This window comes from Nicotiana tabacum, chromosome 8, assembly GCF_000715075.1.
Source record: "Nicotiana tabacum cultivar K326 chromosome 8, ASM71507v2, whole genome shotgun sequence".
Taxonomy (NCBI): Eukaryota; Viridiplantae; Streptophyta; class Magnoliopsida; order Solanales; family Solanaceae; genus Nicotiana; species Nicotiana tabacum.
Window position 1 is genome coordinate 18,844,910 of NC_134087.1, and position 72,089 is coordinate 18,916,998.

The 72,089-nt window shown below is 37.6% G+C and overlaps 6 protein-coding genes across 7 annotated transcripts in view; 3 read left to right on the plus strand and 3 right to left on the minus strand.

Moving 5' to 3' along the window:
* The first annotated feature begins 27,118 nt into the window (after window positions 1–27,118).
* LOC107830341 (lysM domain receptor-like kinase 3) lies at window positions 27,119–30,765 on the plus strand. The gene is made up of 10 exons (XM_075219043.1): window positions 27,119–27,910; window positions 28,179–28,394; window positions 28,484–28,623; window positions 28,711–28,800; window positions 29,049–29,154; window positions 29,353–29,504; window positions 29,642–29,739; window positions 29,850–29,988; window positions 30,240–30,338; window positions 30,443–30,765. The coding sequence occupies exons 1-10, from the start codon at window positions 27,226–27,228 to the stop codon at window positions 30,605–30,607; spliced, it is 1,890 nt and encodes a 629-aa protein (XP_075075144.1). The 5' UTR covers window positions 27,119–27,225; the 3' UTR covers window positions 30,608–30,765.
* Window positions 30,766–30,925: 160 nt separating this feature from the next.
* Window positions 30,926–34,002, minus strand: LOC107830351 (uncharacterized). The gene is made up of 3 exons (XM_016657879.2): window positions 33,911–34,002; window positions 33,035–33,098; window positions 30,926–32,781 (listed from the first exon to the last, which is right to left on the minus strand). Exon 3 carries the CDS (start codon window positions 32,741–32,743, stop codon window positions 31,256–31,258), a length of 1,488 nt encoding a protein of 495 aa, XP_016513365.2. The 5' UTR covers window positions 32,744–32,781; window positions 33,035–33,098; window positions 33,911–34,002; the 3' UTR covers window positions 30,926–31,255.
* Window positions 34,003–39,563: 5,561 nt separating this feature from the next.
* On the plus strand, window positions 39,564–41,163 carry LOC107830342 (uncharacterized). Its single transcript, XM_075220216.1, has 5 exons — window positions 39,564–39,687; window positions 39,951–40,108; window positions 40,231–40,271; window positions 40,380–40,930; window positions 41,102–41,163. The coding sequence occupies exons 1-5, from the start codon at window positions 39,564–39,566 to the stop codon at window positions 41,161–41,163; spliced, it is 936 nt and encodes a 311-aa protein (XP_075076317.1).
* Window positions 41,164–41,389: 226 nt separating this feature from the next.
* Window positions 41,390–41,926, plus strand: LOC107830343 (uncharacterized). The gene is made up of 2 exons (XM_016657865.2): window positions 41,390–41,701; window positions 41,819–41,926. The coding sequence occupies exons 1-2, from the start codon at window positions 41,390–41,392 to the stop codon at window positions 41,924–41,926; spliced, it is 420 nt and encodes a 139-aa protein (XP_016513351.2).
* An 18,570-nt stretch (window positions 41,927–60,496) lies between these two features.
* LOC107831665 (uncharacterized) lies at window positions 60,497–65,073 on the minus strand. Its single transcript, XM_016659448.2, has 3 exons — window positions 64,847–65,073; window positions 62,798–63,038; window positions 60,497–62,341 (listed from the first exon to the last, which is right to left on the minus strand). The coding sequence occupies exons 2-3, from the start codon at window positions 63,023–63,025 to the stop codon at window positions 60,689–60,691; spliced, it is 1,881 nt and encodes a 626-aa protein (XP_016514934.1). The 5' UTR covers window positions 63,026–63,038; window positions 64,847–65,073; the 3' UTR covers window positions 60,497–60,688.
* Window positions 65,074–71,369: 6,296 nt separating this feature from the next.
* The window catches only part of LOC107831666 (uncharacterized), a 1,518-nt gene continuing 798 nt past the window's right edge, over window positions 71,370–72,089 (minus strand). Inside the window, exons 2-3 of one of the 2 annotated variants that reach the window (XM_016659449.2) lie at window positions 71,910–72,072; window positions 71,370–71,802 (exon numbers count right to left, since the gene is read on the minus strand). In XM_016659449.2, the coding sequence (XP_016514935.1) occupies window positions 71,774–71,802; window positions 71,910–72,072 (192 nt within the window). In that variant the 3' untranslated portion in view covers window positions 71,370–71,773. Of the gene's footprint in view, window positions 72,073–72,089 lie in introns of both variants that reach the window. The other variant, XM_016659450.2, reaches the window with a different exon arrangement.

The following is a 72,089-nucleotide window of genomic DNA, read 5'->3' on the forward strand; positions in this document are numbered from 1 at the left end:
CACTCAAACATGAGTAACAAGGAAGTGAACGAGGCAGACAAAATCAGATTTTAAATTTGAAAAGAGATTTTGAATCTCTTAGAATGCAAGATGATGAGACCATCGCTAAGTATATTGTCAATAAAATCAGGTTGCTTGGCAAGGATTTCAAAGATGACAGGATAGTTGAAAAAATTCTTGTAACAATTCCTGAGAGATTTGAATAAAAAATTTCCTCTCTGGAAGAGTCTAAAGATCTCTCCACCATCTTTATTGCAGAATTAATAAGTACTCTTCAAGCACAAGAGCAAAGAAGGGCCTTCAGACAAGATAAAGTTACTGAGGGTATTTTTTATGCGAAACACCAAAAAGAAAAAGTCGATTATCTTTATTGCAAATATTGCAAAAATAAAACTCACTTAGAAAATTTTTGTTGGTGGAGACGTGATGCATTATATGAAAATTGCAAACAAAAACGTCATATTACAAAAGTGTGCAAGTTCAAAGATGCTCATGCACAAGCACTAATAGCAGAAGAAGGGATTGAGGATGGCCTTCTTTAGACTGCAGCAACAGAAGCAAGGAGGACTGTTGGATTTTGCATCTATTACTGCTACTGTTTTCTAGAATAATTAGTTGTTTAGTTTTAGGAGGAGTCTGCAAGAAGATACAGAATTTTAGTTATAGTAAGAGTTTAGTAATTTAGTTGTAGGAGGAGTCTACTAATTTATTTATTTGGCTATTTAAAGTCCTATGATTAATAAAATTTCAGAGACAGTTTTTCAATCTTATTTTTCAACCTTCTTGCTGCTTGTATATTTTCTAAAATTCATAACAAGTAGGGGTAGAGCGATCAGGCCAGCCAGGCGAGATCCTTGTGGAATATTGGAATAGCGTAGGTAAGGCGGGCTTGGAATGACTCTCTAGTTTGTTTAACGTTATTTTTATGATGAAGAAGACGCTTGAAGAGTGGAGGCGGAGTACGATGATTCCGTTGTGCAAGAATAAGGAGGATATCCAAAACTGTAACAACTATAGGGGTATCAAGCTGTTAAGCCACACGATGAAAGTGTGGGAGAAGGTGATAGAAGGGTGGATGAGGAGGAGTGTGTCTATTTCCGATAACCAGTTTGGTATCATGCCGGGTCAATCAACTACTGAAGCCATTCACATTGTGAGTAGATTGGTGGAGCAGTATAGGATGATGAAGAAGGACTTGTATATGGTGTTCATCGACCTAGAGAAAGCTTATGACATAGTCTCCATTGAGGTTCTATGGAGATGTTTGGAGGCTAAAGGGAGTGCATTAGCGTATATTAGAGAAATCTAGGACATGTATGATGGAGCTAAGACTCGGGCTAGGACAGTAGGAGGAGCCTCTAAATACTTTCCGGGTGAGAAGGGGTTGCATCAAGGATCAACACTTAGCCCGTTTTTGTTTTCTATGGCAATGGACGCATTGACACAACACATTCAAGAGGAGGTGTCTTGGTGCTTGTTATTTGCGGATGACATAATCCTGATTGATGAGATACGAGGTGGTATTAACGAAAGGCTGGAGGTCTTGAGCAGGACCAAGACAGAAAATCTGGAGTGCAAGTTTAGCGGTGTTACCCAAGAAGCGGATGGGGATGTGAGGCTTGATACGCAAGTCATTCCTAGGATAGAGAGTTCAAGTATCTGGGGTCTATAATTCAGAATGATGGGGAAATAGCTGAGGATGTTACACATCATATCGGAGTAGGGTGGATGAAGTAGAGGTTCGCTTCCGGTGTCTTATGCGATAAGAATATGCCATTGAGACTTAAGGGTAAGTTGTACAATATAGTAGTTAGACTACTATGTTGTATGTGGCAGAGTATTGGCCAGTTAAGAACTCTCATATCCAGCAAATGAAAGTAGCTGAAATGAGGATGTTGAGATAGATGTGTGGGCATACTAGGTTGGATAAAATTAGGAATGAAGTTATTCGGGACAAGGTGGGAGTGGCCCCTGTGAAGGAAAAGATGCGAGAGGCAAAACTGAGATGGTTCGGTCATGTTAAAAGGAGAAGCACAGATGCCCTAGTCAGGAGGTGTGAGAGGTTGTCCTTAAGAGGTAAGAGCAGGGGTAGAACCGTAGAGGTAGGCCAAAAAAGTCTTGGGGAGAGGTGATCAAGCGGGACATGACGCACCTTGAGCTAACTGAGGACATGACTCTGGATAGAAGGGTGTTGGGGTTGAAAATTAGGGAAGAAGGTTAGTAGGTAGTCATGTGTTTCCCTTTGTCTTCATTAGTTCGATAGTATTAGTATTAGTATGGTATCCCCTTTTATCCTTAGTTTGTTATTATCGCATATCTTGTTCTATTATTACTTGCCATAAGTACTTCCTTAGTTTTCTAGCAGTACTTTTATCATATTCTCTATTGCTATCTTGGATTTAGTTTTCTAAATATATTGTCGTGCTATTACTTGTTATCGGTACCTCTTTCATATTATCTATTGTTATCTTCGATTTAGTTTTTTGAATATATTGTCTTGCTATTACTGCTATCAGTACTTCTTCCATCCTCTTTAGCCAAGGATCTATCGGAAGCAGTCTTTCTGCCCTTCCAGAGTAGGGGTAAAGCTGCGTACATCCTACCCTCCCCAGACCCCACTCATAGAATTACACTGGGTTGTTGTTGTTTGGGAGTTTTTTTGTGTTTGCCCATTGAATTGGTGGCTTGTGATCGATTAAAATCAGTTATCAAGTATTTATAAGTGATGGATTTATTACTGACTGTGTGATGAAGCTTGTTGCAGAAGGAATTTGAGTTGACCAGGCTATTGAATCATACGCTGCTATTCTACTTTCAATTTTTTTTTTTCTTTTTTTCTTTTTTAAGTAAAAGAAGGAACAAAAATGGAAACATTTTCATAGTAATTTTGGAGTATAAGTCGGTTCAATTAAAATGCCATTACCATTTAGAAGTAATTTTTTATAGGAACATTAATTTTTAACATTAAAAAATAGGAAGCAATTTTTATAATAAGTCAAAATACACTAATACAATAACAACAATAACTAGGCCTTAAGTACTAAAAAAATTGGGGTGGGCTGTATGAGAAATACACATATTACTCTACTCAAATCCATCTCACACCAATATTATACAAGTACAAATAAAACGATAGTCTTTGGTTATGATATAAGAAAATAAATATTTATCAGTGTATCAGTCAAAATATACAAGAAAATTTTATATTGTCAATGTATGTAAAAGAAATTTTATATCATGATATAAGTTAGTTTCTTTTTCTTATAATTGTTTATTCTATTTTAAAATTGATAAGCCTAATTTTGAACCAAAAAAAATATGGCAATAAAGCTTTTGGGTGATATGCATGTCATTCCCTTCTTTTATTTTGGCAAATTTTCTCAGTGAAACTTTTGGGCCCATTTTGCTCTTAAGCCCATGGAACATTTGCCATGATACTCTACAACATGCTGATAAAGCCAACTTATTTTTAGAGTTTTGAAAATAACACGGGCTAGCTAGTTTTCGAATAGGTCATTGAGAAATAGCCAGCGTTTGCAAAGTTATTGAAAAATAATTATTATTTTCCTACAACACAGAAAGTTCCAGCATAATATATTGGAGATTGGTGCACTTGTGTATGAACTTCCAACAGATTATGTTGGAATTTCAACACACGAAAAGTTCCAGCATAATATATTGGAGATTGGAGCACATGTGTATGAACTTCCAGCATATTATATTAGATCAGTATATTATGCTGGAACTCCAATATATTATGCTGGAAGTCCAATATATTATGCTGGAATATTTTTTGAATTTTGAACAATGTTTCCGTTCAGATTTATCTTTACATGAAAAGTGACAAAATTTCGATTATTTTTGAAACTCTGGCTATTTTTCAATTACCACTTGTAAATCTGGCTATTTTTGAATTTCACCCGTTTTTACCTGGGGTATTATCACTTTTAGCCCACGTAAGAAACTATAGATATAATAGATGAAAAAGTATATAAAATTTGTATAACTGAGGGATTATGCAGAATATATATATATATATATATATATATATATATATATATATATATATATATATACAAAAAATATACAAATTATTTATTTTAAAGCTAATATTTTGAGAGCGATTATACAGGGTAATTTCTCCTTTTTACATTGCAGGTCACTAATAAAAAAATCTATATTAATATTACACTTATCTATCTACATATACATACACATATTTATCTATTTATCCAATGTTTACTAACTGAAGAAGATATTATTAGCTTCTCTCCATGTTTTTTTCCTATACCAAGCTGTGCAGAACTGGTGATTAGGGAAAGGATTAAGAATAAGACAGACATTTGACTTTTCTTGTTTTATTATCAAATTAAAATGATCGAAACGGAGGCAAAGGAAGAATCTCTCACTTTGATGTATTATAGTTTTGGCCTTTTGGGAAACTGCCATACTTCCCATGTCACATAAATATTTTATACACTCACATTATAAAATATTTATACAATCATATCACTTATCGTTAACAACTTGTGTGGATGGTTGTTACCTAGTGTGTTATTTTAAATACAATATTTGATTTGATTGTTAATTAAATTTTATTGTGTCATATTGTTAAATTCGTCGCTATATAACGATAAAAAGTGCCACTTTATTTAACGACCGATTTGGTGTGATCGTATCGTTACCTTGTCTTTTTCTCTCATCTTGCCCGTCATTATTATTAAATAATTCTATTTTATCTTTTGCATTACTTTTTTATATAATAATTTTACCTCGTATCATATTTTTTCTTTGTAAAATTGTAAGTTTATTCTTCATATTGCTAGTGCATGACATTATAAAATGACGACAAACGATACAATTCATCCAAACATTATATTCATCAAATAATACAGTACAATATAATACAATACGATATAGTACATTATGAAACGATATGTAAGGTAATCATAAAAATATTTACAATAAGCATTACTTGATAACCTGCTAAAAAAGATACTCCCTCCAATACATATTAAATGAAGTACTTTCCTTTTTAGTCTGTTCCAAAACAAATGACACATTTTTAAATTTGGAAATAATTCAACTTTAAACTCTTTCATTTTACCCATTTACTCTTAATGAGAAGTTTTTATAGCCCCACAAATGCCATGGCCCCACAAACTTTTTACCCCTTAAGTTTTTAAGACCACAAGTTTCAAAAGTCTTTTTTTTTCTTAAACTTCGTGCCGAGTCAAACTACCTCATATAATATGAAACAGAGGAAGTAATTAACTTGTTATCACATGTTAGACAATATTGACAATGCAAAAATTTCTTACACTATCTGCATATATAGTTCAAATCGTTTTGGACATAATGTATTGGTGTAAATTTGGTGTAATGATCCGGCCGCTCGTTTCATGAGTTACCACTCTGTTTTCCCCATTTATGCTTCTTATTGTCTTGTTCAGCTGTATTGTATATTATCGGGTTGATTGGTTCGGGCTCGGAAAGGTTTGAGACACTTAATTTCTTTTGAGTAAGCTTAAGTTGAAAAAGTTAATCGAATGTTGACTTATGTGAAAAAGGGCTCGGATGTGAATTCCGATGATTCGGATAGCTTTGGGAGATAATTTGGGACTTAGGAGCGTGATCAGAATGAGTTTTGGAGGCCCGGAGTAGATTTAGGCTTGAATTAACGAAATTGGATTTTTGGTGTTTTCGGTTGATAGGTGAGATTTTTTTATAGGGGTCGGAATGGAATTCTGGGAGTTGCAGTAGTCCTTTGTGTCATTTGGGATTTGTGTGCAAAATTTCAAGTCATTCGGACGTGGTTTGATAGACTTTTTGATCAAAAGCAAAATTTGGAAGATTTTTGGAACCTTAGGCTTGAATCCGATGTTATTTGGTTGATTCGATGTTGTTTGAGGTGTTTTGAAGATTGGTATAAGTTTGGATAGTGGTATATAACTTGTTCGTGCTTTTGGTTGAGGTCTTCGGGGCCTTAGGGTGATTTCGGGTGGTTATTTAAGCTGAGTTTGGTAGCTGAAGTTTATTGTTGCTGTCATAACCGCACCTGCGGTTGGGAGGCTGCAAGTGTGATGCCCGCAAAAGCTGAAAGTAAACCACAAATGCGGCCAATAGGGAGGTCAAGCGGATCCGCAAAAGCACATATCTAGGCGCACATGCGATGGCGCATGTGCGAGAGAGTGGCCGCAAGTGCAGTCTTGAGGATTTTAAGTCACTTTCGAAGGTGCGCATCTGGGACCGCATGTGCGGGTCCGCAGGTGCGGGTCCGCAGGTGCGACCATTTAACCGCAGATGCGGTTTTGCTGGGTCAGAAAGTATAAAAAGATTTCCTTCGCTATTTTTGGTCATTTTTCTCAATAGTTCATTCGGGGTGAAGATTTTGGAAGCAATTTCAAGGAAAATTTTCAGAGGGATTCATTGAGGTAAGGTCCTTGATTCCTAAGCTCGTTATTATGGTAATTTTTATCATTGTTAGCATGAAAATGTAAGGGAAAAACAATGGTAAATTGGGGATTAGGGCTTGGTTAATTGGATAGTTTTGAATGGTGATTTGAGGGACCACTTGAGGTACGATTTTGGTACTTTTGGTATGAATGAACTCGTGGCAGAATAAGGATTCTATTGATGTAAAATTTGTCAAATTCCGAGACGTGGTCCCGGGGGTCGGGTTTGGTCAATTTCGGATATTGTGTTGTAATTTGGTTAATTTGGTATGGATTTCACTTCTTTAGCATATATTGATGGTTATGAACTGATTTTGGTTAGATTCGAGGCGTTCAGAGGCCGATTCGAGAGGAAAAGGCGTTGCGGGCTAGAGTTTTGGCTTGGCTTGAGGTAAGTAACGCTTCCAACCTTGGTTCTGCGGGTTCGAAACCTCGAATGATGTGTTCTATGATTATTATGAAGGTGACACTATGCCAAGTGACGGGCGTATGAGCGTGTATCGTGAGAAATGCGGCCTGGATCACTCTAGAGCGCCACTTAGTGGTTATTTGTTATCAATATCTATGCTATGATTATGTGATCGGGTTGTTGAGCTGTAAATCATGTTGATTATCATGTTAAGGCTTCACGCTGATATTACTGAGACCCAAGAGGTCATTTTCTTGCTTTCATATCATTCATTTTACTGATAATCTATACTCAGTCCTTATCATGCATATTATATCATGTTCAGTCTCCATTGTTACTATCTGCCATATTTTATTATTGTCCGGGCTAGTATCATGACTTTTGGAGCCCATGTGTGAGACTGGTGAGCTATGACTGAGTGAGGCCGAGAGCCTGATATTGAGTGACGGTATGGGATCGGGTTGCACGCCGCAGCAAGATATTGATCATGCCTTCGCTGGCATTGATATAGTGCTTGGGCTCATAGAATCCCCTCTAGAATCTTTACACCCCCAGTGAGCGTAGTAGATGATTTTATTAAGGGATGGATTGTCCTTGGACATGGATCTTGTTCGAAGTACTATACTGGGAGATGGATCTTCTCCGAGAGGCTGGATCAGTTTGTGTCCTCAGTACTGAATGACTGCGGTTAGTGATATATATTCCGGCAGGTTCTTCCCTGGGTCGGATGGCCATATACAGTACCGAGTGGTTGAGCACTTATAAGTGGAGGTTGTGGAACATTGATCATGTTAGTTGTGCATTGGTACATATATGAAATCTCTGAGGTTTGAACTCTTTACTGATCATTTGCATCTATTACTGTTAAGTTTTACTTGAACTGTAAGCATGTCTACATTTTTGTTCTGTTAATTGCTAATTGCCTGTTGAGGTTTGGTCCGTCACTACCTGTCAGTCCACAGGTTGTACTTGTTACTTACTGAGTTAGTATACTCACGGTACCTCCTGCACCTTGTGTACAGATCCAGGTGTATCTGGTCACGGTATCGGTTGTTGATCTTCCTTTTGCGGACTTCTACCTGAGATTTGCGAGGTAGCTGCTTGGCGACCGCAGTTCCGCCTTCTCCTTCCCTATCTTCCTCTAGCTTTACTTATTGGATGTATTCAGACTATTCTTGTATTTCAGACAGTTGTATTAGTTTGCTCATGACTAGTGACACCCGAGGTTGGGGTTGTATTTTTTTCGGCTATTTTGATACTTCTATCTTTTATTATTGGATTTCTGTTTAAAAATTGATGTTTTCTAAAGTTAATAATTTGGGTAAAATGGAAAATTGGAATAAGTGGCTGGCCTAGTTCCACGATAGGCGCCATCATGACCGGGTCAGATTTTGGGTCGTGACATGTTGGTATCAGAGCCTAGGTTACATAGGTCCTAGGGGTCATGAGCAGGTTTAGTAGAGTCTCGCAGATCGGTACAGAGATGTCTGTATTTATTCTCGGAAGGCTCCAGAACCATTAGGAAAAACTTTATAATCTTGAATTCTGTCGTGCGAATCTGTTAATCCGAGTACTAAACTTCTATTATTCTATTCTCTCACAGATGGTGAGGACATGTGCTACCGGTTAGGATGGACGACCACCAGTACCACCAGTTAGGGCCGCTAGAGGCCGAGGACACGGTAGAGGCTGTGGTAGTGGTAGGGGTATGGCCCACACAACAGCTAGGGCAACACTTTCAGATCCACCCACTGCCCCAGTTCATGATCAGGCTCCAGCTGGGGATGCTCCAGCAGCACCAGCTCAGGCACCGGCTGTGCCTATTATTATTCCAGGTCTCCAGGAGACTTTGGCTCAGATTCTGACTGTGTGCACCAGCCTTGCTTAGGCAGTCACAGTTTCTACTATAACAGCTACTTCTCAGGCCAAGGGAGGCACTCAGACTCCTGTTGCCCGTACACCCCAGCAGGTTGTTCAGGGACTCCAGATACCAGAGGCACCACCAGCCCAGTTGGTTGTACCTGCTCAGGATTTTTTGGTTCCATTTATGCCTGATGACGAGCAGCATTGATTGGAGAGGTTTGGTAGACTCCAGCCTCCGGCTTTCAGTTGTGCAGAGGGCGAGGATGCCTAGGGTTTATTGGATAAGTGTTAGAGGATGTTGCATACAATAGGTATTCTGGAGACTAGTGGGGTCTCATTTACTACTTTTCAGTTTTCTGGGGCTACCTTCACTTGGTGGGAGACTTATGAGAGGTGTAGGACTGTTGGTGCCCCGCCCCTTACCTGGCATCCATTCTCCATTCTCTTCCTAGAGAAGCATGTACCGCATTCCCGCAGGGAGGAGCTATGTAGGGAGTATGAGAAGCTGCATTAGGAGGGCCTGTCCGTGACGCAGTATGAGATGAGGTTCTCCGAGTTTGCCCGCCATGCTATTTGGCTAGCTCCCACAAACAAGACAAGGATCAAGAGGTTCGTTGATGGTCTCATCTATCAGCTACGGATTTTTGTGACCAAATAGAGGGTATTTGGCGCTTCTTATGAGGAGGTGGTTGACATTGTTAGAGAGATTGAGTCAGTTCGTCGCTAGGAGAGAGAGGAGAGAGAGGACAAGAGGCATCGGGGGTCTGGTAGTTTTGGAGGTTTTTCTTCGGGAGGCTAGTTTCATCACGGTAGAGGTCGTTCATTCAGGCATGCTCAACCAGCTCGTTCAGGTCACCGTGGTGGGTCATCTGACCATAGTTCTCATAGTTCACATCAGGGTCACTCATCTCTCAGTGCCCTTCCAGCTCAAAGTTCGACTCAAGCACTATTGGTTCAGGGCCCATCTATGCCGGGTTCTTCTAGCGGGATGGTGCACGGAGCTCCCTTTACTCCCACCACCACTTGTCTATGAGGGGTTGCTTCAAGTGTGGAGATTTGGGTCATATCAAGAGGTTTTGTCCCCGTCTTACCGGAGGTTCATCCTAGCAGAAGAGTCAGCCTTCAGCTTTAGCACGAGTTACTTCCCCACCCACTCAGTCAGCTCGGGGTAGAGGTCAATCGGCTAGGGGTCGCCCTAGAGGGGGAGGTCGATCAGGGGGTAGTCAGTCCCATTTCTATGCCCTCCCAGTCAAACCAGATGTTATTGCCTCAGATGTTGTGATTACATGTATTATCTCAGTCTGCCGCAGAGATGCCTCTGTATTATTTGATCCGGGTTCTATCTTTTCTTATGTGTCATCATATTTTGCTCATTATTTGGATACGCCCCGCGAGTCTCTTATTTCCTTTGTTCATGTATCTACTCCAATGGGCGATACTATTGTTCTGGACCGTATATATCGGTTGTGTGTGGTGACTATTGGGGGTTTGGATACCCGAGTGGATATACTGTTGCTTAGTATGGTGGATTTCGATGTGATATTGGGCATGGATTGGTTATCTGCGTGTCGTGCTATTTTGGACTATCATGCTAAGACTGTGACATTGGCTATAACCCCGGTTGCCACGGATTGAGTGGCGGGGTTCGACTGATTATGTTCCTAGTAGGGTAATTTCATTCTTGAAGGCCCAACATATGGTTGAGAAGGGTTGTCTTTAATACTTAAATTTTTTTAGGGATGTCAGTGTAGAGACTCCCAGCATTGATTCTGTTCCAATTGTGAGGGATTTTCTCGATGTGTTTCCTGCAGACCTGTCGGGTATGCGATCAGACAGGGATATTGATTTTGGTATTGATCTGGTGCCAGTCACTCAGCCCATTTCTATTCCACCGTATCGTATGGCACCAGCGGAGCTGAAAGAATTGAAGGAGCAACTTCAAGAACTCCTTGATAAGGGGTTTATTCGGCCTAGTGTTTCGCCGTGGGGTGCGCCTGTTCTATTTGTGAAGAAGAAGGATGGCACAATGAGGATGTGCATTGATTACAGGAAGTTGAACAAAGTAACAATCAAGAACAAGTATCCTTTGCCTCATATCGATCATTTGTTTGACCAGCTTCAGGGAGCAAGGATGTTCTCCAAGATTGATCTCTGTTCAGGTTATCACCAGTTGAAGATCAGGGACTCAGATATTCTTAAGACAACTTTCAGGACCGATATGGTCACTATGAGTTCCTGGTGATATCATTTGGGCTGACCAATGCCCCAGCAATGGTCATGCATTTGATGAACAACGTGTTTCATCCTTATCTCGACTCGTTTGTCATAGTCTTCATTGATGAAATTCTGGTGTATTCGCATAGTCAGGAGGAGCACGCAGAGCATTTGAGAGTTGTGTTGTAGAGATTGAGGGAGGAGAAGCTTTATGCAAAGTTCTCTAAGTTTGAGTTTTGGCTCAGTTCAGTGGCTTTCTTAGGGCACGTGGTGTCTAGCGAGGGGATTTAGGTTGATCCGAAGAAGGTAGAGGTGGTTCAGAGTTGGACTAAACTGTCCTTAGCCACAGAGATTCGCAGCTTTCTTGGTTTGGCGGGATATTACCGCTGGTTCGTTCAGGGATTTTCATCTATAGCATCACCCTTGACCAAGTTGACTCAGAAGGGTGCTCCACTCATGTGGTTGGATGAGTGTAAGGCGAGCTTTCAGAAGCTCCAGTGTTAGTATTGCCATTAGCTTCATGTTCTTATACCATGTACTGTAATGATTCGAGAGTTGGTATTGGGTGTGTGTTGATGCAGAAGGGTAGAGTTATTGCTTATCCTTCTTGTTAGTTGAAACCCCATGAGAAGAACTACCCTGTTTATGATTTGGAGTTGGCTGCCATTGTTTACATGTTGAAGACTTGGTGGCATTACTTGTATGGTGTGTCTTGGGAGGTGTTTACTGATCATCGTAGCCTCCAGTACTTGTTCAAGCAGAAGGATCTCAATTTGAGGCAGCGGAGATGGTTAGAGCTGCTAAAGGACTATGATATCACTATTTTGTACCATCTGTGAAAGGCCAATGTGGTGGCCGATGCCTTGAGTAAAAAGGCGGTGAGTATGGGGAGTTTGACATATATTCCAGTTGGGGAGAGACCTCTTGCAGTTGATGTTTAGGCCTTGGCTAATCGATTCGTGAGGTTGGATATTTCAGAGCCCAATCGGGTATTGGCTTGTGTGATTTCTCGGTCTTCCTTATTTGATCGTATCAGAGAGCGCCAGTATGATGATCCTTATTAGCTTGTCCTTAAGGACAAAGTTCAGCACAACGATGACAGAGATGTGACTATTGGCGACGATGTGGTGTTGAGGATGCATGGCCGGATATGCGTGCCCAATGTAGATGGGCTTCAGAAGTTTATTCTAAAGGATTCCCATATCTCACGATATTCCATTCATTCGAGTGCCGCGAAGATGTATCAGGATCTGAGATAGCATTATTGGTGGAGGAGAATGAAGAATGATATTGTGGAATTTTTAGCTTGGTGTCTCAATTGTCAGCAGGTGAAATATGAGCATCAGAGACCGGGTGGTTTGCTTCAGCAGATGGATATTCCAAAGTGGAAGTGGGAGCGGATCACCATGGACTTTGTAGTTGGGCTCCTATGAACTTTGGAGAAGTTCGATACTATTTGGGTGATTGTGGATCAACTAACTAAGTCCACACACTTCATTCCTGTGTGTACTACTTTTTCTTCGGAGCAGTTAGCAGAGATCTATATCCGAGAGGTTGTTCGGTTGCATAGTGTCCCAGTTTCTATCATTTTAGATAGATGTACTTAGTTTATGACACAGTTTTGGAGAGCTGTGCAGAGGGAGTTGGGTACTCAGGTAGAGTTGAGTACAACTTTTCACCCTCAGACGGACAGGCAGTCCGAGCGCACTATTCAGATATTGGAGGACATGTTATGCGCATGTGTCATTGATTTTGGAGGGTCATAGGATCAATTTCTACCGCTCGCGGAGTTTGCTTATAACAACAGTTACCAGTCGAGTATTCAGATGGCTCCATGTGAGGCTTTGTATGTGAGACAGTGTAGATCTCCAGTTGGTTGGTTTGAGTCGATCGAGTGAGGCTAGGCTTTTGGGTATAGACTTAGTGCAGGATGCTTTAGACAAGGTAGAGGTGATTCAGGAGAGGCTTCATACAACGCAGTCGAGACAAAAGAGTTATGCTGCCAGGAAGATTCGGGATGTGTCCTACATGGTTGGAGAGAAGTTTCTATTAAAGGTTTCACCCATGAAGGGTGTTATGAGATTTGGGAAGAAAGGTAAATTGAGTCCTCGGTTCATTGGGCCTTTTGAGGTGCTTCGGAGGATTGGGGAGGTGGCTTATGAGCTTGCTTTTCCACCTAGCTTATCGAGTGTGCATCCGGTATTTCATATTTCTATGCTCCGGAAGTATATTGGCGATCCGTCTCATGTTTTGGATTTCAGCATGGTTCAGTTGGATGGTGATTTGACTTATGATATGGATCCAGTGGCTATTTTGGAGTGTCAGGTTCGCAAGTTGAGGTCAAAGGATATAGCTTCACTGAAAGTGTAGTGGAGAGGTTGGCCCGTGGAGGAAGCTACCTGGGAGACCGAGCGGGAGATGCGGAGCAGATATCCCCACCTATTTGAGGCTTCAGGTATGTTTTTTGACCCGTTCAAGGACGAACGTTTGTTTAAGAGGGGGAAGATGTAACGACCTGGCCAGTCATTTCATGAGTTACGGCTCCATTTCCCCTATTTCTGCTTCTTAGTGTCTTATTTAGCTGTATTATATGTTATCGGGTTGATTGGTTCGGGCTCGGAAAGGTTTTGGTAAGGTTTGAGACACCTAGTCTCTTTTGAGTAAGCTTAAGTTGGAAAAGTTAACTGGATGTGAATTCTGATGGTTCGGATAGCTTCGGGAGATGATTTGGGACTTAGGAGCGTGATCGTAATGGGTTTTGGAGGCCCGGAGTAGATTTAGGCCTGAATTGGCGAGATTGAATTTTTAGTGTTTTTCGATTGATAGGTGAGATTTTGTTATAGGAGTTGGAATGGAATTTTGGGAGTTGCAGTAGGTCCGTTGTATCATTTGGGATGTGTGTGCAAAGTTTCAGGTCATTCGGACATGGTTTGATAGACTTTTTGATCAAAAGAGGAATTCGAAAGATTTTTGGAACCTTAGGCTTGAATCCGATGTTATTTGGTTGATTCGATGTTGTTTGAGGTGTTTTAAAGATTGGTATAAGTTTGTATAGTGGTATATGACTTGTCCGTGCTTTTGGTTGAGGTCCTGGGGGCCTCGGGGTGATTTCGGGTGGTTAACGGGAGATTTTGAGTTGAGTTTGGCAGCTGAAGTTTATTGTTGCCTTCATAACCGCACCTGCGGTTGGGAGGCCACAGGTGCGATGCCTGCAAAAGTGGAAGGCAAACCACGGATTTGGCCAAGAGGGAGGTCAGGCGGAGCCGCAAAAGCGCATATCTGGGTGCACCTGCGAAAGCACAGGTGCGACAGAGTGACCGCAGGTGCGGTCCTGAGGATTTTAAGTCACTTTCACAGGTGCGCATCTGGGTCCGCAGGTGCGGGTCTGCAGGTGCGACCAATTAACCACATGTGCGGTTTTGCTGGGTTAGAAAGTATAAAAAGATTTCCTTCGCGATTTTTGGTCATTTTTCTCAATATTTCATTCGGGGTGAAGCTTTTGGGAGCAATTTCAAGGGAGATTTTCAGAGGGATTCATTGAGGTAAGGTCCTTGGTTCCTAAGCTCGTTATTATGGTGATTTTTATCGTTGTTAGCATGAAAATGTAAGGGAAAAATAGTGGTAAATTGGGGATTAGGGCTTGGTTAATTGGAGAGCTTTGAGTGGTGATTTGAGGGACCATTTGAGGTTCGATTTTGGTACTTTTGGTATGAATAAACTCATGGCAGAATAAGGATTCTATTAATGTAAAATTTATCGAATTCCAAGATGTTGGCCCGGGGATCGAGTTTGGTCAATTTCGGATATTGTGTTGTAATTTGGTTAATTTGGTATGGGTTTCACTTCTTTAGCTTATATTGATGGTTGTGAACTAATTTTGTTTAGATTCAAGGCGTTCGGAGGCCGATTCAAGAGGAAAAGGCGTCGCGGGCTAGAGTTTTGGCTTGACTTGAGGTAAGTAATGCTTCCAACCTTGGTTCTGCGGGTTTGAAACTCCGAATGATGTGTTCTATGATTATTATGAAGGTGACTCTATGCCATGTGACGGGCATATGAGTGTGCACCGTGAGAAATGCGGCCTGGATCACTCCAGAGCACCGCTTAGTTGTTATTTGTTATTGATATATGTGCTATGATTATGTGATCTAGCTGTTGAGCTGTAAATAATGTTCATTATCATGTTAAGGCTTCATGCCAATATTACTGAGACCCACGAGGTCATTTTCTTGCTGTTATATCATTCATTTTACTGATAATCTGTACTCAGTCCTTATCATGCATATTATATCATGTTCAGTCTCCATTTGTTACTATTTGCCATATTATCCGGGCTAGTATCATGACTTTTGGAGCCCATGTGTGAAACTGGTGAGCTATGACTCAGTAAGGCCGAGAGCCTGATATTGAGTGACAATATGGGATCGGGCTGCACGCCGCAGCAAGATATTGATCATGCCTTCGCTGGCATTGATATAGCGCTTGGGCTCAGAGAAACCCCTCCGGAGTCTTTACACCCCCAGTGAGCGCAGTAGATGATTTTGTTGAGGGATGTATCTTCCCTGGACATGGATCTTGTCTGAAGTACTATACCGGGAGATGGATCTTCTCCGAGAGGCTGGATCGTCATGTGTCCTCGGTACTGAATGATTGCAGTCAGTGATATATATTCTGAGATGGATCTTCCCTGGGCCGGATGACCATATACAGTACCGAGTGGTTGAGCACTTGTGAGTGGAGGTTGTGGAACATTGATCATGCTAGTTGTGCATTGGGACATATATGAAATCTCTGAGTTTTGAACTCTTTACTGATTAGTTGCATCTATTACTGTTGAGTTTTACTTGAACTGTAAGCATGTCTACATTTCTGCTTTGTTAATTGCTAATTGCCTGTTGAGGTTTGGTCCGTCACTACCTGTCAGTCCACATGTTGGACTTGTTACTTACTGAGTTAGTGTACTCACGTTACCCCGGCACCTTGTGTACAGATCCAGGTGTATCTGGTCACGGTAGCGGTTGTTGATCTTTCTTGTGCACACTTCTACCTGAGATTTGCGAGGTAGCTGCTTGGCGACCGCAGTTCCGCCTTCTCTTTTCCTATATTCCTCTGGCTTTACTTATTCGATGTATTCAGACTATTCAAGATTTGTATTTCAGACAGTCGTATTAGTTTGCTCATGACTAGTGACACCCGAGGTCGGGGTTGTATTTCTTTCCGCTGTTTTGATACTTCTATCTTTTATTATTGAATTTCTGTTTAAAAATTGATGTTTTCTAAAGTTAATAATTTTGGTAAAATGGAAAATTGGAATAAGTGGTTGGCCTAGTTCCACGAGAGGCGTCATCACGATCGGGTCAGATTTTGGGTCGTGACATTTGACAGCTTGATAACAGTAGACAAACAGGGTCGAGGACGGGGTCGACCATAGCATAATAGCGGGAGTCATCCTCAGAAGGATTATTGTCAAGGACGTGCAACTGAATTAAAGAAATAACGATAGGATATGATTAGAAATGGACACAAGGAATATTCCTTTGGATATTCCATATTTTGTACTTTTTAAGGTTTCTTGAGAATATCTCTTATAAATAGGAAGAGATAAAGAACAAATATGAGGATCTTGACTTCTTGATAAGAGCACTTTTGAAAGAGTTGACAAAAGAGAATATACAAATATTGTCTTATTCACTAATTCTAGAGCTCCACACACGTTATTCATTCTTTGTGAACAAGATCCAAAGATTCCTTATCCATCTTCATTACCTTTGTCCCACGTTGCTGTCAGGAAGGAGAATCACCCAAACCATCTAACATTTGGGTGATAAATTCCTCTTTATTACATTTGTTGCCATTGTCTACATCTATTGCATGTTCTTATTACAACATTAATTGATAATCATTGAACACGTGACTGATCTTCGTTACACTTAAACATGATATCATTCCACGGTTCTTTTCATGTTTTTTTATCTAGATTTTATTATATTTAACTAAGATTTACCCTCTATTTCATCATTAATTAGTTTAGCAAAAAGTTTAACACTTTTTGTTTAAATAGTTTGGCGCCGTCTGTGAGGAGGTTTAGTTAAAATTTTAGTTTCTTCTAGATCATAAAAAAAAGATAGCTATCTTTTTCACGTTTGCACAAACTAACAATGGCAGGAAAAGGAGATGAAAGACAGAAAGCAATAGTGGGTGTCACTACCAACATCTTAAACACCATCGACGAGGATAACAGAGAAGACAAGGATAATGTGATGCCGAGTGCTACACCCAGGTGGAGTGATTCACCTCCCCCTCATGGTATTGTAACTACTTCGCGTGAAAGAGGAGCTTCTATGTCCACAGCTGAGGAAGCGCCACCAACTGTGAAAAAATTACTGGAAGAGTGGCTGACAAGCACTCTAAATAACATACTCGACAAGCCCGTTCAAAGGGTGAATAGAAATGCCGTGCAAGCGGATACCACAGCGATCACCGGTGAACAACCTGCTCCCCCAACAGGTAACACTCACACCGTTGTTGATGCAGGTAATAATGCACTTGAAACCATTTTAAAGAAAATAGAAGATATGAAAAACGAGAACAAAGCACTCCGCGATCAGATGAGGGAACATCAACAAAGGGTTGACAAGATACCGGGCGCCTTAAAACTGCTACCAAAACGGGATGTCGGCCGATTTATCGAGCAACCGTACAGCAAGGAGGCAGCCCCGCATACCATACCCAGGACCTTCAAAATGCCACCATATTTGAAGATATACTACGGCACCACAGACCCCGAAGATCACATTATTCATTACGTCACAGCGGTAAAAGGCAACGAACTTTTAAAGGAGCAGGTACCATCAGTGTTACTGAAGAAGTTTGGCGAGACCCTAACGGGGGGAGCCTTAACCTGGTACTCACAATTATTAGCACGTTCAATAACAACGTTTGAAGAAATGGCCGATAAGTTTGTCACTGCCCATGCCGTAGCTAAAAGGCAGAGGTTAGGGTGAATGATATATTCGCCGTTAGGCAATATCCTGACGAGGGACTCAGAGACTTCCTCGCTCGGTTTAACATGGTAAGAATGAGCTTACCAAATATATCAGAAGGGATGACGATGGCAGCTTTCCAAAATGGGTTGAATAGGAATGGGTCGAGCGAGCGACCAGAAAGTTACTGAGCAGGCTCATGAAATACCCTCCCACCAATGGTTAACGGTCGGTCCAAACGGAGTCGAGAAAAGACCGTTGTAATGACGGTTGAAGAGATTAGCCAGGTCCATGCCTTAACTGAGACAGGCATCAACCCTATGTCAGAACAGCCATCCCACCTTCTTCTCGACGTGTGGAAGGGTCGTCTACGCCACATATAGAGACTCAGCGAAATGAAATATGTATGCCTACACTCTTATCTGCTCACAATTTTTGTGTTTCCCCTTCAAAAATAGTGTACGCACTAGAGAAGCTTGGCACAAAGGTGAAGTGGCCACAAAAAATGAAGTCCAACCCAAGCATCCAAAAGTCGAACGTCCTTTGTGAATTTCTTCAGGAGCAGGGTCACAAACCGAGGACTACATAGCCCTACGACAAAAAATAGTGAACATGCTTCACCATGGACAACTGAGGGAGATGATGAGTGACCGAGGATGAGCCAACTTTGGTTGTGGATGAGAACAACACCAAGGCCTTCCAAATCCACACTTCCTCGCCCGCACTGTCCTAGTAATCATCAGTGGGGGCGATGAAGCAGCAATCAACCACGTGAAGTTTACCACCACACATAAACTGAAGCGGTCGATCACTCACGAACGGTATGATGACCTCGAAGATAGTACCATCTTCGATTAGTCAGATACCCACGGTTTGACTTTTCCTCACTTTGATGCTCTTGTAATTACTTTATGTATTTCAGATACTGATCTAAAAAGAATAATGGTAGACGACGGAAGTGGCGCGTGTATTATCCACCCTCGAGTTCCCACACAAATGAGACTCGATGATAAAATAGTACCACACTGCATAACACTAACGAGTTTTAACAATGTAGTTGAGCAAACCTCAGGGGAGACAACGCTACCCGTTTTGGCTGAGGGCATCACTCTAGAAACAACATTCCATGTCATGAACCAGGACACGACTTACAATGCCATCATAGGGCGACCATGGATACACACCATGAGGGCCATCCCGTTTAGTCTGTATTAAGTAATCAAGTTACCTATGCCATTGGGGTTTATTTAGCATCCGAGGTGAACAACGCACAACCCAAGAATATTATTGTATCGCTCAAGATTGTACATACACTCAATAGTTAAAGGGAACAGACTCAGACGTGTAGCAATTACCAAAGTCGGGGGCCAAACTCGACACACCAAAAGACGTCATCAAGGACCCTAACGTCGTGGAAGCCACAAGGTCGACGGTAGAAGACCTTGATCCCGTTCAACTATCCAACTTCGACAACAACAAAAAGGCTTACATCGGCCATAAACTCTCAGAACCAAGTAGATTCCATAAATTTTTGATTGACAACGCCTTCTCCCATATAGATATGCCAGGTATCCCAAAAGACGTTGCCACACACAAGTTGAATGTTGACCCACTCTACCCCCCTGTCCGGCAAGTAAGAAGAATGTTCAACGCTGCAATCAATGAGACCGTTAGCAATGATGTGGATAAGCTACTCGCTAACAGTTCCATCCGAGAATCAATATACCCCCAATGGGTTGCCAACGTAGTCATGGTGTAAAAGAAAAATGGGAAGTGGCGGATGTGTGTGGATTTCACAGACCTAAACAAGGCCTTCCCGAAAGACTCCTTTTCGTTGCCTCATATCGATCAGCTCATTGACGCAACAACAAGGCATGAGTTGTTAAGCTTCTTGGACGCCTACTTTGGGTACAACCAAATCCTCATAGAGGAGGAGGACTTGGAAAAGGCTACTTTAATCACCCACCAGGGAACATACTGTTACAGAGTCATTTCATTCGTGTTGAAGAATGTAGGGGTGACCTATCAAAGGTTAGTCACCAAGATGTTCAAGGACCAACTCGGAAAAACAATGGAAGTTTATATAGACGACATATTGGTAAAATCAATAAGGAAGGAGGACCATATCGACCAGCTGAGAGAGGCCTTCGGTATACTAAGGCAATACGGCATGAAGCTAAACCCCGGAAAATGCGCCTTCGGCGTAACTTCGGGCAAGTTCCTCGGCTTCCTGATATCACAAAGAGGCATTGAGGTCAACCCCAACCAAATCAAAGCAATTGAGGGAATACCTAAAGTATTAACCATGAAGAATAATGTGCAAAAACTGACAGGCCGTATAGCCGCCTTATCGAGGTTCATCTCAAGATCCTTCGATAGGTGCCACAAATTCTTCAACGTGCTAAAAAAGAACAACGATCTCCAGTGGAATTCAGAATGCATCGGGGCCTTAAGAGAACTAACGACATATTTTCCCTTGCCCCCACTACTAGCCAAAGTAGAACCCGACAAACGCCTCATGATATACTTGGCCATGTCAGAGGTCGCAGTAAGTGCAGTACTGGTCAGTGAAAACAAAGGTACGCAATCTCCAATTTATTACATCAGCAAAACCCTGGTCGACGCCGAAACAAGGTACCCCCACCTCAAAGAATTAGCGTTGGCATTTGTCGTAGCTTTACGAAAGCTTAGACCCTACTTTCAATGCCACCCCATATCGGTAGTGACGACCTTCCCCCTAAGGAGCATCCTACATAAACCCGAACTGTCGGGGAGATTGGCCAAGTGGGCCATATAATTGAGCGAGCATGATATCACATATCAGTCGCGAACAACAATAAAATCGCAGGTACTCGCCGACTTTGTCGCTGATTTCAGTGCCAAAATAATGCCCGATGTTGAGCAGGAAACTACTCGTACCTCTTCCAGGCTACCCGACCAATGGGTCCTATACATTGATGGCGCATCCAACGCGTCAGGATCTGGAGTGGGACTCATACTCGAGATCCCAACGGGCGAAGTCATATGCCAATCCATATAGTGCCCCGATATGATTAACAATGAGGCCGAATATGAGGCCGTAATTGCATAACTAAAGCTAGCTCTCAAATATAGGGCACGACGAGTCATCCTCAGATACAACTCACAACTCCTCGTCAACCAAGTCACAGGGACTTTCCAAATCAAATAGTAGAGGCTACAAAAGTACCAGGTAGAAATTCATAAATTGCTACCAGAATTCAACGAATGTCGACTTGACCAGATACCTCGAGCATAAAACATCGAGGCATACGGCCTCACCAAGTTAGCAGCGGCCACCGAAAACACTACAAAAGAAAATGTGGTCACCCACCTCCACTCGTCAATAGACCAACTTGGGGTACACTTTGTAAATTTAACTTGGGACTAGTGCAACCGTATTATAACATGTTTGCAGGAGAGAGTACTCCCATCAGACAAAATAGAAGCCAAAAAGCTTCGAATGCAGGCGGTCAGGTACAACATCATAAAACACGACCTAACAAAAGAACATTTGGAGGCCCCTTGGCAAAATGCCTAGGGCCAAACCAAACAAGACGCGTCCTCAAGGAGGTACACGAAGGCCACTGCGGTTCCCATACCAGCAATCGAGCCATCGTCAGATGCCTCATTCGAGCGGGCTATTATTGGCCCACAATGAAGAAGGAAGTCGCCGACTACGTCAAGAAATGCGAGCAGTGCCAGAAATACGCTCCCATGATACACCAAGCAGGCGAGCATCTCCACTCGGTTACATTACCATAGTCGTTCATTAAATGGGGAATGGACATTGTAGGACCCCTTCCAGCAGGGCGAGGTAATATACAATTTCTTTGGTTTTAACTGACTATTTTCCAAGTGGGTAGAAGAAACGAAGGAACCCACTATGCGAACATGAAGTTATCACATTCATATGAAAAAACATCATATGTCATTTTGGCATCTCCAAAGAAATTAGCTGTGACAACGGACCCCAATTCACCGGAAAAAAAACCGTCGAATTTTTTGAAAAATGGCATATCAAGCGAATACTCTCCACGCCATTTCACCCTATTGAAAATGGCCAAGCCGAATCCTCCAACAAAATAATAATAAACATCTTGAAGAAAAAGATGGAGGACGCCAAGGGGCTATGGCCGGAATTGCTACCAGAAGTACTGTGGGCATATCACACCACGCCAAAAACAAGTATAGGAGAAACGCCATATTCACTAGTCTATGGGACTAAATCCATGATACCAGTCGAGGTCAGGGAACCTAGTTTGAGATACTCCAATGAAAGTGGACCAAGCAACGACGCGAACAAGAAACAAGACCTCGACAAAGCATAGGAGCAAAGAGACATGGCTTACATAAGAATGATAGCCTACAAACAACAAGCAGAACGGTACTATAACAAAAAAGCCAAAGTATGACCACTCAAAGTTGGGGACTATGTACTCAAGGCCAAAACACAGGCAAACAAAGGTTCAAGAGAAGGTAAACTAGGAACCAATTGGGATGGGCCATACAAAATCACGACAGCAGCAAACAAAGGATCATTCCAATTAGAAACAATGGAGGGAAAGCTATTACAAAACAATTGGAACATTGCCCACTTCAAATACTTCAACTTCTGAGAACGGACGCCCTCCAAGTCGTACTCTTTTTCCCTCACCCGGATTTTGTCCCAATTGGGTTTTCTTGGAGAGGATTTTAATGAGGCGATGAAGGGGACGTCTCGAAGTTCAAGTATAATTCATTTCCCCGCGTACCGACTACTTCTCCAGGCCTAACGATGAAGGGACTAGGTACACTGGAACCTCCATTATATATATGGAGCAAACAGAAATATGCAATATTCTCCAACGAATGAAACAAAGTAGCATTTTTGCACTCCACCAAGTCACTTTACATCTTACATTCGACCTTGCTCGAATTATTTTACATTCTACCTCACTCGAATTATTTTACATTCAACCTCGCTCGGATTATCTTACATTCGACCTCGTTCGAATTATTTTATATTCAACCTCACTCGAATTAATTCACATTCGACCTCTCTCGAATTATCTTACATTCGACCTCGTTCAAATTATTTTACATTCGACCTCGATCGAATTATTTTACGTTCGACCTCGCTCAAATTATCTTACATTCGACCTCGTTAGAATTATTTTAAATTACTTCACTTTCGACCTCGCTCGAATTACTTCATATTCGACCTTACTAGAATTATCTTACACTTGACCTCACTCGAATTATTTTACATTCGACCTCGCTTGAATTATATTACATTCGACCTCGCTCGAATTATCTTAAATTCGACCTCTCTCGAATTATCTTACATTCGACCTCGCTCTAATTATTTTACATTCAACCTCGCTCAAATTATTTTACATTCGACCTCGCTCGAATTATCTTACATTTGACCTCGTTCGAATTATTTTACATTCGAACTCGCTCGAATTATCTTACATTCGACCTCGCTTGAATTACTTAATATTAGACCTCGCTCGAATTGTTCAATGTTCGACCTCATCAAACCTCGATCTTATCCGAGCTAAATTAAACATCAGGTCTGTCTATGTTCGACTCAACCATTATCAACCATATACAAACAATCGAGAAATCAGGGGCTTCCCTACATAGCAAAAAGAAAAAGGAACGGGAATCAAGAAATACATAACAAAAAGGAAACTATTCCATTTCAACTATCAAATTACATCCCTTTTTATAAAGGGCTCAAAGACGCCCTCACAATAATAGTCAAGCTAAACAAAAACTAAGTACAACAGCTTCACACCATATCATCCCCATCGACGTACTCATCATCGTACCAAGGATCAGAGGCAAGCCTATCCGTGTCGTCATCATCCTCATCCTCGCCAGGCGTACGGGGTCGTAACCACAAGCTTCACGGGCTGCACGTGCCTTGACACGGACGCCCTCAAGATCTGTTTCGGAAACTTTCCTGACAGCCTTCAAAGATTTATACATGTCAAGTTAAGCCTCGACATGAACCCACATCTCATACAACTCTCGCAGCGCACCGGGATCAGCAAAAGTATGAGATGTGGATGGATGTGATCGCCATTGCGCCTCCTCGGCCCTCAAGACAACGACATGCTCGTTTAAACCAGACAACTCCGCCTCCAAACCCTGGATCCGTTCTTCTAACCTCGCCACCTTAAGTGCTGATGTTTCCACCTCATTAGCCCGCTCGAACCTGCAAACGCGGAGGTATCTTCTAGGTCCGTCGCTTCAGCCATAGCGGTCATTCTGCCTTTCTTAGCACGATTCAATTCTTCGACCTTGGCACAAGAATCAGAGCAAAGGACCGTCAATGGCACCAAAGTCAAAGCGACAGACACACATACGCTGCATCGGGAAGACGCGTAATGATGACGCGTGTGGCCATGATGTCACCCCACGTTAGCCACACCAACTGCAGCCTCGCTGGCTACGCCGTATTCTCGACCTCGGTCAATTCGACTTAATCAACACGACCAAATTTGTTTTAAACAGGTGCAGACCAGGTCCGTTTACCGAGGGAGTGCAAGATCACGACCTCAACAAGTGGATGGACTAACTGGATTGGTCTAAATTTGGTGACTTGATAACGGTAGACAAACAGGGTCGAGGACGGGGTCGACCATGGCATAATAGCAGGGAGTCTCCCTTAGAGGGATTATTGTCAAGGACGAGCAACTGAAGTAAAAAAAATAACGGTAGGATAGGTTTAGAAATGGATACAAGGAATATTCCTTTAAATATTCCCTATTTTGTACTTTTTAGGATTTCTTTATAATATCCCTTATAAATAGGAAGAGATAGAGAACAAATAGGGGGATCTTGACTTCTTGATAAGAGCACTTTTGTAAAGAGTTGACAAAAGAGAATATACAAGTATTGTCTTGTTCACTGATTCTTGAGCTCCACACACGTTATTCATTTTTTGTGAACAAGATCCAAAGATTCCTTATCCATCTTCATTACCTTTGTCCCACGTTGCTGCCAGGAAGGAGAATCACCGGAACCATCTAACATTTGGGTGATAAATTCCTCTTTATTATATTTGTTGACATTGTCTACATTTATTGCATGTTCTTATTACAATATTAATTGATAATCATTGAACACATGACTGATCTTCGTTACTCTTAAACATGATCTCATTCCACGGATCTGTCCCATGTTTTGTCTAGATTTTATTATATTTAACTAAGATTTATCCGCTATTTCATCATTAATTAGTTTAGCAAAAAATTTAACACTCTTTGGTCAAACACATAAACAACCTTAAGATGCCAAGAGGGGATTCTTTTGGTGCTCTTCAGCACTAGACAGTAGACTCCAAGAAAATTAGATAGTATATATAACGTAATCATAAATAGTTGGCCGGCATATGATTAACGATGACTTAACTGCTACCTCCATATGATTTTGCATTCATCTCCTTAAAGCCAAGGTTATTTGGTTCGCCGGTATCAAGAAAGTCCACCAAATGTTCCACAAATATTGAGTACTTATGTTTGACTTTGGTATTCTTTAGTCTTCATTAATATAGTAAGCTCAATGTTGCAACAGGCGATGGTTATATATATATATATATGTATGTATGTTAAGGAGGATTAGAGCTTAAGGTCAGAGTTATGCTCCTTCAAATTAAAATTTACAAAAGTTAATTCTTCGAATCAGAGACGAATTCAGGATTTAAATTCAATGAGTTCAAACTTTCACTAAACTCAATATACTGATAAAACTATGAGTTTAGATCTAATATTTGTTAAGATTTTAATAAGTTTTTTATATATATATATTTATACTTAGTGTCAAATATGGGTTCAATAGACTCTAGGCTACATCCGCCTGGGCTTTGAATCAGTCATGTTTTAGGAGCGGGGTATGCTGGTGAGGTTAAAAAAGACAATGTAAATTTCTCTCTTTTCATATACTAAGATCTCATTTTTATAAGACACGTTTGGTTAGACACAGACTTGATTTGCTAATTTGAGTTAGGTATTATATAGTGTCAACACAGACCTTACCCCTACCATGAAAATAGAGAAGTTGTTTCCGAAAGACCATTGGTACAAAAAAATTAAAAGATATTAATAATAGAAAAGTGATATTTTAGAAAGTGAAGAGCTAAATGAGTTTGAATTATTGAAAGTTGTATAGACTAGTGTTATTAGTGTAATTGGTGTCAGAAACTTTGAGACTTTCAAACAAAAAAAGTGTCATCTACAAAGATGGATATGAATTTTGAGTTAATGAGTACGGACTATAGAGTAGGTGAGATCTATTATTTTTGCGCCATTTGTAGGTTTTTTCATAGGTATACATGATCTGAGAAAAAGCAATTGGTTCTGTTAAATCCTTTGTAAATTAAAGACAGAATTGCTTCCGCTCATATACATTGTAATGAAATGAGTATTTATTTGATTATTTCAGATAATTTTTCATTTTCATGAAATGTTCTATCCAATTCTAAATGAATTGGCCTTCTCACTTGGAGGAAAATTTTATTTTGTGTCTCATACAACTGACACTAGTTGTATGAGACAACTTTTTTGTCTCACAGTTTTGTGGACCCAGATTTCTGTGGATCCAAAAGTGTAAGATTGGGGTCCACAAATTTGTGAGACAAAAAGGAGCCTCATATAACTAGTGTAAGTTGTATGAGACACAAAATAAAACTTCTCGGAAACTCCACCTCCACTGCATTGGTTTAAATAGCTTACAATAAAACTTGTAATTTAGCCTTCAAAGCAATTTGCTCTGGAGCAAATTTTCACTTTTAGCCCGCGCCAAAATTTTTTTACATTCAATAGCCGAAAATATGTAATAAATTTTGTATAATTATATAACATACAGAAGGTATATACATGCAAAAAATTATACAAAAAATATAGGAGTACATTTTTTCGGCTATTATTTTGAAAGCGGCTATTCAGTGTCATTTTCCCAAAAAAATAGTAGCAGTAACATTACTTCTAGAGTCTCATATATTTCCATTTGTTCATTGTAAAAATCGGCAAGTATGCATTGTAAGCAGTAGAATATTAAAAACCAAAAATTCCAACTGATGCAGTATCCTGAAACAGACATTGTAATATACAATATGATACAATACTATGTTTCAATATATGGTAGTTTACTATTTGAAAAGATAATCAGAATATAACTAAGAAGCATTATGTTATGTATTATACGTCAAGGACGAAGCAACAAATAAGCTATGACAAAGAGGAAATACTCACTTAGAATATCATGATCATGATCATGATTTTCTTGATCTGATATGCTTTCATTTCATTTCACTCCAAAACTTATGGCTTCTTGGGGTTGCATCCTTATTCTTTATTTCCTGTTTCCTCTGATTTCCCCTAAAATTACAAGAAATTTGGCTTCTGGTGCACCTACACAGTTAACTAATATCTACCCTTTTCCATGCTCGGATCACATCAAGACGTGCAGCGCGTTCCTCTATCAGCATAATGGCCTGTCAAAACAGAATATCACCAAGTTTTACTCAGTTAATGTATCAGCAATTAAGCCGATTAGCTACGATGACAGACAAGACTACCTAGTAACTGTACCTTGTACTTGTAAAGATGTTAATGGAACTGTTGGATATTTCTATGACACAAGTTATAAGCTGCAGCTACTGGATACATTTGCAAATGTTTCTAATGATATTTATAGTGGCCAGGCTTGGAAAGTTGGTGGAGAAGAAGAAAGTTACAAAGCTGAGGATGTAGTAACTATGCATCTATTGTGTGGATGTGTAGAAGATGACCAGAAAACTGTAGTGACATATACTGTTCAGCAGCGCGATACGCTATCAAGTATTGGAGATTTACTTACTTCTCAAGTTAGTGACATTGAGAAGTTGAATCCTTCCTTGGCAAGTCCACAATTTGTAGATATTGGATGGCTTTTATATGTGCCCATGTACAAAAATGGAGTTCCTCTACCAAGTACAGGTTAGTTATATCTACAATTAAAAGGTCAGTCTGGTACACTAAGCTCCCGCTATGCGCGGGGTCAGGGGAAGGGATGAACCACAAGGATCTATTATGCGCAGCCTTACCCTGCATCTCTGCAAGAGGCTGTTTCCATAGCTCGAACCCACGATCCCCTGATCACATGTCATCAACTTTACCAGTTATGCGAAGGCTCCTATACTTTAGTTATATCTACAATTATTACATAGAAATTGACTTTTCACTGCCTCATTTCCCCATCATTCAGCAGGAAAGAAGCACAAGGCGCACAAATGGACGATACTAGTTGGAATATTATCAGCTGTGACAGTACTTTCAATGTGTACTGTTATGATATTTATTATCAGGAGAAACAGATTGCAAAAACGCGCCAAGGAAGATCGTGCAGCTATTTATAAAAGCTTAAGTACTAACAAAACCATGTCTTTGCAGAAGCAGTACATGTACAAAGATCAAACTGAAGGTTTGATTACTGTTTGTCAATTTGTTATGATAACATGAGAAGATTGAATTATAGAAAAATTAACAAAATCAATTGATTCAACTCTGCAGACATTCCAGTTTTTGAATCTGAAAGGCCAGTAATATACAGTCTTGAAGAAATTGCAGAAGCTACGTGTGATTTTGACGAGTCTAGGATAATTGGACAAGGTGGATATGGGAGTGTATACTATGGGACAATTGGGAAGCAGGTATATATATAGCAATTCCTTTTGTTTTTATTTCTTCATTTTTGCTGGTCAGATGTATTTAAAAGGCAATTACCACACTGATACTAGGAAGTTGCAATAAAAAAGATGAGGTCTAACAAGTCCAAGGAGTTTATTGCAGAGCTCAAAGTCTTATGCAAGATCCACCACATAAATGTGGTAAGTAAATCAAATTGTTAGGTACTTACTTTTGGCATAACTGGTAAAGTTGTCGCCATGTGACCAGGAGGTCGCGAGTTCAAGCAGTGGAAACAGCCTCTTGCAGAAATGCAGGGTGAGGCTGCGTACATAGACTCTTATAGTCCGGCCCTTCCCTGGACCCCGCGCATAGCGGAAGCTTAGTGCACCGGGATGCCCTTTTTACTTTTTTTGAAGATCCAGAATTTATGAAGAGTTTCATCCTGTAGGTGGAGTTGTTGGGTTATGCCAGTGGGGATGATCACCTCTACTTGGTTTATGAGTATATCCCAAATGGTTCTCTCAATGAACATCTTCATCAACCAATGCTAAAAGGTACTCTTTATAACATGTAAATTCAACCTTTGACCTCATCTTGATACAAGATTTAATGTGACATGTAGTATAACTGAAGTTCACAAACTGTATAAGTTATAACCCTGTAAAGCACATCGAAAACTAAGATTTTGAAAACCAAAAAGAAAAATTATGCAGAATAATTAGTTAGCTTATATCAACTTTGTTGTGAACCAGGTCATAAGCCTCTAAGTTGGACTACAAGAACACAGATAGCTGTAGATACTGCAAGGGGTATTGAGTATATCCATGACCATACAAAATCTCGGTATGTTCATCGTGATATAAAAACGAGCAACATTCTACTTGACGAAGCCATGAGAGCTAAGGTGCCTTCTTTCGACTCCTCCTTCAAGTACACGGATATCACATTTAAAACTTGTACTATATCTTTTTCATCAGAAATGGACTAGAACTTCTTATAGTTTTCATTAAATATACATCCAACAAAGTTTTTCTCTTATAGGTTGCAGATTTTGGTCTGGCGAAACTAGTTGGTCGAACCAATGAAGATGAATTCTTAGTGACTCGCCTAGTTGGAACACCAGGATATCTTCCCCCTGAGTAAGAATCTGAATTTACACATTCTTGTGAGTCTCTTTTGTGTCTTTAACAACAGAATGCCATATTGTCTAGCAATATCAAATCCATTTGATGTCTCATATCTGTTACAGATCTGTGAAAGAGCTGCAGATAACTACCAAAACAGATGTTTTTGCATTTGGAGTAGTTCTTGCAGAACTAATAACTGGCAAACGGGCACTCATTCGCGAAAATGGAGATCCTAACAAGATGAAATCACTCATCTCAATTGTAAGTCAACCATTTAGCAGAGAGAATGAAACACAATCACATCAATGACTAGCAGAGAAAATTGACATCTTTTAGAACATGATGGAATAGCAATTTTTATATGAAAAAACAAAAAGAACCTAAAACAAGAATAACTGAGATGTCAGGAGATAACTGTCTTGCTTGTTACAGCTTAAGTTTATATAGGCCTATGTTTGTTTCACCATAGTTAGTCTTTCACTAACGAAAGAGTGTGTCCGCTGAATGGTCAGATTCAAGAAATATTCCAAGATGAGGATCCAGAGTCAGCATTGGAATCCTTTATAGATGGAAATATAAAGGGATGCTATCCCTTGGAAGATGTATACAAGGTTGGCCATCTAAATATATCTTGATGTTCAAGTCTCTTACGCCTTTTATAAAGCCAGTAAACTATGAATTTAGAGCTGACATTTACTTTCTGATTACTCTACAGATGGGAGAAATTGCAGATTGGTGCCTAAGTGAAAATGCAATTAACAGACCAGAAATGCGTGAGGTGGTTGTTGCATTATCTCAAATCAGGATCTCCTCCACAGAATGGGAGGCATCATTAGGAGGAGACAGTGTGGTTTTTAGCGGACTCTTTAACGGGAGATGAAATGAAGCAAAACTCTTAATTTTTAAAATAGAGTGAAACTTTTACTACTGCAAGCAGTTAATTATGTTCTGCTTATTGATGGAATTTCTTTTTCTTTTTCCTATCTTGTAAAGTTACATAAAATGTTTGATAAACAGGATTCAACATGTTGATTTCTACTTGGCTTCAGAGTCATCCTGCTAAATTTCTGGACCAAATTCTTACAGGAATAAAAATTTAGAATAACAACAGAAACTCTTTCGTTGGACTAGTAATAACCGGTAAACATTCCCTCTTTAGACATATAGAGTTCAAGACTAAGAAGCAAATAACAGCATGTGCCCCTCAACAGAAAAATTTGGACTATGCTTTTATGCAGAATAAAATCCAGTACTTGATGTTAAGAGTTAATACGCTAACAAGTGCCTCAGCTACTGAAAGCATACATGGGTGAGTTACTCATCCAAGAATGTCTTAAGACTCAACCAAATTGACTGTCCTAAGCACTCATTAACTCGATCAGAAATCAAATTTGAGTGATCAATCCCTATAACTAGCTAAAGTAATATAGTCACAATGACAGTAACAACGTATTAGTATCATACAAATACTGCTTAAATTCCTGCACCTCCCTCGCAGACTCCTTGTGTCAAAAAGAGAAAAGGAAGTTTATGATCTCCCAATTGCTGGAGAGGATTTTGGATGCTGAAGGGAAATTATAGTTTCAAAAGCGCCCACCAAAGCCTTGACCTTGCTTCTCCTGGTCTCGGCAAGCTTGCTTGCAGTAACTTCAATCACATTGTTGAACAAACTTGGAGCTTCTTTCATGTCTTCTATAGCCTGGGACCGAAGATTTACTTTCAAAACATTGTCTTTAGCAGTACCTGAATGGTCATTGGCAATACATCTTTTCAAGCCTTTTCCTCTAAGATCACCACTTTCATTTTCGCGCTCATGATCTTGAACGGAGACTTGCCTATATTTTAGTCTCCTTGGACTACTGTCTTTCTCAGACTGGGAATCAGTTGTCTTTCCCTTTTTGAACTTGAGCATCTTAGGACTGCAATCTTCATTTTCTAGGCCAACTTGTCCAGCCCTCCTTTGAGGTTTTATGCCTTGCTTCTGGTTTGTATTTCCAGTTTGTCTGGTGCTAACGTCTGTTACATCACTGTTAAAAGACTCATTGGCTGAAGTTGATGGTAGCGACACCAATGAAGATGAGGAAATGGAAGATTGGGTGGTACCAATGTTTCTTGAGCTACTGCCACCTGAAGATTGAGGAGAGGATGGGGTGCAAAATGGTGATGAAGCCGTCTTACCTCGTGTTGGACTATCTCGATCCAAAGAGGATTCTTTGACATTACTATTTTCCTGATAAATCCCTGCAGTGTGGCTTTTATTCTTTGATTCTCTAAGATACAATGTCTTCTTTGGAACATTTTCATGATTGATTTGCGCAGTCTTGCTTGGTGTAAGATTAGTCCTACTGTTAAGTTGAGATGCTTTTCTTGGGGAGTTGTTAGTGGATGTTGTGCTTGATACCTTCTTCACTGAAGATTTTGGAGACAATGAAACAGTTGAGTTAACAACACTCTTTTTCTTGCTTAGCTCGGAGGATCCACCGTCCTTGTCCATTTTACAGCTGTGGTTTTGTCTACTGCTTGATCCTTCCGATAAAGACTCGTGAAGTTTTGAAGACCTACCCGGTATAAAGATGTCGCTGTATCTTCTGTGATGTCTTCTTGATGCACTTTCTTCTAAAGGCTTCAGCTTGGAATCACATTGATAATTTACAAAAGCATCTGCTCTTTTGGTGGATGTTGGGATTTCCTGTCCATTGACTTGGCATTTTTTTTGGCTCTTGATTTCTGAAGATTGTTTAGTTGAGCTTGGTAGTTTCTTCCTTTCTGGAATTTTTCCTAATGTTGCTCCACATCTTGTGGGCCGGGGAATCCTTGCCTTTGTTGGAGAATCATGTTCAAAACCAGACTTGCACATATCGTGACACGAACCTGTTGGAACGCCAAGATAACGTGACAAGACCTTGGATCCACCCATTTCAAATCCTAGGCTACCGGTTGAATTCCTTCTTACACGACTGACTACACGCTCAATTTTCTCCAGGTTTTCAGGTATACCACAAGACATATCAGCCATTGTGCTAAGAGAAGGAAATGAAATCACAAACCAACACCCTGCAGATTATGATATAAAGGGTTCAGAGTAAGCAACAAAAAAAACTTATTGTGATTGTTTTTCTGTTTACAGAAAAACAACAACTACGCCTAAATCACAAGAAAGTTGGGGGCCGCTATATGAATCCTCACTATCCATGTTGCTCCATTTAGACTCATCCAAACCCAATATTACAATAATACTAAGAATATTTTTTGTTGTGATTGTTTTCTTTTTACTTCTAAAAGATCCAAAACAAAGAGTACTACTCACCAGGACTTGAAAGCAAGAAGTAGCCGAGTGTTGTTTGAATCGTCAACCTCACAAGTTTGGCGTCCTAAATAGATAGAAACAAGGACATGTTAACTGGTGAAGATCAGGTGGGGATGCTTTTTCATCCATTGCCTTGTATGACTTAAGTCTACATTCTGTCATAAAATGCTGATAAAGAGGAAAATTATACATAGTTAATAACTTAATATTCATAACCTACAGTAGCTAAGATAAACTGGAGGATTTACAACTGTCATCACCTAATAAACAATAAATTGAAATATTCCAGTGCTCAAAATTATCACTAACTTTATCGAAAACAACACCTCTACCTTCAAACCCCACTTTGTGGGATTACACTGGGTTTGTTGTTGTATTATCGAGGCTGAGAACATCGATCTAGCACAGATGTTTCTGTATTAAGATTTAATCAACTTATCCATTTTTGACATAAAATTTATATTCTTGCTTGTTCATGACATTCCGACAGTAAAATATTCTATAATTCCCTTCATCTAAACGATAAAAAGTTTATATTCCAAGAACTATATCTCCCAATTGTCCTCCCCTTCTTTAGCTTACCCTTAAAATCAGATTATATATTGAAAAAATAAAATCTAAAAATTGAAAGGATGAATATGGCTTGGATGAGAGGGCTATAAATAAATCATACCATTGAGACATACATGCAAGTAGCAAAGGTGTTAGCAATATTCAACCAAAATAAAAGAATATTATCATAGAAATAATAGATACATTATTGTTTTTTATCATCAAGAAAAATAACTCAAATTTTACAAAAAAGACAATCAAGAAGCTTTTAACTACCAAATAAAGAAAAAAAAATTTAGTTGAAGGGAGGAGCTGAAATTGTACCTGTTCCTTACATGTAAGGAAGAGGGACCCCAAACAGTTGGTTGAAATTTTATTTTGTGGAAAAGAAAGGAATAAGAAAGAAGAGGGAGGTTTAGAATTATGAAGTTCATGAGCTAGTGGTGGAAAGGATCTTGATCTTATTATTGTTAGAAATTAGAATTGATAAATTTATGTGAGAACAAGCGTAATTATAGCAAGGAGATTATTTTTGTAGAAAGAGGAAATCACAAAATAATTCCAATAGCATAGTAAGTGAATATAAAAAAAGTCCTAATCCGTTGGCATTGTAAATTTTAGTGGGAAATTTTCGTTCCTGTACCATATGGGAAATTATCTATATCTATCTATTTATATCTAGATTATTATAAAAGCACGAATAATTTATGTTAAATGTTAAACGACTAAAATATCACTGAAACATTGATTGACTTTTATAACTTTGAATATTTGTATAATTTAAAGATATAATTGTAAATTACCTAAGGTTGGAATTCTTTTCCGATTTAATTACACCTAGCCTACAAAGTTAATTTCGGGTCAAATTGTTTTGGGATTTTATCTTTGGCCTACATCTTCTTGGATAACTGACGCTTTGTATAATAGCTTCTTTTTGGACAACAATATCTCTTCCTTCACATGCTTCGTCGTAACCATTGCAATATAACCTTTGGAATCTAAAATCAATTGAGACTTTGTATCTGACTCCATGTCAGATTAACATTGTGTTATTCCTTCAAACAAGAATTTCATTTGGAACAAAATTAAAATATTAGACTTGGACTATAAAGTAAATTGTGAAAGGAATATGAATTTGAGTTGGAGAAAAAGTTGAAGCAACATAGCTAAAGAAAAGTATTTAAACTAATAGAAATTATTTCACAAGTAAATTATCCAAAACCAAATCGAATCGGTACTATCATATAGCTTAAATACATGTTTTAGAATCGCGAAGGATTCCTTTCAAATTACAGTTATAGCAGTTCTAATTTTAACTTTATTTATGTGGGATATGAATAATAAAAAAGCAGAGATCATGACAAAGTTATAACTGTTTTGAGATGACTTCTATTATCATGATGTACATATTCATATCTTGTATATGTACTGTGTATATTAACATTGGTCTCATGTTATTCATCACGTGTTTTATTCTTAATATAATGTTTGTACGTGTAGAATCGTCAATAAGATAAAGAGCCCAATGCTGCTATGCGGATGCTTCTCAAAAAGATATTTATTTCAATCGAATAAAAACAAAGTCTTTAAGAGACGATTGATTTTGAAGAAAAATGCATCCACCATGTTACTGAATAATTGGATCTCTCAAATGGCTTACATAATTTATAAAGATGGTAGGTACAGGTTTTGACAATAATGCCATATTTCCAAATAAACTTTCGCCTCCAAAAAATAAAGAATATTCTTTCCAATACACTTTTGTTTTGTAATGACAATAAATGAAGCACATGCCTAAACAATAACACAATATGTTTTCTCGCATGAACAATTATATGTTGAACTTTCAAGAGATATCAATATGACAACAACAAGATATCTGGTGATGAGTGATGGCAAAATGGCCAAAGTGATAGAAGAAAACATACACTAAAAATATCAAGTATTAGGTAAGATACGACACAAATATTATGTAGCTTAACTAAATTTATAATCTTTGTAGCTCAGACGATATCTAATCATCAAGTATTATGTTAATGTAAGTAAAATTGATTTCAACATTTAAATAATAGTTGCAATTTTTCCACGTCATTATGATATGATTATTTTTCTTGTTAATATCGTCTTAATAATTATAATTATATATTCTTTCACATAAATAACGGAATAGAGATTTACGTGCATCACACATACATAGAAACTAGTTATTATGAAAGCACGAATATAATGTCGATTTACAAAAATAACCTTAAAAATAAATTTTATATTAGACAAAATAGTCATTTTACTATTTTCCTAGTATTTAGGATTTTGAAACCAATTAAACTTATGTTTATATTTCTTTCCTTATTTGATTAATATTCCTTTTGAATAAAACTATACTATAAACTTAATATCAAAACTTTTGCTTTCTCCCCAAACTATATAGAGACAATAAATATTTATTGTCTGAAGTTCTCCCATCCAATGAAACGGCACTAAAACTACCCTAATTATAGTTAACAAATTTTTGAGTCAACAAACGATACAATACCATTGAATAGCTGTATTTTTTCTTCAAAGATAATCTGTATTGGAAAAATTAATTATATTTTGCTACAATATATGCTAGATAAAATTATAATCACTATTAATAATTTAAAATTTAGATGAATCGATAATTATTCTAATATTTGTTATAAATTAAAAAAATAAGACCTATTTCCTTCTAATAGTTTCTTTTGAAGTTAAAGACTACCCAAGAAATCTACTTCTTCGGGAGGAAAAAAATCCTTAATCTTAATTTGAAATGATTTTTTTATTGTTCACAATCAAAAAGATTGATAAAGTATTTTTAATACAATAACAGTAACAACTATGCCTCGGTCCAAAATAAAAATGGAGTAAACAATTTTAAATTATATATTAGTTATATACAACTAAACAACTTTAAGTTATATATCGATTTATACAATCAGCTAAATAAATATTTTCAACCAAAGAAGTAATAGTCACAATATTTATGCAAGTTATACAAAGTTAAATTATTCCTTTTAATCTTAGTAATAGTACTTGGAAACTGAAAGTTTTAGACCGAATAATAGAGAAAAATGAGAACATATGTCAAAATTTGTTGCATTAATAAGAAGTAAAAGAGAACAAATAATAATTACAAGTAATAACTGATATTCAAAAAGAAGTTTATGGCTTTGGGGATTTCTCGGAAACTTAGGTATCAAAACTACTTCCAAGCTAAGGGCTATTGTTTTAAAACTACTATTTGTATTGAATAAAAATGTATTACTCCCTTCGTCTCATATTATGTGTCATATTTCAATTTTGCACACCTCTTAAGAAATATTAATTAGAAAAAGGATTGGACTATTTCCCTCTTATTTATGTCATAAAATTAATCTTTTTTCATTGAATATTTATTCTATTAATGTGTTATCCCAATCTTCAAGAACAATTATTAATAAGGGTAAAAAAGAAAAAAGATAATCAATTTTGTCTTGAACTTCTAAAATGACAAATAATTTGAGATAACTATTTTTAATAACCATGATTGTTAATATGAGACGGAGGGAGTAATATTTAAGATTTTGCTTAATTTAGAACTTTAAATCCAATAAAATTGTTATGTGACTATAGTAGTAACATTAAAGTCCTAAAATTAAAAATAACGAACTTTCTCCTAGGCCACGTGGCAATTCCACAACATCGCAATATTGTGTTAGAATTGGGAAAAAGAAATTAGAGCTAAACCTCAATCGTCTTAGACTAATTCTTTTTACTTTTTCTCTTTCAATATTACAAACAACTCTAACATTGTTGGATTGTTCTTTGTAGATAGATAGGATGAATCGAAAGAATATTCTTTTATTGTGCATAACTTGAAACACCAAGAGATATGATAATGTTACCTATAATAACAAGTGGTATATATAGCAATAATGAATTTGTCAAGAGGTCATATGGTTCACTCAAAATTTGATATACCTCTTTAAATAATCGACACAACCATCATAAAAATATCATAGTATAATGAAGATATGTTATATCGATAGAAAAGAAAAATTAATCTGGGATAAACTACATATGGAGAAGCGTCATACCATCGACATCGGCGGCATGAGCTTTAAGATATAATGGACTTCGAGAAATTATTGGGCAAAAAGATAATTTTTGAAAGTAATTTATGTCAAATACTATCAATAGTTCCAAATTAATAAATACATAAATTGTAAATGCAACATGATAACTTCATGTTTACGACATCAAATTGAAAAGATTAGGCTAACAAAAAAATATAAGAGTGTGAATGAATCTGATATCCAGTAATATTTTGTTTCTTGTCAGAACAAAGAAGAGCATACAATTAAAGATAATCGGTCTTTCTCCCAAACCAATTGAATGTCAAGCCCAATGGTGATAGCGTTATTGAAGATTACTTAATAAAAAAATATTTTTAGCATTAAATAAAAATAAAAATTGTGAAAAATACATGAAAAATAATTATCTTAGCTTAGGAGAAATAAACATGCTTTGAACTAGAAGTTGATGGCCAAGCTTCCTGGTGAGAGCAGAGCATTTATTTATTTTGATTTCACATAAGATGATATCAATAACTATTACCAAGAAAAATATTTAAAATACTTAGCACCAAATGATTTTCACCATATAGGTTCATTGTCTAATTTAATTATTTATCTATCTTTCTCAAATTATATCTATCTCTCTCTTTCACTTGGTAACTATCTCTCAAATTATATAGTTTTGAATTCAAGTATTACTTAATGTATGGAGTAATAACAATTGCATTTTTCACATCAATTGCCTTAGAACAAATATTTTGCTTTATACAATTTTTTTGATAAATGTAATTTATTATTCTTTCATTCAAAAATTTGCTAAGTACAAGTATATAGAAACTATATTACAACAATCTGTATGTTGCACTTAGAAAAGGGATATCAAGATCGACAACAAGAGTTCTGATTAAGGCAGAACAACCAAATCATTAGGAGGAAACATACACATACAAAATCACCGTCAACAAATAAGTGTTCGGTAAGATACCATCACATTAAATACTTTTAAACTATACTCTCTCCGGTCCACTTTAAGGTTAATATGGTTAATTACATTGTTAACTAATACTAAAAACTAGGTTCCTTAATATGTGTGAAAGCAATCAAAAAATTACTTAAAGTGAACTAGAGGAAATAATACATAATTATCTAACTAACATGACAAAATTGATCATTTGTATAAGTTTTGATGATGTCCTTTTATTTTAAATTCATATATTATGCAAATGTAATAATATTCTTCGGCATTTAGATGATTGTTGTATTATTATACATAAAATTTCTATCATTAATTAAATTTTATTGTTCCTTCGTATAAATAAATGTTTAAACTATCAAGTGCTATTATTAACGTGCAACACACGTTCGTAGGTACTAGTATTACCAAATATATTCATAGTTTGTATATTGCTCGCCATGCTAATAGTATTTCTACAAAATATAGACAATTCATTAAATAAAAAATCATTGTAGCTGTAGACTTCCTTATTTAGGCGCGCTAATATTGGAGAATTAAATATTCTTCCAGATATTTTACAACGCAAATCACGCATTAATAATTATCGGATGTTTCGATTCAAAATTTAGCGACTCTGTTTTTGCGATAGACTGTGTTTCAATATGTTTTCTGATTTCACAAATCAAAAACGACTAAATTTCTACAATTCTTCTGCAACAAACACAATTATGTCCAAAATCCCAACTATGCTACAACTGAATGGGAATTGGGATAGCTATGGGAGATTTAGAGAATTTCAGGTCGATAACATTGTAGTCGATGATGATGCGAGTTATAGTCTATTGATTTCTACAATAGCACAACAATTAATGATCGATACATCCGAAAAAATTATAGAAATCAAATACATTGTCAACGAGCATTGTCCTCCAATGGAATTAGGAACGATATGGGTGTTCGTGTATACATGGAGACGAAAAAGGAAAACAAAAACTTAGGATCATATTTGTTATGTATAACTGTTCGCGATTTCAATATGAAATTGAGTATCACCAATGAGAACACAGTTGCAGGTTTGTGCTGTTATATTTTCTATCAAATTCTGGTTGTATATCAATGTCCTACACTTTATCTATATTTTATCTATAAATAAACTACATGTCAGAGTAAATATATATATTAGTATGTATTTTCACAATATCTACCAAATTTCTACATTTATTCTACAATAAAACTACATATCATTTGAAAAATTAATATGAAATACAGAATTTCAATGTTTCCACAAATTATCTACAAACTGTTCATAGCAGTATTTATCTTTATCTTCATGCAGGTTCGTTTGGAACACTAAAGTTACTTGATATTCCAACATCTCCCATTATAGAGGAATATGAAAGTATAATAATAACAGATAGTACACCAAGTTTTATTGAAGTAGGACAACTAAACCAGGACAAGCAAACAATTGCAACTGCAATGAAGCACTATTCTGTCATGCACTAGTTCCAATTCAGGGTTAAAAGATCTAGTGCTAGAAGTTATGAACATATGAATGGTCAAAGATCATTATTTTTTTAATTTTGTAGTTTATTTGTAATTTTTTACTTCTTCAGTTTTTTCTTGCGATAATGTTTATCAGTATTGTAGATGAATTGTAGTTATGTTGTATATAAAATGTATAATGTGATCGTTTAAGCTAAAACAGTCTTTTTTTTTAAAATCTACATTTTAAACCAATGTTTAACTTTTATTTATTTTGTAGTTACTGGCTGTTATGTGTTGGTGAAAACTGTACATGGTACTTCAAGGCAACTAGCATAAATGATTCTGCAATGTTCAAGGTCAGAAATTTCAACAGCCATCACACATACTCTTTAATGGACAATACATTCATACAACGTAAACCTACTGCCATGGTAGTTGGTAGCATGGTTATTCCAAAATATTCTGATCCTAAGACAATTTACATACCAAAAGACATACAAACTGACATGTTGTCTGAACACGACGTGAATCTAACCTACATGCAAGCTTGGAGAGCAAAGGAAAAGGCTTTACAGTTTTTGAGAGGTCATCCTGCTGACTCCTACAGCAAATTACCAAGTTATTTTTATATTCTTAAGAAGACTTATCTGGGATCTGTAGTTAAATTGAAGAAGACCGCAGATGAATGCTTCTTATATGCATTTGTTGCGATTTGTACGTCAATCAGTGGTTGGGAATATTGTAGGTCAGTTGTAGTAGTTGATGGGACCTTCTTAAAGTCGGCATACATGAGAATAATGCTAACAACTAGTACAATTGATGTAGCAGGTATTGTAGTTTTATTATAGAAATCTTGTAGAAATATTGTAGCTTGTCTGTTTTTTGTAGTACTTGTAGATTTATTGTAGATATATTATTGAAAAGTTGTAGTTTGTATGTATATGTCTTCCTCTGCATTTTTCCTGTAGCCAATTAATTGCTATTTGCCACATAATGTAGGTACCATATTACCATTGACATATGTTGTTGTTGATTCAGAAAATGACGCATCATGGAAGTGATTTTTTGAGCAATTCAAACATGCATATGGTGAAATACCAAATATGTGTGTTGTTTCGAATCGGAATAAAGGAAACATCTATTATTTATCCCGGCATGCCACATTATTCTTGCATGTGACATATTTGGACAAATATATTGGCAAAGTTCAAGAAGGGTCATCTAAAGTTAAGCGAATTGTACTTTGCCACGGCACGATCATACACGCTTGATGAATTTAATGAAAGGATGTCAAAGATTGAAGAGATTGACCCGCATGTTAAAGCATACTTATACGATATTGGCTACCATAGATGGTCTCAAGTACATACTACGGTGAACAGAACTTGGACTATGACATCAAACATTACAGAGTTGTTGAATGATGTAACAAAATATGCAAGAGAGCTACCAATAGTAGAACTATTAGAGTATATGAGGACTCTTCTTGAACGTTGGACGAAGGAAAAGTTATTGAAATCAAAGGGTACATTTACATACCTTGGGTTTAAATTCAACAAAGAGTTGGATGACAACAGAACATTGTCGCACAAGCTTAGAGTAAGATCTGATCATTTATTGCATCAAACTAATTTATACAGGACAATGTAGATAATTTGTAGATATTTTATATTTAACCGTATATGAATTGTTTTTTTATTTGTAATGTAATTGTAGGTGAGGGCTGCAACAGACTACATCCATACAATACTAGATGGTGTGAGACGCTATATTGTTTGTCTTGAAAACAAGAGATGTAGTTGTGGGCAATTCCAGCTTGATTAACTTCCTTGTCCACATGCTTTGGCTGTTTTAAGACACATGGATGAGTCTTTTGAACAATATTGTTCTCCTTATTACACAAGGAAGAACCTCTTGCGTACTTATGAAATACCAGTAAATCCCCTGCCTGATGAAAGCAAATGAAATATGCCACAACATATATTTGAAGAATTAGTAAATCCACCTACAGGAGGGAAAAGGCAGCCAGGAAGACCTCAAAAAAAAAGATACAAAACATATGATGAAATAAATTCAAAGAAGCACAAGGTTTCATGTGGCAATTGCGGAGGAGAAAGGCATAACAAAAGATCTTGCAAGAATGCACCCAAAAAGAAATAAAATTTTATGTAGTTAACGGAATATTTCATAAAAATTGTTGGTGAGTTTAGGATAACAGAATTTGATGTGTAATTGTTGAGGTTTTTTAAGATCATAATGTAGTTAGTTAGGATTTTTATGTATTGAGATAATACTTTCATAGAGTGATTTGTTTATGAATGGTTTCTATATATATAATCTACCACTTTTTTACTATCTCTAGATTCCTTTACATAGTTGTTAATATTTTTTGCAATTTATCTACAATACAACTACAAAAAAATTAAATTAACTGGAATTGACAGAACAACTACATTATAAATCATTAGGAAAGGAGTTATATACTAAAATATTGTAGATCAAGTAATGTTTACATTCAACAAATGAATATAAAAGCAACAAAATACATTGTTAAATATTTTCTACAAATTATCTACAAAAAAACTACAACAGCTGGAGCTGACATAATAACTAGATTATAATTCAGCTAGAAAGAAGTTATATGCTAAAAATAATGTAGATCATGTGCTATTTACATTCAACAAATTGAATGTAAAAGCAACAAAATGTTTAGTTACCATTTTTACACTTTATCTACAGAAAAACAACAAAATAACTACATATTTTTGCGTTGACAGAATAACTATATAAAAATTCAGTTGGAAAGGATTTATATGCTAAAATAATGAAGATCAAGTACTGTAAACATTCAACAAGTGAATATAAAACGAACAGAATATTTTCATTTGAACTACTATACTGGATAAGAAAAAAAAACAAAGGCTACTATAATTGTAACGTAAGTCTGCTACAATTAAAATACAACAATATTGTTCAAAAACTTATCTACCATCTTTCTTCTAAACTGGCATCAACTAAACAATTGTACTACAAGTTCCATATAAAACATTACAACTACTTCTTCTTCTTCTTCTTCCTCTGGACTCGTGTTTTCTCATTCAAAGCTGGTGCACCTTTTCTCCTTGCCAATATGCCTGTCACCTCACTTTCACTAATTGCCCCATGCTCCTACTTCTTTCTAGTATAGTCCCAAAGTAGCGCTCCGTAGCGTCTACGATGTTGGTCAATATCAAAAAGGTCTTCTGCCGGAATTGATAACTCTCCAAGACTAACATACTCTGCAAAGGCAGCAACAAATACACCACAATCGCTGCAAAGATAAAAAAAATGTCAATATTTACCAAACGATTAGAAAAAAAAGGGTTAAATGTATAGAAAGAAGATTTTTGTTACAGTGATCCTTCTTTTCACTGTGGTATCTCTCCGACGATCCATTGAATGTTAAGAGGGTCGTACAACTTTCTCAATGTATGCCTTTGTATTCTTGAAGTTGATGTCTTTACGCTTCCCATAAAAACCAGTGCATGACAAATACAAAGGGATAATAACAGAAAATTTGTTGACACAAGATTCAACAATAGGGTGATTGCGTGAAGAGACCATGGAATCATACGCATAAAGTTGCCTGTCTGCTATGTCAAAAACAACCAACACCCAGTGGAATTTTTCTACAATATTGACGGGCATGATGACATAATTAACTTCATCCCATGCAATATTTGCGAGTAGTATATACCCCAATATATATTCTGCTACAACGTCCTGAGGTTTGACAACAGAAAACTTCTTTTCTTGAGGAGAATTTTGGAACTTTTCATAAATTTGTTCAATCCTAGTCTTGAACAAACAATTTGTTGTAGTAAACCTGGTCTTGTTGTGGGGCTCATACTTGCCTCTTTTCCTCAAGTAATACATTATAACATCAATGTGCTGCAACAACAACGCATTGCATTTATACTACAAGTTATCTTCAAATAATCTACACAAACTGCAAAATAACTACAATTACATTACAAACAGAAAACAAAGCATCTACAATTATAATACAAATTATCTACAAATCAAATACATTGAATCTTACCGAGTCATTGAGGACTTGTCCGGGGTGTTCCAGGGAAAAGAACCACTCCTTCTTTTCAACCTTTTCCACTCCAAGATTTAACCATGGCTTAATTTGGTTGTCCTTTATAGAATACAAAATCTTCCTCCTATATAAACAAATAAAAATTAAAATAAAATTGTTGAATGAAGTGGATATGTAAAAGATGAATACTGAAATAAAAGTGTCAAATTGGGAAAACTAACCTCTTTGAACCAGTGTCTGTACCGTGGTATAACCACTTGTTGAATTGATCCAACAACTCAGGATCTACATTTTGACCAATAACACTAGTAAATAAGTGCTTGAGGTGAAAAATTTGAGGTCCAACCGAGGTGCTGCCACCAGAACTGTATAAAGGGAGAAATGGTGATCGAGCATGCTTTCCCGGCTTCCTTATTCTACCTTGATGCACGGGTGTTGTTTCATCTTGTATAGGCTTGTCGAACTTAACCAACTGGGAGAAGTTATCAGGCAGCTCGAAATCATCAAGTGTAACCCCCTTCTTCTCACGTCCGGATTCTTCTGAATCACCTACATTCACATACTCTGCCTCTTTACCTACATTGCCATCTTCCTCATTCTGTTGTTCTCTTTGAGCTGCTACTGTCACTCCATGAATTGGAGATTGTGCATGCATATCTTCTCTCTCTGTAACACCATGTACATCTAGCTTAATAGAATGGTAAAAATATTGAAACATAAAGCAAATATCTCTGAATATAATTTCATACCTGCATTCTCTTCATCAACTGCATCTTCAAAATGTGTATATAAATCAACACGTGCTGGAAGATTTTCTTCACCAAGTGCACCTTCAACATGTTCTGTTTTTTTCATTAAAAATGCTAAATCATACTGGATAGTAGTGGCTTGACAGTTTAAGAAGATATGTAGGTGTGTTATAAGATCTACATAAATCTGTAGAGCTGTGCCAATATGCTGTATTTATTTGTATATATTTATATATAATGTAGACAAATTGAAGATAGTTTGTAGATAACTTGTAGATATTTTTTAGATATTTTGTAGATAATTGTAGATAAAGTGGAGTTATTTTGTAGATATCTGTTTTGCTGGTGCTGGCCTGCATTAGTTCTCCACTAGTGAACTGAAATTGGTGATTGTTCTTATCTTTTGGTTGGTCAGTATTTTGGTTGAACTCCCAGCAAACTGAAAGTTTTATATTAGTTAGGATATATATTTTAGAGGTGACATAAATAGTTTTGTTAATATGAATAAAATTCAAATGTTACCTTTGCATCAACTTGATCATTTCGACTGTTTATCACATGCAAAACAGTTTTGACTGACTCATTTATTAGTAATCGAAGGCTACCTAGTTCTTCAAAGACATCTTTCCTAAAATCTGCAAGCTTTTCATCGACCTACCTATAAAAAAATACATAGTTAACTTCAGAATATGTGTTAACATACATTAAAGAATAGATGCACTATGTATACGTCATAATGCTATTTAGGAATACATGTTACCTTCTCAAGACCTCTTTTTAACTTTCTTATTTTATAAAGAATAGACTTCTTGTCCTCTTTTCCAATTGATTATTTGGGTTCCAATGGAGGAGCATCAACTTTGGGATCCTCAGATATGTTCAACCTCTTCAATTATTGTCACGACCCAAAATCCCAACCCGGTCGTGATGGCGCCTCTCGTGAGGACAAGTCCAGCCAATCAATAAAACAGTACATCTCTTTATAATTACTTAGCAGGAATAAGTCTAAATCATGGGCAATATAATCTTAAATGCGAAATAAACTTGATAGAACAAGGAAAACCCTCCCAACTCAACCCGAAATCGAGGTGTCATAAGTCATGAGCTACCACATAGTTTACTAATATTTTACAAAGTCTGGACTTATCATAAATAACAAAGATAAGGGAGAAAAAGGTGTTGCGGACGTCAACATCTACCTCGTTACTCCTAGTCACCGCCTGGTCTGGAAAGAATCAGCGCTCATGAGCGAACTCAGCTCTGCTTGTATCTGCACACATGGTGCAGGGAGTAATGTGAGTACTCCGACCCAGTGAGTAATAAAAATAAATAACGACTGAAAACATGAAATCTCATAACGGCACAATATAGCGCTATCCCAAGCAGTAAAATCGGTTATACAGTAAAATAGTGAGTATCAGATAATTCTTCTTTTAAAACAGTAAAGACAAATAATTTCCACAGTAAGGATAAATCAAAAGCTTGCCCCTCGGGCTCAATATGTAAATCTCAGTATAGTATCAGCCCCTCGAGCTCACTCCCAACTCACTAGCACACAACCTCAGCCCCTCGGGCTCACTCCCAACTCACCACACACAAGCAACAGCCTCTCGGGCCCACTCCCAACTCACCTGGGTACCCTACGCTCACTGGGGGGGTGTGTACAGACTCCGGAGGGGATCCTACAGCCCAAGCGCAATATCAATAGGCCTGAAAGCCTTCACACATCACACACGTGGCCTGAAAGCCTCCTCATATAACACTCGAGGCCTGAAAGCCTCCTCACATCACTCAACATATCCTCACGTATGGCCTTCGGCCTCAATCAGTCCAGAAAATAATCATAAGCCTCTTGGGCATCAGTAAAACAATAGTGCTCAGCTCAACAACATTATAAATATCATTAAATCTCGAGTTGAGTATAAATGTAGCTGAGTTCACAAAATAATATAATTCAATTGGACTGAGTTCAAATAATATTTCAATTCGTGAGGAAAATAGTGATGTAAATTCACAAAAGATTTCAGATAATTGGCACGAAGCCCAAATATGGCAATAAACCCAATCATAGTGAAAAACAATAAATCTTTAGCAATTACGCGGTAAAAATATCAACTGGGATGGACCAAGTCACAATCCGCAATAGTAAATGACCTCGCGCTCATCATACAACGCGTGTCTCATCTCAACATAGCAGTATGTTATGCAATCTGGGGTTTCAAACCCTCAGTGCATAATTTAAAATCATTACTCACTTCAAGACGGTCCAATGTCTACTCCGCTATGCCCTTGCCTCTCGAATTTACCATTTCACGCGTCGAATCTGGTCAAAATCACAACGAATACATTACAATAGGCTAAGGGAATATAACCCAATCGAAAAGACTCGAAAAATATCGAACTTCACGAAATTCGCAAAACCTGAGCCCTGGGCCCACTTCTCGAAAAATTACGAAAGTCACATCACCGGATTTCTCGTCTCGCCACGAGTCAGTACATATAAAATTTACCAAAATCGGAGTTCAAATGACCCCTCAAATCTTCAAATCTTATTTTCAAATCTCTAGGCCTAAATCTTCAATTTACTCCTCAAAAACATGTAATCTAGTCGGATTATTCAATGATAATTCAATATTATGAAGTAGAAATAATCACAAGTGACTTACCTCAAGATTTCCCAAGATTTCTTTCTAAAAATCGCCCAAAATCCGAGCTTGGAAGTCAAAAAAAATTACCAAACTCGGACTGCTGGACATTAAATCTGTCCAGAAATTTTCGGTACTGTTCACGGGGGCACTGTTCATGTGCGTGAGGTCACTGTTCACTCGCGCGGTTACTGTTCACTGCTGCAGAAAATACAACAGCTTTTAAGAAATTTGCAGCACAGCCATTTTTCACTAAAATGGCTCTAACTCCATCATACGAACTCGGAATTAGACGATTATTATTCCTGTGAGTCACAAATAATAATACAAACACAATCCTTCAATCGAAACTCAATTCGAAGCTAGTTTGCCCAGTTCAATACCCATTTTGCTCGTTAAACAATTAACTCACATTTCACGTCAAAAACCCAATTGCGACTTGATGAAATTAAACCAAAATTTCCAGATCAGTCCTACAATTCATGATTTAAATTCAGGAAGTCTCGAAATCAAATTTGGATCTCTAGAACTAAAAATGAACCCTTAGATCATTACATGCTTATGGTCAAAACGGTAAAAATCTTCCAAAACTTATCCGAGCCTCATGGGATCCCAACAAAGTATACTAACAAGTCCCATAATATGGCACAAATTTAGTTGTTCCTTCGAATCACCAAAAATAATGCAAAAATACTAAATTCACCTCGGATTCAAGCCTATGAACTTTGTAACTTCTAACTTTCACATCCGATGCCGAAATACGTCAAAACTAGTCCGAATGACTTCAAATTTTGTACACAAATCACATTCGACATTACGGACTTGCCCCATCTTTCGGAACCGCATTTTGACCCCCATATCAAAATTTCCACTTCCGGTCGAATTTTCTCAAAAGCCTTCAAATTTCTATATTTAGCCAAATGACTTCAAAATGACCTCCGGACATTCGAATTCACTTCCGATCGCGCTCCCAACTCTAGAATCTCCATACGGAGCTATTCCCAAACTCGGAATCCCAAACGGACATCTATAACACTGAAATGCCTTCCAACCCAAATTTATGCAATTCTTCTAAAATACTAACTTTCACAATATACGCCGAAATGCTCACGGGTTATCCAAAACCAAATCCGGACATACGCCCAAGTCCGAAATCATCATACGAACATGCTGGAACTTTCAGATCCCAATTCGGAGGTCGTTTACTCAAAATTCCAATCTTAGCCATTTTCTTCAACTTAAGGTTGCCGCAATGAAAATTTTCTTTCCAATTCGACTCCGAATTTCCCGAAATTGAACTCTGACCATACGTATAAGTCAATATACCTGAAATGAAGCTGTTCATGACTTTCAACTGCTGAACGACGCGCTAGAGCTCAAAACGACCGGCCGGGTCGTTACATTCTCCCCCACTTAAATAGACGTTCGTCCTCGAACGTTCCAAGAACTGCTCTTAAGTTATCTGAAATCACTATTTAACACCTCGTGCACCTGCCCGTACTACCACAACTCATATGGACATATTAGTTTGATCAAATCTGCAGATATCCTCTTTTATCCATACAATAAGCTCAGAACCCAATTCCAACACCTGAAATTCTCTGCCATACCTGTTCCCTGTATATAAACACTGTATCAATTACCACATGAGGTACCAGAATACGACTGCGTACCTCTGTTGAATTAGCACCATGCATTGCATAATTCACCATCTAACCACAATGACACTCCATGAACCTTAATAGCTAAAATTCCACGACACTGATGCTCCCAATGCATATGATGATATACCTATACATTCTGTTATAATGCTGACGATACAACCACAACGAAGGAGATGTACAGAAATTTCTAACCAATTGCAGAGTTAACCGAACATTAATTCTCTCCTTTTTGACTAAAATCATCACCTCATTACTACCCAAATACTGGTAACTGCCCTGTAATATACCTCACATAATCCCACTGCAATGGTCCCCGATACCAATAGTCTCGCCTCACCTAGTACGAGCTGCTCAGACAACCAATCACCACAGACAATGACCAACGGTTTCACATGATGCAAAAATGCGCCAATAGGCCATAATGCGATAATACATAAGGAAATGATTCAGGAATGGACTGCTCAACTCACACAACTAATATGGACTTTTCCCCAAAGAATAGGAATTTATCAAGCCGTTTCATAGCACACATGGCACAATCACAATATTACATGAGTTGACGAACACAGAACAACATATGATATTCCAACACCCCTCCTTGAGGAGCGCTATACTAAAATGAACACATCTGACTCACATGAAGCCCATAATCCTATTTAAATCCATTCACCCACTTCAGGTCGATTCTGCTCGCACTAAACTAGGCTAATAGCCTTTCCTGGACCCGTAATAAGTCATTTCTTCTCATAACATGAAAGAACTACCACCATAGCCGGGACAACACCCCACAATCCAAAACCAAATGAACCGAACGACTTCATATAGATCTTAGATATTCTTCCAACATTTCAACTTTCTTAAGTCCCCAAAATTTGACTAACTCCCAGATTTTTCAAATATTTCGGCAGAGTCTCCCTTGTAATTGGGCTTATCCACCTGTCAAAGTAATACCAAAACAACTCCTAACAGCATGTCCACAACCCAACAAGTACCACAAGTATATCAATAACACTAATCTCCGCATTACAAGCTCGACATTATCACAATGATATTTTGACATGAAACGCATCATTTGTATGATCATAACCACATTTCTGGTCTTAATAGTTGTTCATAAATAATTCCATCATTATCAATAAATCTCATATTAACCACCACCTCATTTCAAATTTTCACAATACTAACAACAGAATGTGAGGCATGAAGACCTCATTATTACTTACTCGGATTAATGAGTCACATTTAACGCCACCTGGGAACTCATCTCATAAGCTAAAACTCAATGTTTACAGTACGAAAATGGCTGAATATGAACATAAAATATACAAGAATTATCAATTCAACCTAACTGGCATGACTCCCTTTTAATATTATCGTACGAATTAAACTTTACAAAGGAAAACTTTAAACTCATAATTATTTACCACAAGGACCTCGTCCTTACATAACCTCCATCGCGGCTTGCAGCCCGGTTTAAATATTTCACATTGTGCCAACTGCAGTTTTCAATTTCCTTTATTTCTTCTTCTCAATAAATTTCGTAAATATTTTTTTTTTCATAGCACATAACGAACCCTCATACCGATAGGGCATATAATTTATAAAAAAGTTGGAACCAATTATTCTGAAACACATTAAACCCATTGTAGTGAATAATAAACATTACTTTAACCTTACCCCAAATCCTTGGAGCCCAATTTCTAACATCCAGAATTCTTTTCAAGACCCGAATCTAAGTCCGAACAAACTGTGTCAAGCCATAACAATAACCCTAGATATAATCGCATAACATACTACACAACTCGTATACTCGCAACACCATTCTCGATCACCATAATCACTTAAACCAACCAAGTACCAGTAGGAAACCCCACATTAAACAGAACCTCGCTCCAAAACCTTCGTACCCCATCAATAATGAAGAAATATACAGGAACTCACAATACACAACACGTTCCCCATACCTATAGAAAGTATCTATTTTAAACCATGGTAGAAACCATCAAGAACACTTGGAAATCCATTTTCTCCAAATCAAGCTATCAGAACTAAATTGCTCTAATTCAACCAGGCCACGCGGGTCATCAAACTCAGAAATATTGCCATATTACTACAGCTAGTTCAACAAAAATTCTTCACAAGCTTAGGTAACATAGACCGTAAAATACCTCAATTCCACTACTAAGATCACCTTCATTCTCGTGACAATCAACTCAAATTTCTCAATTAGAGTCAAATTCAAATCTCAACACATACACCCTGTTAGTAGAAAAGAAACTCTCTACTCAATAGTATAAGGAACCCACTTACTTTGCCTCCAATTAACATTTTTGTATACCTTCCACCATCATACACATTACACAATCACTTAGTCTTCCTGGGTCTAAACTCATACTGTAACATGAAATTTACTTCACTCCAAACAGGAGACTTGAAAAGATTCTTCACGCCCATAACTCGGAGCTACACCTCTAATCACAATGGAAATCATACACTTAATAGTTCATCTATCATCCAGCAAATCTTCCTCGACACTTCCAAGTCATATAGAAACATTTCGCAGTACTAACATACCCATAACATTGCTACCCAGTCGTCATTCCCACTAATAGGGGCAATACCGGACATATAAGTTCAAAACACTTGCTCACACAATCAGCACCTCGGTGCTCAAGCCGTAGGAAAAGATCAGGCCTCAAGTCCTTCAGACTGGCCCAACATCAACTCATAGAGATCACATCTCGCCCCTCAATAAGGGAATCACAAGCCATCAAGGCACATCTGATACTGAGTGCCCATGTGCGCGTACGAATGCGTGGAAGGAATTTCAAAAGTTTCTTTTTAAGATGAATCAAGGACGCACGATAAGAATTCAAGAATGTGAAGTTTTCTTAAAGGTTCTGCAGCCTCTCGAGGATAAATACAGACGTCCCCGTACCGATCCACGAGACTCTACTAAACCAGTTCATGACTCGCAAGATCTAGTAACCTAGGCTCTGATACCAACTTGTCACGACCCAAAATCCCAACCCAGTCGTGATGGCGCCTCTCGTGAGGACAAGGCCAGCCAATCAACAAAACAGTACATCTCTTTATAATTACTTAGCAGGAATAAGTCTAAATCATGGGAAATATAATCTTAAATGCGAAATAAACGTGATAGAACAAGGAAAACCCTCCCAACTCAGCCCAAAATCGGGGTGTCACAAGTCATGAGCTACTACAGAGTTTACTAATATTTTACAAAGTCTGGAATTATCATAAATAACAAAGATAAGGGAGAAAACGGGGCTACGGACGTCAACAACTACCTCGTTACTCCTAGTCACCGCCTGGTCTGGAAAGAATCAGCGCTCAGGAGCGAACTCAGCTCTGCCTGTATCTGCACACATGGTGAAGGGAGTAATGTGAGTACTCCGACCCAGTGATAATAAAAATAAATAACGATTGAAAACATGAAATCTCATAACGGCACAATATAGCGCTATCCCAAGCAGTAAAATAAGTTATACAGTAAAATAGTGAGTATCAGATAATTCTTCTTTTAAAACAATAAAGACAAATAATTTCCACAGTAAGGATAAATCAAAAGCTTGCCCCTCGGGCTCAATATGTAAATCTAAGTATAGTATCAGCCCCTCGGGCTCACTCCCAACTCACCAACACACAACATCAGCCCCTCGGGCTCACTCCCAACTCACCACACACAAGCAACGGCCTCTCGGGCCCACTCCCAACTCACCTGGGTACCCTACGCTCACTGGGGGTGTGTACAGACTCCGGAGGGGCTCCTACAGCCCAAGCGCAATATCAATAGGCCTGAAAGCCTTCACACATAACACACGAGGCCTGAAAGCCTCCTCATATAACACTTGAGGCCTGAAAGCCTCCTCACATCACTCAACATATCCTCACGTATGGCCCTAGGCCTCAATCAGTCCAGAAAATAATCATACGCCTCTTGAGCATCAGTAAAACAATAGTGCTCAGCTCAACAACATTATAAATATCATTAAATCTCGAGTTGAGTATAAATGTAGCTGAGTTCACAAAATAATATAATTCAATTGGACTGAGTTCAAATAATATTTCAATTCGTGAGGAAAATAGTGATGTAAATTCACAAAAGATTTACGATAATTGGCACGAAGCCCAAATATGGCAATAAGCCCAATCATAGTGAAAACAATAAATTTTTATCAATTACGCGGTAAAAATATCAACTGAGATGGACCAAGTGACAATCCCCAATAGTAAATGACCTCGCGCTCGTCATACAACGCGTGTCTCATCTCAACATAGCAGTATGTTGTGCAATGTGGGGTTTCAAACCCTCAGTGCATCATTTAAAATAATTACTCACTTCAAGACGGTCCAATGTCTACTCTGCTATGCCCTTGCCTCTCGAATTTACCTCTTTGCGCGTCGAATCTGGTCAAAACTCCAACGAATACATTACAATAGGCTAAGGGAATATAACCCAATCGAAAAGACTCGAAATATATTGAAATTCACGAAATTCGCAAAACCCGAGCCCCGGGTCCACTTCTCAAAAAATTACGAAAGTCATATCACCGGATTCCTCGTCACACCACGAGTTCGTACATATAAAATTTACCAAAATCGGAGTTCAAATGACCCCTCAAATCTTAAAATCTTATTTTCAAATCCCTAGGCCTAAATCTTCAATTTACTCCTCAAAAACATGTAATCTAGTCGGATTATTCGATGATAATTCAATATTATGAAGTAGAAATAATCACAAGTGACTTACCTCAAGATTTTCCAAGATTTCTTGCTAAAAATCGCCCAAAATCCGAGCTTGGAAGTCAAAAAAAATTACCAAACTCGGACTGCTGGACATTAAATCTGTCCAGAAATTTTCGGTACTGTTCACGGGGCACTATTCATGCGCGTGAGGTCACTGTTCACTGTTCACCCGCGCGGTTACTGTTCACGCGCGGTTACTGTTCACTGCTGCAGAAAATACAGCAGCTTTTAAGAAATTTACAGCATAGCCATTTTTCACTAAAATGGCTCTAACTCCATCATAAGAACTTAGAATTAGACGATTTTGTTCCTATAAGTCACAAATAATAATACAAACACAACCCTTCAAATCGAAACTCAATTCGGAGCTCGTTTGCCCAGTTCAATACCCATTTCGCTCGTTAAACAATTAACTCACATTTCACGTCAAAAACCCAAACGCGACTTGATGAAATTAAACCAAAATTTCCAGATCAGTCCTATAATTCATGATTTAAATTCTGGAAGTCTCAAAATCAAATTTGGATCTCTAGAACTAAAAATGAACCTCTAGATCATTACATGCTTATGCTCAAAACGGTAAAAATCTTCCAAAAACTCTTCCAAAACTTATCCGAGCCTCATGGGATCCCAACAAAGTATACTAACAAGTCCCATAATATGACACAAATTTAGTTGTTCCTTCGAATCACCAAAAACAACGCAAAAATACTAAATTCACCTCGGATTCAAGTCTATGAACTTTGAAACTTCTAACTTTCACATCCGATGACGAAATACGTCAAAACTAGTCCGAATGACTTCAAATTTTGTACACAAATCACATTCGACATTACGGACTTTCCCCATCTTTCGAAACCGCATTTTGACCCCGATATCAAAATTTTCACTTTCGGTCGAATTTTCTCAAAAGCCTTCAAATTTCTATATTTAGTCAAATGACTTCAAAATGACCTCCGGACATCCGAATTCACTTCCGATCACGCTCCCAACTCCATAATTACCATACGGAGCTATTCCCAGACTCAGAATCCCAAACGGACATCTATAACACTGAAATGCCTTCCAACCCAAATTTATGCAATTCTTCTAAAATACTAACTTTCACAATATACGCCGAAATGCTCACGGGTTATCCAAAACCAAATCCGGACATACGCCCAAGTCCGAAATCATCATACAAATATGCTGGAACTTTTAGATCCCAATTCCGAGGTCGTTTACTCAAAATTCCAATCTTAGCCATTTTCTTCAACTTAAGGTTGTCGCAATGAAAAGTTTCTTTCCAATTTGACTCCGAATTTCCCGAAATTCAACTCTGACCATACGTACAAGTTAATATACCTGAAATGAAGTTGTTCATGACTTCCAACTGCTGAACGACGCGCTAGAGCTCAAAATGACCGGCGGGTCGTTACAATTATGCACTCAACTTTATCAAGCAAAGACATTATTGAAAGCTCTTCAGGTGATTCATTTATATTGGTGAACTGAATGAGAAGAAAAAAACAAATTAGTTTGATTAAGGCAGAGTATGTAGACAAATTGTAGATATTTTGTAGGTAAATTGTATAATCATAAATAAAAACCATTTACCTTCATCTATTCCGACTTGATCATTCTGTCTTCAATTGAAGCTAACCAAATCTGACCCTTACTAGCCGACCAGTTAAGTATGCGAGGGATTGAATTAGAAATCCTTGTATCTATATCAGTGTTTACGAAGGAGCAACACTAATACAACCATACTTGTATGGCTAGTGGGAATCCTCAAATGAGATAAGAATGAACAAAAAGATTTAGCATGTGCCTAACTGATTCAATCAACTGTCTGTAAGACTGAATACCCCATGAGTATGTCTCGTACTGACTGGATTCCACCAAATAAAACCTAAAATAATCTACCAACCCAATATGGTCTTTCTCTGAAGGACAAATGAAGAATTCTATGAGATATAGAATACATAACTTTACTGCATCCTCATCATTTACCCAGATTTTGTTGGTTACAATCTATTTTAGGTATGTCTTCTCCACTTTTACCTTGTTTGGAAAGTAACTGTTCATTATCTTACTGACATAATTTGTAGTGTAACCAAAGTCTGTCACCTCGGTATGACATCTAAGACTAGTTATTAATGTATACTCTCTCAATCCAAATTTAACCTCTCACCTTTTAACTCAGCTGAAAAATAGGAAGCATCGGATGAATTCAATTCATACTTCATAAGAAGATGAATAGCTTGATTTTGCATGGATAAATTGGGAAATGACAGCAAATAACCAAAGTATGTCTTCTCGAATAGCTTCAAATCATTTGGAGACAAAAGCTCTTTAAGTTGGCTAGGAATGCTAGGGTCACATAATGTCTGGAATCTAAGCACCTCATAATCAACATTATGAGATGCAAAAAAATGTTCATTCTGCACAAAATATAAAATAATCTCACATTAATACAGTGCTTAAAAACATAGATACGTTTGCAATTTATCTACAAAATAACTATAAAAATATACAAAATATCAACAATTTTAAACGGATCAATAAAGCTACAATTAATCTTCAAAATAAAGAAAATAATCTCACATTAATTCAGTGCTTAAAAAACATAGATACATTTGCAATTTATATACAATATAACAACAAAATATCTACAATTTTAAACATATCAATATAGCTACAATTAATCTTCAAAATAAAGACAAATAATCTATGAAGCAGAAAAAACACAGATTATGTAGATTTTTAACAACTAAAACAAACGAAATAATTAGTGAAGAAATTACTAAATTCTTACTTTCACCAATGACCGTTTTCGAACATTTTTAGGAGATTTAACAGTAGGGAATTTTTTTGAAGTTTTCTTCTTTTTGGGAGTTTTTGAACTTGGAGACACCTTCGCTTTCTTTCCAGGTTTACTGATAGGCACATCTTCTACAAAATCATCACCGAACACTATCTCTTTTCCTTTCTTTTTCGCTTGTTTGATTGGCCTTGAAGATTCTCTAGCATCGAAATCATATTTTTGTTTAGTTCTAGCTTCAATCCTGATTTGACGCGGAGAAAGACTATGCTTCTTATCTACAATTGCATCTGCCGATTTTTCATGCTTTTTGGGTGAATGTGGTGATAATACACCCAAATCGAAAGAAGGTATATCAGCTTCTCTAGCTTTTTTAGGGCTGTGCTTTAAAGGTTTGTTCTTCTTCATTGAAAAAATTTGAAGCTAAAGGTAAATGTGTGTATGAACTTTGAAGAATTGACTTCAATTTTGACTGGTTGTAGAAGAAAAAACTTGAAATTGGACGTTAATGGTGAGGATTACATATGTTTCTCTGGTTTTAGCAGAGGAAATAATGGGAAAGAAAAGTGGGTGTGGGGAATAATTTGCTAGTGTTTAAATAATTATGAATTTGTAAAGGAAAACATTATTGGTTGATTAGCTTTGAATAGAATTATTTGAGATATAAAGTAGTAATAATAATAATAATAAAAATAGCAGCAGGAGCAGCAGCAGCAGCAGCAGGAGCAGCAGCAGCAGCAGCAGCAGCAGCAGCAGCAGCAGCAGCAGGAGCAGCAGCAGCAGCAGCAGCAGCAGCAGCAGCAGCAGCAGCAGGAGCAGCAGCAGCAGCAGCAGCAGCAGCAGCAGCAGCAGCAGCAGCAGCAGCAGCAGCAGCAGCAGCAGGAGCAGCAGCAGCAGCAGCAGCAGCAGCAGCAGCAGCAGCAGCAGCAGCAGCAGCAGCAGCAGCAGCAGCAGCAGCAGCAGCAAGTAGAACCTCGATCTACACCATGTATTTATTTAGGATTTTCTAATAAATTTATAGCCATCAGTGTTTTGATCCAGTTAATTCCAAAATATATGTATCCAGGGATGTAGTTTTTCTAGAAGACACTTTTCCTTTTCAAAATATTTTTCATATTTCATAAGTAAGGATAATGTAGCTTGGGATAATATTTCTATTGAACAACCAACCAAAGAGGATAATAATTTAACTTTAAATTCCTCTTATTAGCTTCCACCACCGGTGACTACACTGCCCACGGTCCCTTAATGCCCACAAGCTATCACATCTTCTTCTGATGGTGTCTCTCAACAATCAGGTAATATTCCTTCTCCTCATACCTCGACTCCTACTTCTTCACCTTCCACACTTGCTCCACAACAGCAGAGAACTACTTCTCATCCTTTAATCTTGGCACCTCAAGTTTTGCCCTCACAACCACTTATCACATATTAAAGACGAGAAAGACCATCCACTCCAAGCCAAAATCCAGGTCCGTCCCACTCTACATCCGCTTCGGCACAACATCAGCCGCAAATGGCTTCTTCCCCACCTCGACCAGAATCCTCTTAGCCTATTCAGTCAGACCCACCAACCCAAACCCAATCAAACCAGCCAACCACCAAAATGCACCCATGATCACTCGATCACAAACTAATAGTCTTAAACCTCGTCAATTTATCACAACCACTGCTTCATTTTAAAAAATTCCCACGAAGCCAAGCTAATTCCTTATTGGAATTCAGCAATGCAAGCCAAATTTGATGCTCTTGTTCGCAACCAGACTTGGGATTTGGTTCCATGTGACTCTTCCAAAAACGTAGTGGATTGTAAGTGGCTATTCCGTATTAAGTATAAACCTGACGGTTCTGTTGATAGGTATAAGGCCCGTTTGGTTGCCAAGGGATTTACTCAGCGTCCTGGACTTGATTACCATTCCACCTTCAGTACAATAGCCAATCCTGCTATTGTCCATCTTGTCCTAACTATAGCTACTCAACTTGATTGGCCTGTTCATCAGCTGGATGTTAACAATGCCTTCTTGCAAGGTAGTCTTGATGAAGAAGTCTATATGCGGCAGCCACCGGGATTTGAAAGTTCTGAGAATCCTACCCATGTATGTCGTCTTCAAAAGGCAATTTATGGCCTCAAGCAGGCTCCTCGTGCTTGGTATACTGAACTCAAAAACTATCTGTTTACTTTGGGTTTTTTTAAATCCCGATTTGATTCCTCGCTCTTCATTTTGCATAAATATGGGTTCACTGTGTACATTTTAGCCTATGTTGATGATATTTTAGTGACTGGTAATCACCAACGAGGTGTTCATTATATCATTGAGGCTCTCTCGAAACGTTTTTCACTGAAGGATTTAGGACCTCTTCATTACTTTCTTGGTGTTGAGGTAATTCATTCCTCTACTGGTCTCTTTCTCTCTCAACAAAAGTATACTATGGACCTACTGCATGAGGTTGCGATGTATAATTGCAAAGGTGTTTCTATACCCATGACATCTACTGTTGTTTTTGACCCCTCACCTGATGATCATCTAGTTGATGGTTCTTTTTACCGACGCATTATTGGTAAGCTTCATTACCTTTCTTTCACTCGTCCCGATATAGCTTATGATGTCGGCAAGTTATCACAGGCTATGCATCAACCGCTTATGTCACATTGGGTTGCTCTTAAGAGGCTTCTCCGCTATTTCCGTTCCACTACTTCCTATGCTGTACACATTGCCAAGGAGAGTGACAGTAGACTGCTTGCTTACTCTGATTCAGACTGGGCGGGAGATCCTCATGATCGCACCTCCACCACTGGTTATGCTATCTATCTTGGTCGTTCTCATATTTCATGGTCTTCGAAGAAGCAACGTTCAGTTTCTCGTTCTTCTACAGAGGCTGAATATCAGGCAGTTGCAGTTGCTGTTTCCGAGACTAATTGGCTCACCCATCTTCTTCAAGAGCTTCAGTTTCCTTTAACTGCAGTTCCGAGAGTTCTTTGTGACAATGTCAGCACCACTTATATTTGTGCCAATCTTGTTTTCCATAGCCGCATGAAGCATGTGGCTATCGACTTCCACTTTGTCCGTGAGCATGTTGAGCACAAACAACTTGAAGTTACCCATTTACATGTTGCGGATCAAGTTGCAAAGCCTCTTCCACAAGCAATTTTCAATAAACATTTTTCCAAGTTGGGCGTCATAGACCTCGATGCCAACTTGCGGGGGCGTAATAGCAGCAGTAACAAGTTATCTCCTTCTGTATAGGACTTTTTGTTATTCTGTTTATAATATCTCTTTTGGTGCTTATCGAATTCCTTTTGTTTAGGATTGTTATTCACATAGGTTTTTCTGTATCCTAGATTCTCTCTAAGTTGTTACATTATTCACAACTTTTATGTACTACACTTGGCTATATAAAGCCAACCTTATAATCAATATAACATAAGTTCTTCTTCTGCCTTTATCATTCTTTAAGCACGTCTATCCAAACACATAAATACTATTTAAAAATTCAGTTTCAGCACTTCAAGCTTATAGCTATTTACAGTCAGTTGATCCAAACGGACTCTTAACCTAAAGAAGAAATTTGCCCATAAGTAAAGGAAAAGGAAAACACTTACACCTGTACTTGGTGTTTATACTAAATCAAAAGAAATTAAACCTAAAAGACTTACAAGTCAAAAAATGAGAATCCTAAATCAAAGAAAAATGTGAACATTTCCATAGGATAAGTGAAAGTATCTTGTATGAATGCTCAGCTAAATATCTGTACATAACATTTCCAAGACAAAAATGTTAATCCTAGCAATTAACTTTCTGTACTACTAAGTCTATAACTTAACTTATGAATCCATAATATAGGTGGTGTCATCACCATAATCTCCATTAAATTACTCATCAGCTAAAAAAGAAAAAGACGACCAAATATAAGACTGAGCTCTCCGAGCCCTTTGCCGCTTTTTTGTCAGCCCCCAGCCTTTCAAAAATCTGTCTGTAATGCCATTCGTATTATCCAATGTATGCTGCAGGAGTGAGCACACTGTTTTCTCTCCATCATTGGACCGTCTCCTGGCTCTGGAACTCGTCCTACTCGGAGTTTTCCTCCACGTACTTGCTTTAGGAGAAATATTTTTTTCATTTGCCTGATGCAAAAGAGAGTCAACTGCAGGTACTGAATCTCTCAGATTAAGCTTCATAGTCCGACTGCAGTCATTCCTATCGGAAAGAGGTACATCGCGCTCAAAATGGACTTCCATGTGTTGTTCAACCTCATTCTCTGGAAATCTTGCCAAAGCAGCAGCAACTTCAGCAAGCAGACCTAGACATTTATTAGAAGCTTCGGATGGTTCACTGATGGCAGTCTTCGAATACTCCCCAACGGCAGATGATGAAATAAAAATAAGTATATCAGCTGCAACCTTGTCAATTTCCTCGACGAGGTCACTATGGCCTCCTTTTGACAAATGGAGTGATGTACCAATTATAATGTCCTGAGAATCTCCTCTAGGTGGAGAACACTCCTTATTTTCGGGGCTAACAGGACCTTCCACTTCTAGATCTCTTTCTGCAGTAGGCGTCGTTGCTTTACTTGGACTAGACGATAAAAACTCTTCTTTGATGCAAGAGTTTAAGTCAATGCAAATATTAGTTGTTGAAAGCTTGCTATCAATTCTAGCAGCTATAAGGTGATTATTCCTGGTACATTTTCTAGATTCAGGTGTAGAATCAGGAACTACGCTAATGTCAAAAACCTCAGAATTTTTATGAATCTCTACATTTCTTCCTTCAGGGAAATTAAGACGGGAAATGTTGGAGGTATACGCAGACTGGTATTCAGACAAATGGTTAGGAGGTGTCAAATTTAAGTCCATGCCTTTCCCTGAACTAGTGCAGTTAGAGACCTTATTGTCTTTAACAGCAGCGATGTGTTCACATGTATTTTCCCTGATTTGCTGGTGAATGTTTTCACATTCAAATGCAGAATTCTGCCACTCTGATTCAACAGGCTGTACGGGTTCATTTAGGTCAAACAAAAGAGAAGTGCCCCTGCAACTTGAGAGAGAAATTGATGAATCTCCAAAGTTGACTTTAGAATAACATTGAGGTTGAAGCTCTGCTATCATAATATTGGGCCTTTTAACAGGATTTTCCACTTCAAATGGCTCCCCTTCTTCATTGTCAATGTATTCTTCTGCTGGAACTTCAAGATCCAACATTCTCTTTCTTGATATATTGCTCTTTGATGATGATAAGTTGTGTTCTTTTGAGACATCTCGTCCTGAAAAATAATCACCGCCTTGTTGCACAGTCTTACCAGTAGAATTAGAAGACTCTTGAAACATTTCTTTACTTGGTACATATGGCTCGATGCTTGTGAGGTTTACTATGGGCCAATAGGTTTTTCCGAAAATTTCGGACCTTAACTGAGACATAAATGTATTTGACTCGGACTGCGAGTGTAAATGGTCATCCACTAGTTTTCTCCTTTTAATCTCATCCATTAATTCCCTTTGTCTTCCATATATGCGATGGAGTTCCTTAACCTGAAGAGCACACATTTAGATATCTGCTCAATCATGATGCATTTAGTGAATCACCAAGTAATGAAGCACTCTCTCAAGGTTATCATTGAGAAAGACCAAAAATTGATCAGAAACTAAATGCAAACTTACATATAGCAGGCATACACTAGATTCGTCAACAACAACAACAACTATGCATCAATCCCAAGTAAGTTGGGGTCGGCAATATGAATCCTCGCTGAATAACTAGATTTGTCAACCAAAAAAATGAAATGGAGAGAAAGAATCTAGGAAGAAGAATCACCAAATCTAGTAACATCTCAGAAGGTTTATTTTAAAACATGAGAACAGGAATAGGTATATATAAGTATAATTCACTTACATAAAAAACAAACTGAAGATTCAGTCAAATATAGACACTTTTGTAGAAGATGACTATAATCTGTTTCAATGACACTAAACAGCGCAGGTGTATACCTGATATCTAAACGTTGCTTCATGCTTGAGTATCATCTGTCTCAATATTTCCTTTTGATGAACTAAATCTTGGTTCTGGTTCACCATGAATTGAGGCAATGAAATATTGAAGCCTCTGCTACTGTTCCAGGTAATATCATTGTGGGATTTTGACCATGAATTACCACTCAAGGCTGCATTATGATCTCTTGGGTCGTAATATTCTGGGAAATATCCAGTGCACTGCATCTTTCTACCCTCCCTGAAACACAAAACGCTATAGAATTTAGAATATAACATGCAAATAAAACACGATAGTGCACATTATGCTCAACGATAACATAAAAAGCTGGGAACCACTTTTAAGTACTAATAAAACTGCATGTAATGAAGTGCTTGCAAAGTGGTCGCGCATGCTTCTTTCCCTACTTCGAGGGAGAGAGATGAAAACTTCCCACTCTCAAGATGTCTTCTAATTGATGTATTTTTTCTCTCCTTCAAGACTCCAAAAGGAGATAGTTTATTTTCTTCTCAACATTCTCCTATTTGCTTCCCAAATCAAACAAAAATGGACGACTACACTCATTTTCCTCTTTTTATTTTCTCCCTTTCCCTTCTCTCCTCTGGTATAAACAAAGTTAAGCCGTCCAAAAAATCTAGCAGAATTTCCAGTGTTGCAAGCAAAACAAATTTGCATGAATCTATCAGTTTCATTAAAGGTTTCACAGCAGAATTTGAAGGAAAAATAGAAGATAAATTGGCATCACAGATATTGAGAACTTAAGGATATGTTTTTGGACTCATAAGAGTGACCAACAATTGTCAGTAAACTATTATAACAATTTTCTTGTACTCAACACCAAAAGATTTATTTGTCATGTTATGAGTTTCATGTGACAAGGAGCATTATATCGAGAAGAAGTTCAACTGTTGTCATGAATATGCAATCTCATATTAAACTAAAGGACGCATGCTAAAATTCTTCATTGTGTTCTCCACTTCAAAATGGATACAGAGTCATATTTGGGCTATGATAAAGGAAGCATGAAATACTAATTCTGATAGAGCATCCAAGAGATTCGGCTAAGTTCAAACTATCAGATGGAGATGTATATATGTGCTTCAAACTAGTGTTAGCGCCTTAAAACTGACCCTTTTCTTTCTCTTGGAACAAAAATTTGCTAACGAAGCAAGTACTTGATTTAGATTTTAACAGAAGTCACTCCTGACTAATAAAGAGCATCATCTGCACATATGTAAAGTAAGGTAACCTTTATTTTCCTTTCTGACAATTCTCATGCGACAAAGAAATTGTAATGAAGTATAATTAAGGCTATACTTGATTGGCATGAGGAATTGGTTTTCGAATGAAAAGTTGTTCATCACTTTTCATGTTTAAATATAGCATTTCGTGGTTGTTTCAGATTCAATCGGAGTCATTTGTCACAAGTGAGTTCAAAAAACATAAAGCCGAATAGCAAGATCCGTAAACTCATCCAAAACTCAATTTACAAAGTAAATGAAGGAAATGTGGAAGCACACAACAATTCAGCAAGCAATAAACAGGGAAAGCACTTAACAGTGTAGCCTTAGCAGCAGATATTGAAAAAGAAAAGCAGGCACAATTTGAAAAAAAAAACAAAATCACAGTGGTACCCTTGAAACACCCAATTAGAGTAATTAAGAACTTGTTGGAGACAACATCAGAAAACCCCACCTGAATTGACCTCAAAAACTTGAAAACATACATCATAGTCTTAAGATAAGAATTGAAAATGCAAGCACTTTGAAACCAAAATTCAGAACAAAATCATTGAAAAGGGTAAAAAGATCACAATGCACAGATCCAAAGACAAAATCAACAGTCACAAAACGCAGAGACAAGTACAAGACACTTAAAAAATAGAAAGAGAAGAGAGATGAAACACCACCACCATCCCAATACAGCAAATATACACAAACAGATACAACAAGGAGAGGATAAAACATATAAAAACAGGACCTTTACAGTAGAAATCCACTAAGATTGTCATCAGAATTAAGACAATGAAGAGAATTTCAAGAAATTACCTAAGACCAAGTCTTTTAAAATGCTCAACTCAAAATACAACCAACAAAATATCACTCATTTCAACACTAGCTCCAGCTCCTAGCTAACACCAAAGGAATCCAAGAAACCCCATCAACCAGAAAGAGGAGATAGCTCAAAAAGAGTAAAATTTAACTCAAAGAAAAATTGGAACTTTACAAAAAAGAGTCGATAAAGCCAAGAAAAAAGGATGCTTGTTAGATTGTCCAAAGTCAAGGCAAAAATCGAAATGCGGAAAGGATGGAGTATTTTGGATCTGGTGGGGCCACTGTGTCTCTGTACAAAGAGAGAGAAGAATAATTAGTACTAACTGACATGGGATGAGAGAGACATGGAATTTGTCAACATATTTTGGATCTATCTTCCCATTTATATCTATTCTTAGATTTTTCTTTATTTGAAAAATGGATAATCTTTTTAGATTCTTTCCACTATCCTTGTATTCTTCCCATGAACCAATTACAAACTACTTAAAATTCTTTTCCCTTTTTAATAATCACATATTATATGTGATAACAAAATCAGATTTCCAAGCACTATGCGGATAGTTTAGGAGGTAGTTGAACATTTTTTATCTGCATACATGTTAGGCTAGTGTGATAGGGTTTTATCTTAAACTACTAGTGGTTAATGTTATTTTGTTTCTTATGGTGCTATTTATTTTTTTATTGTTTTCTATTGATAGTACTAGAGGACTTTCGGAAACAACATCTTTATTCCATCGGGGTAGGGGTAAGGTCTGCGTACACTCTACCCTCCCCAGACCCTACTTATAGATTTTATTGATGTTGTTATTGTTGTTGTATTTGTGATAACAAAAATTAATTTGCTAATGTTTAAACTAAATTAATAGATATATGATATGTGTTAGTATATAGACTCGTTAGTACACTCAATCGTAACTAATTTATTCTCTCATTATTAAATTATTAAACTATGAAAAATTAATATGATTTGACATAAGCACAAGATGGTGTCGGGCACATTCTCAAGTTGTCCAGCTAAAGGCTCAATCGTTTAATCCTATTCTCTTTTGGTTTTTATTTCTATTCGGAGTTGGATTCGATTTTTATTCCTATTTAGAGTTGATTTTGGCTGAATTTCCATTTATATTAATATTATTATAATATCAATATGGCAGTAGTTTTCAGCATTATTTAATAGAAAATAACAGGGAGTATATACTCCAGCTACACAGTATCAACTAAGTTTGAGTAAATGATTAGCATGCAATTAATTTAATCCAACATAGAATTATATTGTGACAAATTAGATTACCCTTTTTCTTTATTTTTGGTTTCCCAAGATACGGTAAAGTTGAGGGTAACGCTGCATATCAATTTTTTTTTAACAAATAACAAATTGGGATCTTTACATAAATAGCCGGCTATATTAATTATTTGCTTTTTCTAACCATATATATAAATTATACTTTGATTGTGAACAATTATATATATTTAATATATAAATTATATATATATATATTATACATTCATGGGCATTTTTAATTTAAGTGATAGGGTGAACGATTATTTGGGTTAATTCTTCCAAATTAAACAAATTTGCTAGGAAATAAGAGGAATCACTAGCAAAGTCTTCTTGGGCTGGATAGAAACACGTTGGGCTGAGCTGGATATTTTAGTGGGCTTACGGTCCAAAAAGAGGAGAGAAATGGGTTGAGCTGGATCCTTTGCGGACGTGAAAATAGCACCGGCTAGCCAGTTTTCGGACTGGTAACTGAAAAATAGTCAGTGTTTGCAAAGTCATTGAAAAATAGCTATTATTTTGTTACAATACGGAAAGTTCTAGTATAATATACTGGAGATTGGAGCATATTATGTTGAAACTCCAGCACACGGAAAGTTCCAGCATAATATACTGGAGATTGGAGCACATGTGTATGAACTTCTAACATATTATTCTGGAACTCTAGCACACGGAGAGTTCCAACATAATATATTGGAGATTGGAGCACTCGTGTATGAACTTCCAGCATATTATGCTTTTTATGCTGGAAGTTTACATGCAAAAAATTCGAACTCCGATATATTATGCTGGAATATTTACCAAATTTTGAAGAGTATTTTTGTTCAAATTTATCTTTATATAAAAAGTGGCTAAATTTTAATTACTTTTGAAACTGTGGCTATTTTTCAATTACCACTTATAAATTTGGCATCTTTTGAATTTCGCCCTTTGCGGACCAGACGTGTCAAAAAATTTCACCGGTGTCTCTTTTGTGGATTTAACTTCTGTCCATGTTTAAAAAGTTTGCTAATAAATATACCTCCTCCTTCTTCTTTCTCATGTGATTTTTCATTTGCTAATTTCCATTGTATTATTGTGAATATGGAAAGCTCATTGATGATATTTTAAAATCAGAAAATTTTAGAATTCGAGTGTGGATCCATGAACAAACTATACACATTTCTGTGACAAAAATGTCTTGAAGTTAAAAATTTAGTTTAAAATTTTAGAAAAAAAATAAATACGGACTAATCTCTAAATAACATCTCTGAAAATGACTATATGTGCACTTGCCCTGCTAAATAATTCTATTTGTGCAAATCTCCCCAACCGGTAGTATTTTGGGAAATTACCAGCTATGTCCATTTATAGGTAGCTCATTACAAAAATTGGTCAATTGATAAAATATTACTAATATTAGCCAAATTAGCCAATTAGTTATTTGTAGCAAGAAAATATTAAATTTTTGCTTTGTTTTGAGTTGGTGTTATTAGAATAGATTGGGTACAACTTAAGGAGCTTGAATTTCAGTTTTGGGACGATTTGGTGAAGTTTTGAGGTGGTTTGAATTGAAAATTCGGTAAAAACTGAACATTAAAAAAATGATATGTGTATCACACTGTGTATCATTTATGTATCACATATGAATTTGTATTTATTGTGTATCACATGTATATCCATGTATACCTATTTGTGAGATACATGCGTAATACATGTCTGATACATGTGTCGCAGAAGACTTTTTTGAACTCGATTTTATTACGAATTTTGAGACAAAACCAGGGGAAGTGGCACAAGAGTTCCAATCTCGTATTGACACTTACCTATATATTTTCAATGAATTTCAACTATACCCATTGAAAAAGTTCCTTTTTATTTAGATTTTTGGAATATTGTATATATTTTTTGTATTTCATCATCTTATTTGCTACCTCATCCATAAAATTTCCTTTCTGTCTTGTATCTAGTGTTGCTAATCTTGCTTAAAAATATAGAAGGTGATTTTTGCATGTGATTCTTTAAGAGAAAGAACCCTATTATTTGGTTTTCCAATTTTTGTTGGCTAGTTTTGATAAGTATATAATTAATGGCTAGAGGTCGGTAAGTTGAGATTTATTTGGAATATTTGTGTAAGTTTCCCTAGCATTTTTCTTTTTAATTTTCCGACCTCTAGGCTCTAACGTAAAAGCAAGAGTAAAGAGTCATCACCCTTTTACTATATTTTTGTTTTGCTCTTCTGAATTATCTTTTCATCCACTTTGAACGATGTATACGTATAGTAAAACTAACCTTTATGGACAAGTGGGTTGAATCTGATAATTGATACTTGAAATTTTTACAAAAAAGATGGGCTACCCCCATTTCTTTTCCTTATCTTTTGGTTGGGGAAGTGAAACAACGTCTCTTTCTTTTTCTTTTTTTCTTGGAAAAGCAAAGAGTGGGACCTCAAAGTTTCAGACTTCTGTAAATTAGAAGTTATGGGCACCTACAAATATATTGACATCTAGAAAGAAGCCGAGTAAGTTTGGAGTTAACTCTTTTTCCCTAACATTTTCAATCACTTGGTTAGAAGAATAACTTTAGGGGTAATTTATTCGCGGATATATTATAAACAACAATAACAACATATTCAGTATAATCTCACATTGTAGGTGTAAGATTATTAAATCACAATCACGCAGAGATTGAGCCACAATCACACATATATATAAAATCATAATCTTAATACGTTTAAGGAAGCGTACCGTTAAACTCATGGATTAAGCATTGACGGCAAACGACGATTAAGCCTGAGACCAGCTTCCATAATCCACTAGCTACACGCTCTCATAGCCCGGAGAACTTGACTTATGAGACGACGTCTACCGTTACCACGTATTCAAAAGGCAGAATATGCTAGGATTGTCTAATAGCTTGGAAAATGAGGGTTGGCCTCTATTTATAGAGAGTGCCTACCCATCACAGGCCAATAGTTATTGGGTCTCACTTATCCACATACACAATATTTAATATTAGGCCTTTTATTTAATATTGGCATATTTTGTTGTTACATGCCTTTTCTCTTGTTTCTTTTCTGATATTATTGTCTCTCCTGTTGAGCCGAGAGTCTCTTGAAAACAACCTCTCTATCATTTTTGGGGTAGGGGTAAGGTCTGCGTACACTCTACTCTCCCCAGACCCCACTAATGAGATTTTACTAGGTATGTTGTTGTTGTTGTATTTATCCACCACTTGGGCCACGTCACTGTTCTTTTAGGCTATAACCAATTAACGTAAGTCCAAATTCCAACAGTGGGGCGTGGGGAGAGTAGTGTGTACGCAGACCTTACCTCTACCTTTGTGGAGGTAGAAGGGCTATTTCTAATAGATCCTCGGCTCATACAAGTACAAGTACCACAATAATAACAAGAAACAAGATGGGACAACACCGAAAAATCATGTAAAAGCAGCATACACAACAAGCTAGTGGAAATAAAAGTATTCAAATAAGCTTACTATCAACCAAATACGAGAGTATGTACTAACACTATCAGTATGAATAATCTAGACTACCTAACCTACTATCCTAATCTTCGACCTCCACACCTTCCTATCATGGATCATGTCCTCGGTCGGCTGTAGCTGTGCCATGTCATGCCTAATCACCTCATCCCGACTCTTCTTCGGCCTACCTCTACCTCTCCTAAAGCCCTCCAATGTCAACCCCTCACACCTCCTTACCGGAGCGTATGTGCTTCTCTTCCTCACATGTCCAAACTATCTAAGACGTGCTTCCCGCATCTTGTCCGCAATAGGGGTCACACCCACCTTATCCCGAATAACTTCATTCAGACTCCTATCTAATCTAGTGTGCCCGTACATCCATCTCAACATCCTCATCTCTACCACCTTCATCTTCTGGACGTGAGAGCTCTTGATTAGGCAACACTCAGCCTCATACAACATAGTCGGCCTGACCACCGCTTTATAAAACATACCTTTAAATTTTGGTAGTACTTTCTTGTCACACAAAAACACCGAAAGCAATTCTCCATTTCATCTATCCTGCCCCAATACGATGTGTGACATGTTCATTAATCTCCCCATCCCCTGTATAATAGACCCAATGTACTTAAAACTCCGCCTCCCAGGGATGACTTGTGATCCATCCTCATCTCCCCCTCCACTCCCTGATTAGTACCACTAAACTTACACTCAAAGTATTATGTCTTGGTTCTTCTCAGCTTGAAACCTTTAGACTCGAGGGTCTGTCTTCACACCTCTAACCTCACGTTAACACCGTCTCGCGTCTCGTCAATCAAAATAATGTCATCTGCAAATAACATCCACCACGGTACCTCCCCTTGGATGTGGCGAGTCAGTACGTCCATCGCCAGGGTAAATAAAAAAGGACTGAGTACGGACCCGTGATGCAACCCAATCATGACCGAAAAATGGTTTGAGACCCCTCTGACTGTCCTCACACAGGTCTTCGCTCCCTCGTACATGTCTTTAATCACCCTAGTTTAGGCCACATGCACCCTTCTAGCCTCCAAACATTTCCACAGAACCTTCCTCGGGACTTTATCATCGTAAGTCTTTTCTAAATCGATAAACACCATATGCAAGTCCCTCGTCCTCTCCCTATATTGTTCCATCAATTTCCTAACAAGGTGAATGGCTTCCGTAGTCGAGTGCCCTGGCGTAAACCCAAACTGGTTCTCAGAAATAGACACCCTTCTCCTCACCCTTAGCTCCACCATCCTCTCCCATACCTTCATAGTATGACTAAACAGCTTAATACCCCGATAGTTGTTGTAATTTTGGATCACCCTTATTCTTGTACACATGAACCATCATGCTCCATTTCCAACTTTTCGGGCCTCTTTTTCGTCCTAAAAATGATATTAAATAACCTAGTAAGTCACTCCAAGCCCGCCCTACCCACTCTTCCAAAATTTCACTGGGATTTCATCTGGCCCGATCGCTCTGCCCTTGGTTATCTTACGCATAGCCCCCACAACCTCTTCAACTCTAATCCGCCTACAATACAAAGTTGCAATGATTTCGGAGGATCCCAAAGGCGGATATCATTATACCGATACTATAATGTTGGAATAATAATATTAAAATAATAAATCTTACAGAAAAGAATTAACGATCCTTAAATTATTTAGTACTAACATTTTATTTGGTTCCTTGAATAAAAAACAAGATCAATGTTGAATAGTGTTTATATTAAACATGGATTTATGATTTTGAAAGTAAGTCAATAAATACTATTAAACATGGATTTATGATTTTGAAAGTAAGTCAATAAACTTTTAGAGCAAGTCAAATACACCATATTCAAGCTATAAATAAAACGTAAGTTCTTATACAAACACGTTCTCGTTCGCTTGCCTTCAAACTCTCAAAGATACCTCATACATAAGGAAAAAGGAGAAACTAGAACAAAAAGGGAAAACCCCACAAGAAAGAAACATATGACACTAGCTTAATTAAGATACACAACCAATAAAAAGAACAACCTGCTCCACAAAGAATCCGACAGTCACACAGGGCTGGAAAAGGCCGCACCTCAAGAGATGTAATATAGGCAGTTTACCCTAATGCAAGTATTAATGGCTAATTCCACGACTCGAACCTGTGACATATAGGTTACGACGGAAATAACTTTATCACTGCTCCAAAGTTCCTTCTAAGATGCCTACAACAATTGGCAATAAATTAAAATTTGTATTTGTGAGAATTAAGTAGGTTTAGTAACAGGGTATTTTTGAGCATTCTTGAGAATCTTGGTAAGAGCTGCTTGACCTAAATCAAGTCCACAAACATCAGCAAGCTGAACTAGATATAGCAAAACATCAGACAGTTCCTCCTCCAAATGTTCCTTATCATCTGATGTCCAATTAGGTAGTCCTCTTTCAACTTCCCCTTTCCACTGGAATATCTCTGATAGCTCTCCCACTTCTCCAACCTGGTCCAACAATTACA

What these genes read in the sequence shown, in the direction of transcription:
- LOC107830351 (XM_016657879.2), bottom strand. Translation starts at nt 32,743, where the DNA reads ATGGCTGATATGTCTTGTGGTATACCTGAAAACCTGGAGAAAATTGAG.
- LOC107830342 (XM_075220216.1), top strand. Translation starts at nt 39,564, where the DNA reads ATGGGTGTTCGTGTATACATGGAGACGAAAAAGGAAAACAAAAACTTA. An exon ending in CAATGAGAACACAGTTGCAG is followed by an intron (nt 39,688 to 39,950) that starts GTTTGTGCTGTT and finishes ATCTTCATGCAG; the next exon opens with GTTCGTTTGGAACACTAAAG. An exon ending in TAGTACAATTGATGTAGCAG is followed by an intron (nt 40,931 to 41,101) that starts GTATTGTAGTTT and finishes CACATAATGTAG; the next exon opens with GTACCATATTACCATTGACA.
- LOC107830341 (XM_075219043.1), top strand. Translation starts at nt 27,226, where the DNA reads ATGCTTTCATTTCATTTCACTCCAAAACTTATGGCTTCTTGGGGTTGC. An exon ending in ATGGGACAATTGGGAAGCAG is followed by an intron (nt 28,624 to 28,710) that starts GTATATATATAG and finishes CACTGATACTAG; the next exon opens with GAAGTTGCAATAAAAAAGAT. An exon ending in CCTTGGAAGATGTATACAAG is followed by an intron (nt 30,339 to 30,442) that starts GTTGGCCATCTA and finishes ATTACTCTACAG; the next exon opens with ATGGGAGAAATTGCAGATTG.
- LOC107830343 (XM_016657865.2), top strand. Translation starts at nt 41,390, where the DNA reads ATGTCAAAGATTGAAGAGATTGACCCGCATGTTAAAGCATACTTATAC. An exon ending in CATTGTCGCACAAGCTTAGA is followed by an intron (nt 41,702 to 41,818) that starts GTAAGATCTGAT and finishes ATGTAATTGTAG; the next exon opens with GTGAGGGCTGCAACAGACTA.
- LOC107831665 (XM_016659448.2), bottom strand. Translation starts at nt 63,025, where the DNA reads ATGCAGTGCACTGGATATTTCCCAGAATATTACGACCCAAGAGATCAT. An exon ending in AAGCAACGTTTAGATATCAG is followed by an intron (nt 62,342 to 62,797) that starts GTATACACCTGC and finishes TGTGCTCTTCAG; the next exon opens with GTTAAGGAACTCCATCGCAT.